We start from the raw sequence: 63,202 nt of genomic DNA on the forward strand, positions 1-63,202 counted from the left end.
TATAATTGGCTTCTGCGTATGCAATTACATACATATATTATTATTATTATTATATAAATATATGTATGAAATTGTAAATGACCCAGAAATTTCTAAATTTGGCTAGTTTTAATTTATTTTGTCGAGTTTTCAAAGTAAGTATGAGTGATTAAACGCGCGAGAACGTACATCCCTGGTAATACCAATTGATTTCAAATACAATCAAAAAATAATTTTCCTTCGAAAATTCTATAATTTGTCTATGTATCTAATAAAACAATATTAAATTAATTCTATTAATAAAACCTTCGCCTACATAAATATTACAATGTATTATTTGTATTCACGGTAATTGGTGGTTTACAATTTGATGGAAATATTCCGCCATATTTTTGTCTTTGAGCTTCTTCCCATTCTTTAGGATGAGACTTTTTACGATGATTATGCATATTGCCATTCGATATAAATGTTTTCGGACACCAAGGGCAAGTATATAAAGGGGTACCAGTATGGGTAGCCATATGTTCCTGAAAGTAAAAACATTATTTTAGTTGTAAATAGTCTCATAAGCAAGTACAACAAACCTTTAATGCTTCTGGTCTTTTAAATGCTTTATCGCACATTGTGCATTTATGTATGTAGCCCGTTTCGTGGGCAAAACGTACATGAGTACGAAGTGCTCTTAGATTTGGCGATACTTTCGAGCATATATGGCAGGAGTATTCTTTTTTGCCTCCAACAGGATGTTGTGAATTTTTGTGGCGTCTTAAGCCACGCCTATCAATTAAACGTAGACCACAAATATCACAATTAATAGGAGTTGCTAGTTTGTTATCATGTTTCTCCATATGCAGTTTAAATGAATTTCGACAGCGCATTGTTTTGCCACAAATATCGCAAATTTTAACATACTTATTGTGATGTATTGCTTGTATGTGATAATTTAGGCTGTACAATGTAGTAAAACTGCAAAGAAATGGCAAAATGTTTTAAAATTATTTTAATTTTGTAAATTTTCTAAAACTTACAATTTGCCGCACTCGTTACACGAAAACTTTTTTTCATAATCTGGAGCATGAGTGAGTTTATGATTTTCTAATTGTGTAGTGCCCACAAATGATTTGCCACATGTATTACAGTTGTGGTTACGATCTTGTTGACCATCTTCGTGGATTTTCATGTGACTCTCTAAAGTACAGCGATCGGAGTATACTTTCTCACATTGTTTACATTTAAAATAGTTGGGGTCCAAATGAAAGTGTATATGATCAACTAGAATGGGACGAGTGAAAATTTTTTTCTTGCAACATATTACAAAGCCTCGTTTACTGTGTTCCTCGCGAAAGTGTTTACGTAATGCAATAAAATTTTCAATGGGTATTTGGCAAAGACTACAGAATATTTTGAAATATTCAGCTATAATTTTATCATGTTCTTTTCGGGTCTTCTCGTCAGGGTTTTTGCGTTTTTTCTTACAAAATGCAAAGGATTGTTTGTCATGGTGTTCTTCATATTCCGTGTCAGATTCATCATTTTCAATAGCACTCGCTAAGATATCAGGTTCTTTTGTTTCATGCTTTACCACAGGTTTTTCATTGTCTATAAAAGAGCTCTCAGCTTGGTCGTTTGGAGTTTTAGAAATATCTTTACTTTTTTGATTTTTTTCAATAACTTTAACCTTTTTTCTTTTCTTTAGCGGATCTTCAGTACTATTTGTTAAATCACTCACCACAGCTTTTGTTGGCCGTCCCCTTCTGCGTCTTTGCTTAAGAGGCATCTCTTCAGGCGATGTTTCGTCGACTTGTTCTTCTTTGATTAAGGGATTTTCACTTTCTGTCACATATTCTGTTGTTAAAGGCTGTTCCATTAATATCTCGGTTTCAATAGAACTATCAATTAATTCTTCTTTATATACATTTGGACTTTTTAATTCATTTTGCATCGATTCTTTTACGTCCACTGTTTCAATGTTTTTAGCCAATATTGCATGAGCATGTTCTATGCGTTCATAAAATTTGTGAAAATTGTCCAACTCTTGCCAACAACTGGTGCATATCCAACTGGACGTATGTGAAATATCCTTTAAAGTTTATTTTATCAATAAATATTTTGTTTTTATAACTTGCCAATATCTGGTTGTACTTACCATTGACCACAAGTGTTTCTCTATTAAATGTTTCATATTCTCTGTTTGCCATTCTATTGAATTCACTCTTACAATTCCGACTACAACGCTTTCAGTATCCAGACACAATAAACATGATTCCATATCCATTAAATAACAACAAATCTAGATTTGTTTATCAAACCAAACTAGAAGCACAATTAATGTAAACAATAAACAAATTTTGTAAACAGACAGACTGGTTAAATCCATCAGCTGTTTGAGTCGAAAACACAGGGATGGTATGAATTTTATAACTTTTAAACTCAGGGGTTGGATCTCTGTTTATTTTTAAAAAATCTACTAAATTAAAAATGTGTAAAACAATGATCCGCTATTTTTACTATATTTAAATATCTACATATTCTAAGCTTATTAACAAAATCTTTATTTTTTATATAAATAAGTAAATCCCTCACTTTTCAATTATCTACACCAAGGCGAATTCATATATGAATTCGCCTTGATCTACACTATATTAAATTTTAATACATATTTCAAGGCGTATTTAACAAGGTGACAGCAGTGGCGAATTGAAATAAATACAGGCGAATTCACTTATTTTTTATATATAGAGTTTGACATACGGACGTACGGGCGAATATTTTTTATATATGTAGTTTGACATTTGTGCGTGCTATTTCTATAATCAGCTGTGCTGCCGATGGCACCTTATTAAATGCACCTTGACATATTTGTTTAATTTTTCATTTTTGTTTTTTGACATTTGCAAAGACCAATTGTTGTTTTTGTAGAACTGCCACCACCTTGCTAAAGTCCTTATTAATAATCAATTTTTAAATTTAAATTTTGTATGGAAATTTAGTGTTATAAATCTTTTATAAAATTAAAAAACATTCCAATAGAAAATAATTTTGAAGACGTATATTTCAATATTTTTAAAAAGCAGTGAGTTTGCCGTTTTAATAACTAATTAGCAGGGAAACCAAAATATGCAAATGCATGTTTTTTCTGGTGAGTCGAATGAGCACATGGATAAGATATTTACACGTTTCAGAATTATTTAAGAATTTTGGCATCGATTTGTTAGTGCATATTTTTGCATATATTACCCTTAAATACATATTTTTGCATATATTTGTTTTAAGAGCATATTTATGTCATATTTTGCGTTTTTAGAGCATATTTTACTGTTTAATAGCATATTTTGAGTTTATCAAAAACAAATTTTGTCTTACTTACACAGTACAACACATGATTTTGGGACTCAATTCTGACAATTGCACGTGAAAGTAGCCCCAAAAATAAGAACTTCTGCATCATTAGTTTTGTCAAGTTGGCTGCCGTAATAATTTAATGACCATACGAATTTTTTTTCCTCAAGGTGGATTTTTATCACTTTTTCTATATTTTAGCACGGTTATATCTCGTATACCGTACGGAATATCTCTTTTGTGGCTGAAGCAAAGTTGTAGATATTGAATAGTAGGAAAAAAGTACGGAACATACCTACCCGAAAAAGGTGCACCCAGTGCCTTAAAAATCGCAAAAATGCCCATTTTTTAACCAATTTTTCACCTTTTTTGCTCAATAACTGGATTACAAATCCAATTATGGACCGATCACCATGAAATTAGGTCATGTGATTTGTAACTATATGAAAGTTATTAATCATGAATTTTGTATGTATACCATCATTTTTAACAGATTTATTCACTTTAAAGTGAATCACTTTAAAGTGATTTCTTATATGGGAGCTATGAATAATTATTGACCGATCATAATAAAATTTTTTGACATGAATTTTATATATATAAAACTTATTTTGAGCGAAATTTGTGTAGATACATATATAAATTAAACATTTATGACCGATAAAGTCCAATTTCGGGAGGGCATTTGTATGGGGGCTAAGTGAAATAATGAACCGATTTCAGCCAATTTCAACAGGCTTCATCCTTGTGCCGAACAAATTATATGTACCAAATTCTTTTATGATCGGTCCATAATTTGTCATAGCTCCCATATAAGACCCGCTTCCGAAAATCACTTTAAAGTGAATAAATCTGTTAAAAATTATGGTATACATACAAAAGTCATGATAAATAACTTTCATATAGACACAAATCACACGACCTAATTTCATGGTGATCGGTTCATAATTGGATTTGTAATCCAGTTATTGAGCAAAAAAGGTGAAAAATTGGTTAAAAAATGGGCATTTTTGCGATTTTTAAGGCACTGGGTGCACCTTTTTTGGGTCGGTATGTTCCGTACTTTTTTTCTACTATTCAATATCTACAACTTTGCTTCAGCCACAAAAGAGATATTCCGTACGGTATACGAGATATAACCGTGCTAAAATATAGAAAAAGTGATAAAAATCCACCTTGAGGAAAAAAAATTCGTATGGTCATTAAATTATTATGGCAGCCAACTTGACAAAACTAATGACGCAGAAGTTCTTATTCTTGGGGCTACTTTCACGTGCAATTGTCAGAATTGAGTCCCAAAGCAATGAACTGAAAAATGTTGTACTGTGTTATTTTCGCTGTTGTGTTACAGGTTTTTACTTCCTTTGTTTAAAATTCAAAATTGAAAAATGGCTTTTCACCAAAAAAAAAATTTAAAAAACAGAAATTTTTTTTAAAATTTAAAATAACAATTCGAAAAAATTTTTTATCCAAAAAATTAAGAAACTGAAAAAAAATTTTTGTTCACCTAAAAATATTTAAATTTTTTATTTTGAAGTATAATTAGGTGAAGGGTATATAAGATTCGGCACAGCCGAATATAGCACTCTTACTTGTTTTAATATAAAATAAGCACTATTTTAATAATAGCTCCATCTAAATATCAAATTTTAGTTCTAATTCAAACTTAACCGTTCTAAGTGTTAAAGAAATGTTGTCTTTTAAATTTGCTAATGTAACATCAGTTGATGTCGAAAGAACATTTTCTATATTTAAAAATGTTTTCAGATCCAATAGACAACGATTTTTATTTGAAAATTTAAGTAAATTTTTTTTGGTTAAAAATTATGTAAAAGTTTGTTTTTTTAAGAGCATATTTTTTAAATTTTAAGAGCATATTTTAAAGTTTTTACTGCATATTTAAAGCGCCTAAAACGCTTTTTTTAGAGCATATTTCCGGTTTCCCTGCTAATTAGTTATGTAAAAAAAATTGCAACAAAAATTACGCTGTCCAAAGAAAAAATACTTGAATGACGTTATGTTTTGTCATTACTCTTTAATGAACTATTTGAAAATCTTATAATATAATATATAAATAATTAATGAATTCCGTCGAATTTGCATGAATTAGCCACTGCCACCACCTAGTACAAACTCGCCTTGTTTCATCTGAAGTGAAAAATCAAACCTGCGTGTTTGCTGGGAAACAAATACATTTTTGTTTACATACAAATCGAGAATTTTTACAATAATAAAAAAAAACAGTAAAATAGAATATTCCAGCCATGGAAAATTGTTTATTGTGCATGGAAAGCCGTAAAGTAGACTGTATAGAAGTGAATTCAGAGATCTGGAATCAGCAGGAAATTCAATTTCTTATAGAGAAACATTTTTGGCCAATGGTAAGTATAGGGAAATTGGGAGCAGAAATCATCTTGCCAGCATTTCTAAAATATGTGTAATATAATTTTAGGACACAATTAAGGTCTCCTGCTGGATATGTTTAGAATGTGCACAAGAGTTAAGAAACTTTCACAAATTCTATACGCGCATAGAACAGGCACACACAAATTTGGCTGGCTTAGTGAAATTGGAAGATGAAAAGCCAATTAGCAGTGATGAAAAGGACAGCGAAAGCAATTTCGATTGCAAGGAAATGTCAGATAGATATGATAGCACTGAATCTAATATTGAACCCGAAATAGTAATGGAGCAGCTAATGTCTGCAGAATTTGAGTTGGATGTCACAAGTATCAAAAGCGAAAACGAAGATGTAGAGGTATCTTTAAAATGTAGACGTAGAAAAGGACTTATTTCAAAAGGTATATCAAGTCAAAACGTAAACGAAATTAAAGATCCTCTGGAGAAAACTAAAAAATCTAAACAAACCAAAATATTGGTAAACAAAACAAGAAAACTTCGATCAAAAACCAAGAAAACCAGTTGTTCCAAAAACAAATTATTAGATTCCCAGAATTTAGAGACTTCTGTAAACCAACCTGAAACTTTAGAATCTAGTTTAGGAATTGTAAAAACGAAAAGCCTTAGTAAACTTGATGAAAAAGATGACACAGACAGTGTTCGAAATGATGAAAAGAAATCTACTAAAAATATAAATAAACGACATAATCCGGATGGCGACACTCTTAAAGAGTATGATAGAATTATTGCGGATAATTTTCAAATCGAATGCAATATTTGTCAAATTTCATTCCAAAACTTTATAGCTCTACGTAAACATTTTAAAGAGGAACATAATCAACGGGGCTATGCTCGATGTTGTAATAGAAATTTCTTTTCTCGTTCAGTTCTAGTCGATCACATATACGTTCACTTAAATCCAGAACATTTTAAATGTCAAGAATGTGGAAAAGTGTTTTCGGATCGCAGTGTTTTGGTTAATCACATAAAACTGCATGAGGACGTCAGCAAACTTTTGAAATGTGATAAATGTGGTAAAGCTTTTGTAAATTTTGCAGTACTGAGAAATCATCTATTGACACATTCTTCAGAAAAGATGTTCCCCTGTACTATATGTGGAAAATTGTAAGTAATACTCCTTAAATTGGGAAATATTTAATTTTAGTTAAATGTGTACTTTTTGGGACACCCCCGAAATATCAAGTCTAAACTTTTAGTCAGTTTTATTTTTAGGAATCAATTGCATACTTAAAAACCAGAGAACGTAACGATTATGTTTTATATCAGTCATGCCCAAGCCCTATACTCTTGGTACTCTTTTGTTATTGTAATTGCTCTTAGCTATAGGCTGTGTGTTTTGTATACTCACTAGAGCACTCAGCATTAGCAATACAAAATACACAAACAACTTTGTCTTATTATTTTTTTTGTCGTTCTTCACTGAATACACGCATGTTGAAAGCAACAACACTTTCGTATGCTTGCTGGTAAACATTGACGACTGCGATCATCCATGTAGATTTTGTTTTTGTTTATCGTATGATATTTTAAAAATGTGTGTGTTGAAAGTGAGTTTTTTTTTCTTTTTTCTTTGTATGATTTGGTTTTAGCAACAACAAATATTGAATAAAAAGTAGCTTTTCTTTAACTGTATTGGTGTTTACTCTTCCATAAGGAACTTGTGGGCACCCCTGTTTTATATTATAAAACATAAAATAAACGTTGTTGTTTTTGTTCATTATGAGAAACATACACAGATGAACAAAAGTCACCGTCTTTTCGCCTGTAGAATGTTTAAAGGACTGTCACGCTATAAATATAATTGAAACACACAACTTTAATGTGTGTTTTTCCTGCTTCTTTTTATGCGCATTCTGACATAATACCGACGAAGGGTCATAATGGATAGAATCCGTTTTCAGAATGATACTGAAACTGACAGCAAATTAAAAACCCATGGAGCATTTTAGATCTAATATAATATCTGTTGTTTTAGTTCAGAACAGAGAGACAATTTTAATATTTTATTATAAGACATGTATCACTCGTTTCTTGTTCTTTTATAAATTTGTAGTTCAAAAGTCAAAAAACCGATTGAACTAGAAGAGCTACATAGTTCATTTTTGAACTATGAACTATATTATAACTTTTAAACAATATAATTTTCAGTTTTTTTTATAAATTCATAAAAGTACACAGTGTGACCGTATATTTTTATATGTCGCTTGAACTTTTTTTGTGATTATGTCTCGATATATTTAAAAATTTACATTAAATTAAAAAATTATATGTATGTTAAAAATGTTATATTAATTTAATTTCAGTTTCACAAACTCTTCCATATTAAATCACCACATAGGAGCAGTACATCAAAATAAATTTGTTCAAATCTGTTATATTTGTGGCAAATCCCTACGTTGTCCCACTGCATTTGCCAGTCATATGGAAAAACATGAAGTTAAAACCACGCCAATTAGTTGTGATGTTTGTGGACTTTTACTGTCCAATAAAATGGGCCTAAAACGCCATAAGAATTCACAACACCCAGAGGGTGGTAAAAAGGAACATAAATGCCATATCTGTTTGAAAATTTCGCCCACACTAAGGGCTCTTAAATCGCATATACAGCGTACCCATGAAATGGGCTATGACTATAAATGTTCCTTGTGTGAAAAGGCTTTTAAACGACCAGCCGTACTAAGGGTAACATTTGCTAATATCTGTTTGATAATATTGATTTTTAAATCACCTCTTATTCTTTCAGGAACATATGGCTACACATACGGGAACACCCTTATATAGTTGTCCTTTTTGTCCAAAAACATTTATATCGAACGGTAACATGTACAATCATCGAAAAAATTCACATCCTAAGGAATGGGAAGAACTGCAGCGTCAAAAATATGTGGATAAGTGAATTTAGGTGATGATATATTTAGGTATTTTGTAAGATATATTACTATTTTTTATTTAAACATATGTTTAAAATTTAAACAATAAACTTAATGAAAATTAAACTGTTGTTAATTTTTAAGCAGGAATACAAAATACATATATTTTTACAAAGTGGCAATCACATTTCTGCATTGAGATTTTTTTTCATTTAATTTTAACTCATAGGGTAACATAGTGAGGAGACGTAATGGTCAAAAACCTAAGTGTATTGGAAAAACTCTAACTCTTACAACAACAAAATACATGTAAGTCAATGTATTTTGTTGTTGTATCAGACATATCGCACACACAACTCAAAATTTTAATTTTTAGAAATCGAAAATAAATATATGTATACCAATTGAAACACATTAGTGTTTTTTTAGCCACAGTTAACAACAACATAATACACTGATATCTTTTGTATAGATAAACAAGTGTATTGTGCATAGTTTAAGCGCAAAATTAATTTTTCGGGTTTATATATGATTTGTTTTATTTTTGTTTGACAAAACGGAGTGTCTCGTCTCTATGTATAATTCTCTATGTATTAACTCTTAACTCTCATTAACACGAAGTCTTCGTGTTCGAATGAGCTATCGCATCGAAATCAAATTGGATAATTCTAGAATCCTTATTGGTGAAGATAACCTGCCTAGTGGGAATATTGCTGCATTGAAGGAGTTGATTTGCGATTAATTGTCAAATTCGATAACGTAATTATATCTGGTCATTTTAGTAACAATCTATTTTAAACTTCAGAGTTCACTTGGTGTTAAGCAGGTGGTATAGATTACATCTCACTTTCGCTCATAACAACTACCCAACTCACTTTGATATGTATACGAGTAGTACATCGTTACTTGATTTCTTTCTCTTAAGTCCCAGTTTTGGGTGTTCGGGCTTCTAGTCATGTTACGTAATACTGTTGTCATGTTATTTTTATATATGGGGGATTTCATGTCAAGTGAACCAATTTTTGAAATCGATGTTTTCCGATCGGGATGTAATTTTCAGCAAGGTTAGTCCTATTGCATAGTAATTTAGACACACATTTTTTCAATAATTTGTTCACTTGACTATATATATATATATTTTTTTATTTTATGTAACATATTTGGCCCTTAGGGCTTGATTCTGAATAAATGAAATGAAATAAATAAGAGCACAGGTTTCTGCTTTTGAATCTGCCCTCTGAACCGATCCAGATGAGAGTGGTACAATAACCAATCGGTTAACCTTACCATCCTTAAATATTTCGATATATGTAATATATATAAATAAATATATTAAAGAACAACGATTTTGAGTACTTTAGTTCACTTTTTGTCTAATATTAACAATGGACGAAGTTCAAACATTCGATAATCGTCTATTAACAGATGAGCTTAGAATCCCACAAAACTCCCGTGTCGAAGAGGGTTAATACTAACAGCCCTGTAATTTGCAAATCAACAGCTGAAAAGTTAAACATCTCTGTGTTACAAACATTTTTGTTTATTGTTTACAATTGCCGAATATTTTGTTTTTTAGCTTTAATTTAATGTTTTAATAAATTGTATTATGGATTTTTGTCTACTTTGTCTAGAAACTAATAAAAGCATTGATGGTTGCATAGAGGTAAATTCTGAAAAATGGAACTATCAAAATATGAAAGTTTTGATTGATAAACATTTATGGCCAATGGTAAGCTGCTTTAATTATTATACCAAAGGGGTGTGGATTAATAGAAATGTTCATTTATATTCTAGGAACTAAAATCCTCTTCATGGATTTGTAAAGCATGTGGAGCAGAATTATATGAATTTCATAAGTTTTACAAACGGATAGAGGTAGCGCAACTAAAGTTTGGGGCGGTATTAAAAAATGAGAATGTAACGACAGAATTAAATCAAAAAGACTTTATAGATAGTGATAGTAGTCAAAATCCAGAAGATTGTAAGGATAATCTATTTGCAGAAAGTCATCTTGAGCCACACATCGTTATGGAAGAACCTTTACCAACAGAGTTCATAATTGATGGACCATTTATTAAAAGCGAAAAAATTGAGGAGATAGGTCAACAGGATATTGTGGTCAAACAAAATAGGAAAAGAGGCAGGCCAGCAAAGGAAATGTCTCATGACAGAACTGAAATTAAGGAAGATCCGCTAAAGAAAACTAAAAGGCGTATATCAAAAATATCAAGCACTAAAAAGATAAAAAGTGACCAAAAATTACAAATTGCATTTGAATCTGATACTTCTGAAGAAAATCAGATTGATCCCCATATACAAACGGATAATCTAGATGATGTAAAAAGCTCACCAACATTTAGAGATAAAAAAGAGAACAACGACTCAGAAACAGATCCGGAAAACTGCGAGGAAAAGCAAACTTTAACAGAAACTGTAAAAAAGAAAAATCACCGAAATTTGGATGAGAAAACACTTAAGGAATATGATAAGATTATAGCGGACAATTTTAAAATTTTCTGTAATATTTGCCAAAGTGCATTAGATAACTTTTTATCTCTGCGCAGACATTTCAAGTTGGAGCACAAACAACGTGGCTATGCCCGCTGTTGTAAGAGAAATTTCTTTACACGATCTCTGTTGGTGGACCACATACATGTGCACTTAAATCCCGAATATTTTAAATGTCTTCAGTGTAGTAAAGTATTTTCCGACCGCAGTCGTTTGCAATGCCACAAAAGATTACATGATGATGATAGTAAACTGGATAAGTGTGATATATGTGGTAAATTGTTTGCAGATAAAGGTGCTTTAAAAAAGCATGTGTTGACGCACTCCTCCGAGAAATTGTTTCCTTGTTCAATATGTGGTAAATTGTAAGTAACTTTGTATGAAGAATATTAGTCAGAACGTATTACAGATGCTTTAATTTTTATTTTCAGCTTCACCAACTCCTTCATATTAAACCACCACATTGAAGCAGTACATCAAAATAAATTCGTACAAATCTGTGATATTTGCGGTAAATCTATACGTTGTCCCACCGCATTTGCCAGTCATATGGAAAAACATGAAGTGAAATCCACCCCCATTAGTTGTGATGTTTGTGGTCTTTTGCTTTCCAACAAAGAGGGTCTAAAACGTCATAAAAATTCACAACACCCAGAAGGTGGCAAAAAAGAACATACATGCCATATCTGTTCAAAAGTATCGCCAACACAAAGGGCTCTTAAATCGCATATACGTTCCGTGCACGAACAGGGTTTCGATTACAAATGTAGTTTGTGTGAAAAGTCATTTAAACGGCCGGCCGTTCTGAGGGTACTTAACTTTGTATTGTTGTGTGGATTTTTGTTTTACTAACTTTTACTGCTTTTAGGAACATATGGCTACTCATACGGGTACGGCTTTATATACATGTCTTTGGTGCCCCCGAACATTTATATCAAATGGCAATATGTATAATCATCGTAAAAATGCTCACCCAAAAGAGTGGGAAGAGCTGAAACGTCAAAAATACGCCGGAAATATTTCATAGTATTTAAATGGAAATTTGTTTATAGTTTAATGAGATTAATTTAATTGTAATTAATAAAAGTAAATAAATCTAGTAAGAGGATTAAATCAGTTTATTCTTATAGTTGATTACAAATGGCTTTAAAACACTCCCAGTGGGGGACAGTGTTACGAAATTGCACTATCAATTTGAATTTAACGGTCTGTAACAACTGTTTGCAACATTAATCATGTTTATAAACATTTCATCGAGGATCTTTGAGTTCACCAAATCGAAGTGCATCTGATTTAATGGACACCGAAATGAAGTACTGTCATATAAATTCAAAAAATAATTTTTAGTTCACAATATTAATAATAATATTGTACATATACGATGTATTTTGATGCACAATTCATCTTAATTTATACCCATTATCTTGAGGCGTTAACAGAACACTCAAAGATAAAAAACAACGACAATCTATTCAACGACAGTCTGTTACTCCTTTCAGTTGATTTCAGACAAACATCAATTTGTGTTTGTCAAGGCGAAGGTTTAACTTCACACCCAGTATTTTTGTGTTTTACTAAACACAGAGCTGTTGTATAACAGCTGTTGTTTATAATTTCTTTAACATCTCTGTACTTTTGCAAATTCATTCATTTTATTTTTTCCCGCGCCTCATTAAAAATCAATGTAAACAAATTTTAATTTTAAAAATTAACATATTTGAATATAAATAAAATTATTTTACTAATATTGTTACAGTACCATGTCCACTATAAATGACAATGAAATTGTAATAACTTTTGACGAACTGCGGCAATTAGATAAAGCCGACATTTCTGTGTGTGTAGATAAATACAGTGCGTTAAGTATTTGTGAGAAAAGCTCTGCTCATCCTGGTGAAATTTATAATATCTGGGCGCAAAAACTATTCAAAGCTTATGATGTGGAGGATTTTTCCAGCAAAGATTGGCACAGGATTATTGAACACTTGAACAATGTATTGCTGGAGGTAAGTGTGAATTAAATTAAAGTAATCATCAGACAACTAATGTACATTATTTATAATTGCCTCAACAAAAAATAAATAGCAAATATTAATTATGAATTAAAGTACTAGTCTGCGGCTGTATGGAAAAACTATATAACTCCACTTTTTGCGAAAATTGAGATAACATCAAAAATAGAAAGTGTGTATCATTTACTATCAATCTGTCAGATCGAAATTTTGAGAAAGGGCGAAATAGAACAAATTCGGGTCACAAGCTCTTTGGACTTACATTTTGAACCTAAAATTTGCAAGTCCCGAGAATTCGAAGAATGCATACATATATACATTAGGGTGGCCCTTAATAAACGAAAGTTGGATTTTGGCCATTCTCACCCCCAGTTTGGTGAACATTAGTAAAAATTAAAATGACACCAAACTTCCAAAACCACAAAAAAAAAATTATGATTTTAAAAGTTTGGAGTCATTTTAACCACAAGTGCCATTAAGCGTTAATTTCCATTCATGTGCTGTTATTATAAGCCCTAGAGTTTATGTTATATTTTTTTTAAATTTCATCAAAATCGGCCCAAAAATATACAACATTTCGAAATCTTTCCAAGAGAAATTCCAAATATTGAAAAATTTTACCTTTGACCTTCACGATTTAAGGGTTATCGTTTTCCGATTTTAGTAAAAGTTTCAGAGTATATTTAGAATTATCTGGACTATAATATTCTGAATAAGTTTGGCTTAAAATTCATAAGAGTAAGGAAATAGAGCTCATTAGCCAAAAAATTTCCAAATAATTGGTTTTTCTCGAAAATTTCAAAATTTAAATCGCAGGTACAGAAAAACTATAAAAGATATTTTCATAATTTTTTCACATTTGTATTCCCTATTATATTCTTAATAAATCCCAATGAGATGATCAAAAAATTCTGAAATTTGTTTAACAAAATTTTTAAAAATTTGAAAATGGAGTTTTGAAACTGCCGTTAAAGAATAGGTTAACCGTATCCTACGAAGACAAAAACTCATATACAAGTAAATATAGACATATTTTAAGTAAAAATGAGCTTTTATTTTAATATTTTAATTTTGTTCATACATTTCTTACTGAAAAAAATGCATTTTTTTCCCTTGTAAATGCATCTCAAAACTTCAGAGGGCTTGCCTAAAGGGATTTACCTAAAATTTTTTCAGGATGATTTTTTTACTAATGTTCACCAAACTGGAGGGTGAGAATGGCCAAAATCTAACTTTTGTTTATTAAGGGCCACCCTAATATACATATATTTTCTAAACTTTTGGATCAAAATCAATGTCTATCCTTTAAGGCGGGCCCTCTAAATTAATGGTGGTCAATTTGTGATGTTTTTTACTTTTTACAAAATTAAGAAAATTCATAAACAAAATGTAAGAAATACTATATAATATCATCAGAATCTGGCCTGAACAACCAGTGAAATGTTCATAGGAACAAGCTTATCTCCCAACAATAAACTTCAGTGAATTTATCAATAATTGGGAAATTCAGCACAATTCTTACCAAAATATTAATTTTGTATTCCCCTATAACTTCTTGAAAAACAAACTAAAGTTATTTATTTTTAAATTAAACTTATAAATTAAAAATATTCGTTTAAAGCAATGCGATATTCAATACTGATAACATTTTAAATTTATAAAATTATTTTTATTTTTGCTGCTTCTGAATGTTCATCAACCGGAGACATTCCTGAATAAAACTTCTCTTGAGCTTTTTCCGACTTTTCTGTTTGTTTTTGAAAAACTAGGTCACTCCATTTTTCGTAAAAAAGGGGTAAATTAACGTGCTGATTCAAATAGTTAATGGTTTTCCACAAATGTTTACTAAACTTGCCTTAATTCCGTAAAGTGTAAAAATAAATTAAAAAAAAGATTTTTTTGGAAAAACTAGGTATTCCATTTTTCGAAAATTCTATATAACTAGCATCGAATATAACTGAATAGAACCAGAAATATTTAACATTATTCAAAATTATGTTTTGTTTTATGCGCATAACAAGATAAATAACATAAATTCATATTAAATAATTAGTGAAATATGTTTAATACTTTAACCCCCCATTAACACGAAGCCTGGTTATTTGTTAACTAATAGTTCTACTGACAGTTTTCATACAAAAACAATTTTAATCGACAGTATAACTATTGTTTATTTAACACATAACCAGACGTCGTGTTAATGGGAGTAAGTGTGTTTTTCTCGTGTTTTTAAAAATGGAATTACCTAGTTTTTCCATATGGCCACAGAAGTATTTCTAAGATATTTAATACCTCTTTTCATATCACTTGTTAAAATATGTAAAATACTTTAATTTATTTTAAGTTTGTTAAAAAACTAAACGCTACAAATGATACAACTAATAATCAATTGGAACAGTGGTGGTTAGATACTCAAGAATTGTTAAAATGGTTGGAAAAAGCAATCAACTCTCTTGACATCGTTATAATTAGTTTAATACTTACATTTGTTTTGGAAATTGTAATTAAAACTTGTAAATTTGCAAACAAGAGGTAAGTAATATGTACACAAATCATCTTTATCGATTGACACATGCTGACACCTCATAACTGACAATTTGTATATCCATCACCATGAGTGGTATTAACACCACACATCAAATGAATTGTATTCTAAATGTTCTTTTAAAGTATAACATATAATGTAACCTAAAAATATGGACCATCAATGGGGCAAACAACATCTTACTGATAACGTTTAAAATATATTGAGTACTAAATTCGCCACTGCCGAACATTAATAGAAGAAAACAAGTAAGTAAGTATGGTCGGTCAAGCCCGACCATATAATACCCTACACTAATTAAAAGAGCAAAAACATTTTTCTATTAAAATTTCAATAATTTATATTTTTGAGTGATTTTCGGAAGTGGGCCTTATATGGGAGCTTTGACCAATTATGGATCGATCACCAAAAAATTAGGTCGTGTGTTGTATGTCTATATTAAAGTTAACTATGTTTTTTTTTTTTTTTTTTTATATGCAATCTTTATTGAATCCTTTATAAAAATAAGTATTTACAATGATTTGAGGATTTACTTAAAAGTATTACAACAATTAACAACTAAATAATCAATTAAAGAAACTACTAATATCACAGTAATTAAGGAAAAGTATTATAAAAAACCTTTAACAATCTTTGAACGTTATAAGAAATCTTTAAAAATAATTACTAATTACAACTCTTTTGATGCAAAAGAGTCTTAGTAATTATTTATCAAATTTCTTATTATTTCAAAAGAAGACGTTCTGCATTTTTCCCTAAATGACAGAGTCAGATCCCTTACAAATGAATTAAACATTGTATGTTTAAAATTACCATGCAATAACTCAGTGGAGTATCGGGGGTGTAAGCTATGAATTATTTTCAGGTTTTTGTTTTGAATAATCTGTAATTTTTTCGTATAAGTTTTAGCAGCTTTATGATACCAGACTTGGCAACCGTATGACATAATTGGCCTAATGCACATTTTGAAAATAAGAATTTTATTCATTAAATTAAGTTTAGATCTTCTATTGAGCAATGGGTATAGGGCTCTACCGCACTTAATAGCTTTTTCACAAGTATAATTTACATGATCTTTAAATGACAACTTCTTGTCTAATATAATTCCTAAATATTTGATCTTATCCAACAGGGGGATACAGACACCATTACAATATAGATTTCTAGTAGGAATACGTTTTTTCGATTTATTATATGGAAATATAATTGCCTGGGTTTTGCCATCATTAATCTTTATTTTCCATTTATCAAAATATTTGTGAGTAAATTTCAGACCATCTTCCATTTTCCTAATTATCGCGTTAGACACTTTACCACAGCAGATAAAAGCGCTATCATCTGCGTAAAAAGCTACTTCATGATTTCTACGAATAGTGATATCAGAAATATATATTGAGTAAAGGGTGGGTGATAATACTGAGCCTTGCGGCAGACCAGCTTGTATTTGTCTGTCACTAGAGAATGAGTTGTCGATAGATACCACAAATGATCGATGTTCCAAAAAGCTTTTTATAATTTTCTGTAAGTACAGGGGATAATCAAAACTGTTAAGTTTAAAAACAAGGCCATCATGCCAAATCGAGTCGAAGGCCTTTTCGATGTCAAGAAATATAACACCAGTACTCTTCCGATCTGCTTTGTTGTTTTCAATAAAATTAACAACTCTTTTGAGCTGATGTACAGTAGAGTGCTCCTTGCGAAATCCAAACTGACGGGAGTTAATAATATTATTCTGATCAGCAAAATCTAAAATTCTCCTATGTATTACTTTTTCAAATACTTTATCCAATAGGCTCAGAATGCTGATTGGTCTATAACTGGATGGTAATTTGGGATCTTTTCCCGGTTTATGAATAGGAATTATCTTAGCTTTCTTAAAAATCGTAGGAAAGTATCCTTCTATTAAACAGGCATTGAAGAGTTTACTTAAGATTTCAAAAAAGAAATCTGGCATATTTTTAAGTATAATACTATTAATACCATCTAGCCCTGGTGATTTATTATTTTTCAATAATAAAATATACGATTTAACTTCATCCGAAGTGGAAAATTCAATATCAGATTGTTCAGGAATTTTATGGTTGAGATCATGAATGAAACTTGAGACAGCTGAATCCATGGGGGAAGAATTATTTATAGTGATGGAATGAGAAATACCAAATACGTCTGCTATTATATTAGCTTTTTCGTCGCCAGATTTTATGACATCCCCATTTACATGAAGGTCAGTAAATGCCGTTTTGTTATTCTTAAAAGCTTTTGTTAATTTCCAAAATTTTTTGGAACCTGTGGGTAATTTTGAAATAAATTTTGACCATGATTCATTTCTGTCCTTATTGAGGTGGAAATCAATTAGTTTATTTAACTGATTGATAATACTTTTCAATTGTATTTTAATATTAACATCCACACATCTTTGATATTTCCGTTTATATTTGTTTCTCTGACCAATTAACATTTTAGTTAAATCGGAGATTTCCCTTTGCCATGGATGTTTTTGACCAACTGGTATTTTCATAAAAGCTTCTTTGACTATACAAATTAATTTATCGAAACATAAATCTAAATTACCTGAATTAGAAATCATTTGATCAATATTCTGATGCCTAATTTCATTTTCCACCCAGTTACCGATTGCTGTCCAGTCTGCATGGTGATACAGGGGAACTGAATACGTCGTATTTAGAACATTACCAGTAATAACGCATGATATTGGTACATGGTCCGACTGCAAAACATTGTTATGTGTCTCCAGATTTGTAAAGTTCAAACAAGAGTTTGATAAAAGAATATCCACCGTGGATGGCTGGGTTGGGATGTTGTTTTGACCAAAGCGTGTATACTCGTTTGGGTAATAAATGTAATAACCGGATTGGAGACAGTGGGTGTAGAGCTCTCTTCCAGCAGGATTACTTGATGCACAATTCCAAAGTGTATGTAGGGCATTTAGATCTCCAAATAAAAAGAAGTCGTTGGAGAAGGACGTCAGCTTGTCCAGGTCATTCTTAAAATTAGCTGAGTGAGTTGGGTTGTAAACAGAAGTGATAGTAACTGGGCGCCTATTAATATTAATTTGAATTGATATGTTCTCTGCAGTGTTTGTTTTGATTTTTGGTAACAAGGTATGTTTTATATTACATTTAATAGCGATTAAAACTCCTCCACCATGCGAAGGACGATCCTCTCTATAAATTTTATATCCACCAAGTTTAAATTTGTGGTGCGGTTTTAAAAAGGTCTCATTTAAAAGCAGAATATCAATTTTGCTTTTATGTAAAACATATTCCAGCTGGGCAGCTGCTGACTCAGTTGTTATACCTTGGGCATTCCAATGCATAACATGAACATTTTGCAAACAAAGAGAATTATATGGCATGTTGAAGCATCATACCTAAAACTCTTAGCTTGTCATATTTATTTTGACATCTTTGCAAAGCATCGACAGCATCAAAAAATATTTCCATGAGACGTTCGTTGGAGATGTCATCGCTATTATTTTTGTTGTAGCTTTTGTTCTTAGCTACCTCAGAATACAAATTGCCATAAGCGCGAGGGTTACGCGAGTTACTTTGGTGATCTTGCCTTGGCAAATGAGGAAAATCATTGTCATCTTCATTAAAAAACGAAACATTACTTCTTTTGTTTATAGCCCTTGAATTAGAAGTTACTCTTTGCCGTATTTCTAAATATTCTTGTCGGCTGGGACACTTTGGGTCATCGGCTCTGTGATTAACATTTCTTAAGTTTTTTTTTATGCAGTTGTAACACTTAAAAATAATACTGCCATCATGGATACCTTTGTTAAGCGGGCAGGATGCATATTCATGGTTGCCAGCACAGGCTGAACACACTACTATGCGATTACAATTTTTAGCACCATGTCCATACATGGCACATTTGGAGCATTGAGTAGGTCCTTTGTTGCCCCTGAGGGGTTTTCTCCAATAAACAGCTATATTACAAAAATATCTTATTTTCATAATCTCCCTCTTTGATACATGCTGACGATCAAACTCGATTATGTAAAGTGCGTCATCTACACTGGTACGCTTTGTTTCCAATTCCTTTACGCTCACAGGTTTAATATTATGCGAGATTAGAAATTCCTCGATGATTATCTTTGGATCCAGTTTAGGTAGGCCAAATAAAACTAATTTAAAATTTTTAGCGTCCTTTAACTCATGTGTATAAAACTGAAATTTTCTGTCCTTAAGAACAGTTAGAGCATCAATGTAGAGCGGTATAGAGTTCGATAAAATCTTCGTTCCAATAGTCATACGTTTATAAGTATATTTCTCACCAATTAAACCAATAACAGTCGAAAAACTGTGTGCTTGATCTACAATTATAGGCGGTATTTTTTCTTTAAAAACAACTGCTTCTTCTTCCTCATCTGATAGTAGTTGAAATCTATTTGAACTAGAGCTGGGTCCGTCAGAGGTTTTTGGCACCTTGAATTTAGGGTTATTCCCCCAATGTTTTCTTCTTTTTGGAGTAGCCATAGCCTTCCTCAAGAAATTTAAACTAAATCAAGTTGATTTAAACTTTTTATTTTAAAAATATAGAAAATTCTTTCTAGCAAGAAATTAACACGATGTTTTTATTTTGGGGCAGAGATGCCAGATGAAGTTAACTATGTTGAATTTTGTGAGTACATATAAAAACATTTGTAAGCGATTTATGCACTTTAAAGTGATTTTCGGAAGCGGTATATATGGGAGCTATGACTAATTATGGACCGATCGTAACAAAATTTGGTGACATCAATTTTGTATATATAAAACTTATTTGGAGCGGAATTTGTGGAGATATATAAATTAAACATTTATGACCGATAAAGTCCAATTTCGGAAGGACATTTGTATGGGGACTAGGTGAAATAATGGACCGATTTCAGCCTGTTTCAATAGGCTTGGTCCATGGGCCAACAAAAAAATACATCTTTTTTTGAATTTTTTTTTTCTTGTGCAAAAGTGTAAAAAAATCATAGTGTAATTTTCCATTTTTTTTAAATGAATACCCTTATTGAAATATTTGTAACCCAGACTTTATGTTCGATAAAGGCGACTTTAGTACTCTAGATTTTTTTAAGGTAATCAGTAAACGATTCCAGAGAGCGATGTTGTTTGCCATCAATATCTCACGCTGAAAAATATTGTCCGTTATAAATGTGTATGTGTCATCCTGAGACCATTGATAATCTATAAAAATGTAGTATAATAATACAATATTGAATACAAACTTTTAGAAATCTTAAAAGATTATTGAAGCTACAACAGTTAATAATAAACCTGACCAACAACTCCATATTAAAATTGCCCATTGCAGATGCCAACGAGTTTGAAAGTTTTAATAAAGGTGAGATTTGTTATTATTGAATTTAAATATGTCTTACCAACTTTGAATTGTTTATGTTTTTAAAGTTATATCATCATTATGTGATGTTGGCTGTTTGATTTCGTCGTCTGATTTTAAAACATCTATAGAAACATGGCGTGCTGTAGTCAAATTAAGTGAAAAATATAGTAATTGTCATAGAAATTTTCCTGATACTGAAATTGAAAATTGTACAAATACAGAAACGCATTGGTATGCTAAAGCAATATTGGGTATATTTAAGGAACTGAATCAAATTATACGTCTCTACAATCGGGTAAGTTTAGGGTTTATATTTTTAAGAAATTTTTTATTCTCTTCCATTTTTTGCTGGAAAATTACTTTTAAAATTTAAAAGTCGTATTGTTTACAAATCATATTAAAACACAATTTGGTAGTTCGACACATAAACAACTGGATAGGTAAGTAAGAGCCAAAAACATAGAATAAACACATAGAACGGAAGGAGAGAGTAATATATATGGAAAAATTACTCTCTTTTCACACATACGGGTGATACAAAAACAAAATACATGCAATACATTCTCATGAATTAGGTTTCTGACAACAGACTTAGGTTTTTGGCTCTCAGTTACCTATCTAGTTGTTGTCTATGGCCAAAAAATTAATAAATATATAGAATGGAAGCAGAGAGAAATGCCAATGAAAAATTACTCACTTTTCACACATATTCAATAACAAAATTCATAGCAATACATCCTCATGAATTAGGTTTTGACTCTCATAATTCATAGATAATTATACATAGATACGAGTCACTACGATTTGTCAAACAAAAATACAACAAATTATATGTCTGATACAACAACAATATACATATATTTGTTGCAAGAGTTAGGTTTTTGACAATTACGTCTCGTCTCTATGTTACCCTATGACCTAATTCATATGAATCAATTGCCATGTATTCACACATCACGGCTGTCAGATTTTATTGGCGATAAATAATTGGATTTTTTAGCTTAAAATATTTTCATATTTATATAAAAACTAGCATGCAACCCGCTACTTCGTTAGCGAAAAAATGTGGAAATAACAAAACAACTACGTAAATTATTTTAAAATGTTTATTATAGAAATTTTAATTATTGCGTAAAGTAAATACACCTTACAATTGTTTGTAGTTCATGATATTTTGAAGTATTAAAGCATCTCAAAACTGCTTGCGTAATTGAAAATTCATAATAATAATTGCAAATATTAATAGTAGATAGATAAAGATATACTAATTTAATAATGTGTGTGAAGTTAAATTTCGAAATTTATAACCCTAGACACAAACCAGTTGAGTTAACAGAGTTATGTTTAAAAGTTTACATGATACCGTTAAACATTGTAAATCAAGGAAAGTGTATTCAAAATGGAATAATAACCACACGGTTGAACCTAATGTACCACTAATGATTGAAACGGGAACTAATCTCCCGTTTTTTCCAAAAACTAAGTCAAATCATAAATGTCAAATATAGTTTTATACTTTTGCGGAATTTTTAAAATTTAATTATTATGGATGGACGAATCTAAATTCATGGAAAACGGGAGAAGATGGGCAGATGGAACTTGCTGGAATTTATAGCCAAGGTGTTTTTCTATCATAACCCATGGTCATAACCCTTAACAGTGCGAGTTTTGATAGAGAAATTAAAATTTTTCGGAAATTTAAATTTCTTGGGAGGATGATCTAAATTTCTTGGAAATGGGAGAAGATGGGCGGATGAATCTTGCTGGAATATTTAGGTAGGGTGTTGGTCTATCATGGTCCGTGGTCATAACCTTTAACAGTGCGAGTTCTGCTAGAGAAATTTAAATTTTTCGAAAATTTAAATTTCGAAATTTAAATTTTTAACAGTGCGAGTTCTGATAGAGAAATTTAAATGTTTCGAAAATTTAAATTTTTTGGAGGATGAATCTAAAATCCTGTATAACGGGAGAAGATGGGAAAATTAAATTTTTCGAAAATTAAAATGTTTTTGGAGGATGAATCTAAATTTCTTGGAAATGGGAGAAGATAGGTGGAATGAACTTGCTGGAATTTATAGATAAACTGTCCCACTATGATAATCTGTGGTCATAATATTTAACAGAGCGAGTTTTGATAATAATTTTTTTAATTTTGACCAAAATCAAAATTTAATATACTTGGGAGGCTGAATCCGAATTCTAGGAAAACGGGAAAAGATGGGCGGTTTTTAAGTCTCATAGAAACTCACATTCTAACTTTTAGAATTTTCTATGTTTATGAAAATCAAAAATACTATTAAATAACTGTTAGTTCAAACGTCATTTCGGAAATGCTAAATCGCTTTTCAAGGTATCTCGTCTTCGATTCGTATGGTACCCAATTTGCCTTTTTTTTGACAAATCCTGCTGCTTGCAAACGTTTTGCTTCTTGAGTATCTCCCTATGATATTGCAAGCTCATGTTGAGTTTGACAACAACATTCACGGATTAATGCCTCCAAATCTTGGTCTTCAAATTGTTTGGTTGTCCTGGGCCTTCCGTTTCAAAATCATCACTTCTGAACATGCACCATCTCTTGCACGTTGAAACCGATGGAACACGTTCACCATAAGCTTTGGTGATCTATGTGTACTTCTGCGGCACGTTTTTCAAATGAAAGAAGTAAAGCAAAACTTTCCACATATGACGCTTTGTTGGCACAAAATTCGACAAAAAAAACTTTGTTGTTTACACTTAATGTTCAATAACTAAGCGAGGATGAATGACAGATATATACCCTTTAGAGTGATATAAAAGTTATTAAAAATTAAAAAAGGGGTTCAAAAGATACGCCACCTATAGCAAATCCCACATTTTTAAGTCATATACCCAATAGTTGAAATCAAATTTCAGTAAAAATATTTTTTTAAACACACTTTCAACATATTTGGGGTATTCAAACGGTCTGATTGTCCTAATATATTATGATAGTTTAAACAAATTGTTGTTGTGCTTCAAAAAAAGTGTTATTTTATGACAAAACAATGAACATAGTTCAAAAAGTCTTATTAGTTTAGAACATTATTGTTTGAAACACAACAAAAATTGTTTAAACTATCATAATATATTAGGACATTATGACAATAAGGACATTATGACAATATGACCTAATAGCATATCATTTTTTAAAATTTTAAAAATTGTGGTGTGAATGTATGTACATATACATTTTATTTACACGATAAAAACGTAATAATTAATGAAGATTAATATATATATATGGAATATGAAATTAAAAAACTTACATTTCTAAGTAACGTAGAATTTTTTCTTTTAATTGAATTTATAAAATTTGAGCACTTATTATTACACAACTATTTTTTTTCAAATGAGTTGACGGTTATATGTAAATAGTGTTGTCTATTCATCGAAATAAAAATATTTAAATAAATGTTTGTGTAAACGATTTTATTTAAGCGAAAATTTATTTGTTATTATCTAAAAAAATGTTTTTTTTTATAAAGCGTGCAATTTGTATGAAGAATACTGGTAATAAGGTTTTAAACTTGAATTTTTTTCATACACAATTTGTTTAACGTTTGGAAGCGTAAGCAATTTGTATGAAGAATACTGGGAAAAAAGTTTAAAACTTATTTCCATAGAATTTTATTTTAACGTTTGTCGTTGCGTTTTATAAAATGAGGCCCTAAATTTGTTTTATAATCTTTTGATAAATTGAATATGAATAAGGTTTTAATCATAGAGACACATATTGCGTAAATTCTGTTTTTTAAATTTATAAAAAGTTTCTAATACTACATTTGAGTGAGATATAAGTTGATTTTATAAACTTGATAAATAGAGTATAAATAATGATTTACTCATAGATACACATAGTGCTTTACATTTTAATTTTTTTAGGGTCTAATTTTATAAAACGAAACGACAAACGTTAAAATAAAATTCTATGGAAATAAGTTTTAAACTGTTTTCCCAGTATTCTTCATACAAATTGCTTACGCTTCCAAACGTTTTGTTTTATAAAATGAGGACCTTAATTTACTGAAATTGTTATTAAATTTTGCGAGAACAAAATTCTTATTTTAGCGAATAGGAATAAACACGTGATTTTTTTTTGAGAAATGCTTTAATGAATATATTTTTATGAATATTTTTTGTTTTGTTTCACATTTCAACAAAATAATTTGTTTTGTAGTTTTTTATCAAATAAAACTATAACATTTCAAATAGCATTAAACCAACTATATTTACAACACTGTTATTAATATTTTCCCTCATAAATTCCCATATACATTTCATATAACTGTATGTTGAATAAATTTTAAATTTATTGAATAAGGTTAAAATAATAATTTTTACAAAAAAGGTTAAGGTTTGTGTCTGTACTATTGGAATTTTCAACACCATTAGAATTCAACTAATGGTGAATAGGGTGAAAAACTATATATTTTAAAATAAAATTAGTATTCTAAACATGAAAATAAACATTCTGGTGTAGGCTAAGGGTTTAGACTACTGAACTGTAGCCGAACTACATCGGTTCGAATCTCAGTGGAGGCAAAACAATTTTATTGAAAAAAAAAATAAAACTACTTGAATAGAATAGTAGAAATGAATTTCAAAAAAGTACCAATATAAGTGCACTGAAATTTGGCCCTTTTTACCCATTTGTATTTGACTTCCGAATAGCATGTTGTGGATTCTTTTTTGTGTGGTTGGAAGAATATTTTATCTTTTTTTTATTTTTAAATTGAATAAATAATATCAAATCTCCGTTTTTATCCCGTTTTTTGTCCCCTTTTTGTCCCCCGTGAAGAAATAATTTTCAAAAAAGTACATAGTAATACGTACTATTTGAAAATAATAGTTCATGGAATTGTTAGTGAGAAAATACATTTTGATAAAAAAGTACCAAAAAAGAAAACAATTTTGAGGCCTTAGGAATTCGAATTTCAAAAAAGTACCAAAAAGATTTCTAGTTTTTATTGATCTGAGCCAGATACATTCAATATAATATTTCTATGTTTATTTATGTAGGAGATATACATGTTAACAGAGGGTTCTACGGGGACTATTTTTACCCCATATGGCCACTTGAATTTTGAATTTCAAAAAAGTACCAAACACCTGTCGGCTCTTTTTTTGATTACAGGCGGACGCATTTAAAATATTATTTCTAAGTTTATTTGTTTTGGAGATATAGAGGTACAGGTTTTACCCGTTTTTGCCCCATTTGTCCCCCTTAACGACCGAATTTCCAAAAATCCCTTCTTAGTGGATCTACATATTGTAAAAGGAACCCATTACCCGAATTTCAAGTTTCTAGCTTTAGCGGTTTGGGCTGTACGATGATGAATGAATCAGTCAGTCAGTCAGTCAGTCAGTCACGTTACTCTTTTATATATATAGATATAGAAAAACTGACAGCAAAAACCTAACTCTTGCAACAACAAACTACATGATAGTCAATGTATTTTGTTGTTGTATTAAACATATGATTTGTTGTATTTTTGTTTGACAAATTGGAGTGTCTCGTCTCTATGTATAATTCTCTATGACTGACAGTATTTTTTGTTTTATTCACCTAATGTTCCATTATAAAAGTATTTAAATATAAATTTGAAACTTTTTGTTCCCACTTAAATTGGAAGGTATATTTGATTTTTATTTATTATTTTGTTTGACTGGTCTACTTTCGAACTTCATTCAAATAAATGATTTCTTTTAAAAAATTTTCAGAACCCAGCCTCAAGTAATGACAACTTGTTACAAATAGCACAGTTTTATATGAAAATTCTTAGAATAATTATTAATTATTCCAAGGACAAAGTGAAAACATTTCCAGCCACGAAAGAATTTATTGAATTATATAATCTATGTCATCAGTAAGTTTAATTTAAAAATTTATACGTGATTAAATAAAAGATAATAGCTCAATTGTTTTCTTTTAGTGACATGGCAAAAAATGATAATCCCAAAATAGATTTATTAATTAATAAAGGTATATTTGATATACTTTTACTAATTTACAGCGAAAATGGTATGGTGGAGGTATGTTTTCGTATTAAAAATTTGGAATTGTTTTTGTTGAGTACAAAATTATTTTACATATTGAAAAATCTATTACAGTTAATTCTGCAACACCTTAAATATGATGTGGATAATTTTGAATCTTGTGATTTAGTGTTGGATTATCTTAAAGTCAACATTGAAAATTGTTGTAAAAATCGTTTAAATGTTAGACCACATGTAGATGTGCTATTGAAGTTATATAATTGTTTATTTGAAGGTAATTGTAATTAAAACATAAAAAAAATAATCTATTTTATAAATATTAATTAAAATATTTTGAAACCCCATATACATATCGAGGCACTATATTCAATACCCTCTAACTTAAATTTTCTGAATGCAAAACCCTCCATCTATTTAAATAATTGCTTTTTAATTTAATGATTTTGTATAATTTTCACTTGCAAAATATATTTTCTTACTAATTTGGAGATGCTGATTATGAATCTAGTCAAATGTTTTAAATTGATTAATGCTTTATCGAGATATCGCCCATTCAATGTTTATAAACATAAACATGTGTATATCCTCACCTTAAATTCAAACGGACGTACATTTTTATTTTTTTACAGGAGATGCAATAAACTTATAAAAATCAATAATAATAAAGTATTCTGGCAATTTCTTGGGTTTGAATATCATTTATAAAGTTGTAATTTTTGATCGAATGGGTATAAAAATTAGCGTGAGCATGTAGTTTGATAAAAAGAACCATAATTAATTAAAAACTCGATTTTAAATTTTTGTGTAGTTACGTGCGTTTGTATTTATGGTGACGATAATAAATGCTAGAAATGATCGATATAAAAATGCTAGAAATGATCGAGGTTAAAAAATAAATACAATTTAAAATGTATTTCTTACAATGCAAAACCCTCTATCTATTAATTTTATTTAAAATGAATTTTTGTGCATATAAAATTTATTTTTAATGAAATAATGAAAAATTTTAAAAATAAATTACATGTATAATTTAGCAACGACATTTATAATATATTCTAGAAGAATGAATTTAATATTCCTTATGAATAACCGAAATAAACAGTTGTTTTGCTCTTCTGAAAACTTATGTTTTCTAATATAGAGGACTTTGAATATAGTCCCTCGATATGTACATATATTTTTAAATATATTTATTTAAAGGACCTTTAATGTTCATCGATGGAGATAAATATATTAAAATATTGGAATATTTCGTTGTATTAACTGCTCTTGATTCTACCAATGAACTACATAAGAAATTGTGTGAATATGTATTGAATTCAAGTTGGATTCGAGCTTATGCCAGTATGGAAATCTTAAATATATACTACAGGTATTTATAATATTATAAACAAGTAAAATGCATAATACAAATTAAAATCTGGACAAGAAGTTTATAAATTTTATTTACAAGAATTACACACAAAATTGTTAGACAGTGCTTCATATTGTATTACCTCGTATTATAGTAACTTAATGCAATTGCATTATACAGTATGTTTCAAAATTCACCATGAGTGGCAAGGATATATCGTCCTCTTAATAAAACAATAGTGTATTCATGATGCTGAGTGGGAATACAAAATGTGGATATTTATGTTACTTTTTTATTCTAATTATACGTTTCGAATGAGCTAGATAGAATTCACATTACAATGAATCAATAAACACGAAACTCGAGACATGTTATCCTAAATGAGTTCTTACTTAAGGAATACGTAATAGTACCTTTTCTTTCTTCTAATTGGGGTGTCGAAGCGAACGGGGTCAGATAATACTCCAAATTTTTATAAGACTTTATTATACAATGGTATGGTATTCAGGCAGCCGTCCAAAACCTTAGTCTCGTACAGCTCACTTGGGTCCAATAATCGTTACCTTTGTTATACAAATATTGCATTATTTTTTTTAAAAATTAAATAAATGAACAGTTTAATTTTAATTGCCAGGAAATTATCAATATTTTCAAATGAGTTTGTATCATTCTTTATAAAAAGGGTTCCTTGCCTAGCCTGTGAAAGGCTGCCTGCTACATTATCTAAAAGCAATTATTGTAATACAATTTAAATCATTTAAATAAGTCTAAAGATATTTTTACATCAATTTGTTTTTACAAAAATTGAATGAATCATCAGAATCTAAAATACTCTTGTTCACTGTTGTTTAAATACAAATAAAAAGAAGTTTGTTTTTCATTTCTAAATTTTGAATTTTTCTACTGAAAATAGTTTAGAAGTAAAAACCTAAGAATAATTATTGCCGGTTTCAGATTCGATTAAAACCGAACACGAAACTCTACTTTAAAATTAATTCTGATGTTTCTTATTTTGACCCAAAGGTAAAATTTTGTAAAATACCACTTTGACCCATTTAAAGTGCTCCAATCGAGTCTAAATTTATAACCGACCCCCACTAACTTTGGCGTTCGTTTCATAATAAATAAATTTTGACCTTTGGGTCAAAATAAGGAACATCAGAATTCATTTTAGAGGTATGGTTCCTTGGGCAAAGTTTCTTATTTTGATCCCTAGAATACGATTTTCCTTGTCACTTGGGCGAATAAACTTTCTTGTTATTTCTCAGAATTAATGAAAGTGTGTTTATTATATTATACATATATAACAATTTTCAATAAAAATACACTTTTTTTAATTTCAGAAACATTTTCAATCAAGGCAAAAGTGTTGCAAATTTAAATTGTTTAGAATTTTGGCTTAAAATGTGGAACAAATTAAACAAATCCAATGACGGATTTAGACAACATAAAAAATTAATTGAAGTTTTACTTAAAACTACATTACTCAGTATTACCGATGCTAAACTACAACATTACCATTGCAATAAGTTGGAAAATATGGAAATGATATTATTAATATGTGACAAAGAAACTGAACAAAGTATGCAATATTTACAAACAAGTTTAGTTAAAAATCTAACGAAAATGCAAGAACGTCATATAAATGGTTTGGGGTACAGGGAATTGGTAAGAGTGTTTTACTTTAAAGTTTTTTTTTTTTTGGTTTAATTAAAAGTTTAGTATTTTATTCTTATTTTTAGCTAAACTTATTGGAAATTTGTGCCTTCAAACCACAACTACTAAATAATCATCTAAAAGAAAACCTTTTAGCGACATTTACTGGCTTATTTTCTTTATCACCATCAGAACTTGGTAGATTTCGAGAATTTGTGAATAAATGTTTAAGAATTTTCTGGTTAAAACAAGATAAGCTGCTTAATGAAAAACTATTAAAGTATTTAATGGGACACGAACAGCACTGTTGTAATATACAAAGTGTATTTTTAATAGAATTTGTGCTGAAACATAGACCGCAGTCTACTAAACTATTACAAGCTTTAAATACCTATAACAAACTAACAACTAGCATAATCAGTTTAATAGAACATGCCCCATTACATAATAAATCAATAGATTTCAAAGTTTTCAAAGACCTAAACAAGAACTTTAAACAATCAAGTAGCCCCCAGAGTGAGCAAGAGCAAATCAAGAAAAAACCACGTCTAGATAAAGGTAATTTTTCAAACATTAAATTTATTTTAAATGATCTGCACTTAAACACTCAAAAACTTTTAAATTTTGAGCACTCAACATTCGATGCTAAAGATTTTGAATTAATGCAAAAGATTAAGAATAATATAGACAAATGTTTAACAAAATAAATTTTACATCTGAGGTTTTTTTTTTATTGTTATCATTAAATATACATACATATTATAATATACAAAACATATTATACTTAAATTTTATATACAACATTTTAAGCTTAAAAATAAATCATTACAACTAAAATAAAACGGCAAGGCGCATTTAAATAATACATTCACAGTTTAAATAATTTACTAACTAACTAATATTGCTTTTGAAATAAAGCTATACTTATATTTTTACGTTGCAACGAATTTAATATCCGCTCATAACTTTCCTCCTCCTCTTTATTTTGTATTAATATGCCTAAGGGAAACGATAATTTGTAAAAAAACAATAATGAATTTGGTAAACAAACTATAAACAATGGTAAACAAACTATAAATGATCACTAGACTTACCGGCGAAACTGGCTGACATAAAGCACACTATACTGCCGACAATAAAAGCTCTAAAAGCAACTGACGTTATCAGACCTCTACGTTTGGGTGCCATAGCACCCAGCGAACCGATCAATATACCTAGTGAACTAGGATTAGCAAATCCACAGATTGCAAATGTTGTGATACCAGCACTGCGCGCCTGTAACGAGATGAAAAATAAAAATGAAATTAATTTAATTTATTAATAATAAGTTTTCACTATTAAATTCAGTGTATTATTTTTATTAACAACTTATTGCCTAAAATCGTCTTGAACTGAAAATAAGTTTACTTTTGTGTTTTTTCACACAATTTATAACAAGCTTATCAATCGATCACAGCTGGCTCTAACATTAATGCTACTTCTTCAGCCACTACTTCATCTACAACTGGCACTACACCCTCGGGTGTTTGCCCAGTAACGGGTTCATTCTGTCGTCACGGTCATACGTGCAGCCCTGAGTTATTATTTTTATATACAATGTTTTCGTCTGTGTTTTAGTTTCCGGTCCTAAATTTTAATCCTGCTTTGGTTATATCCACCTATAAATATCATTGATTATGCAGATGACATGTTCGCTTTTTAATACATAGCTACGCTGATATGTTCAGTAAAATTCTGTTGAAACGGTATGGTTTTATCTTAAAATTAATTCTGTACTGAAAAAATAATTTTCTTCCCCTTTGGCAAATTGCCTGCCGCACAAGGTATTTACTATACAGTTTTTTCGTGGAAATCGATCTTCTTCCATAAATGCGTTTTAATTGGGACTGTTAGAGGAACTGTTTCGACATGGCATAACTTTGTATTCACTTAGATATACGACTTATGAAGTTAAAAGTCTCTATCTAGCCTTCACTGGTTAACCAGTGATCAATCAAAATTATGCCTTGACTATAAAGTTTCTGTTTAAAACAATTGTAAAACCAATTTCGACATTTTGAATAAAATTATGAGGAACGGCCAGTAATTCCAGTATTGTTGTTATAGAGAGGACCCTATTGGACGCACCATAATATATATGAAATGGGAACATCCACAGGGTCCTACCCACATGTATCATTGGTTAAGAATGATTTCTAGAATGTCCGTTAAAAACACTTTATAAAGGTACAAAGCTACACGAAGACTTCTCTGTCCACAAAGGCTCTCGCTAGAGAACATTTAGTTTTAATGTTAGTAATAAGAATTTAATAATTATTGTTGGCCTAGGAAAATAAGACAGCTTCAATAAATTAAAAAACATACATATGTTCTCTGTCCACAAAGGCTCTCGCTAGAGAACATTTAGTTTTAATGTTAGTTATAAGAATTTAATAATTATTGTTGGCCTAGGAAAATAAGACAGCTTCAATAAATTAAAAAAACATACATATGTTAATGCTAATATTATAAAATATATAAAAAAGTGTCCCAGAAGCACACCAAAGCTAATGGTGAATATGTTTCATCGGTTTCAACCAGTGTTTAAAAAACTAGACTACAAGTAGCAGTACCAACGAAAAAACACAAGTAGTCTAGTTAAAAAATTAATAAAAACTCGGAGTCAATAATTACTACTACTACTGCTACCTTCACATTTTGGTAGCAGTAGTTGTAGTAGTACTAATAAAAGAAAAATTTAAAAGTAGCAGAGTAATTTATTTTCTATTGCTATTGCATTAGTTTTTTATTAATTCTGCTACTTTTAAAATTTAGTAGTAATAGAAGTAGCAGTTGAGGTAGTAGAAGAAGTAGCAGTTAAGTAGCAGTTGAAGTAGCAGCTAAGTAGCAGTTGAGGTAGCAATAAAATAAGTCAAAAATAAAAATCTTCAGCCAAAAAAGTATATTATGTGTTGTTGTTGTGAATGTATATTTGTGTATGTTGGTCGTGTTGTAAACAAAAGTTCGGCTTTTTTGTTATACACACAGAAAACACGATCTTTCTGTTAGCAACACGGACATCTGAGACGAATAAAATCGAATAATTCTTTCAAACTCTTTTCTTTTTTGACTACTTTTATTGCTACCTTAACTGCTGCATCAACTGCTACTTTACTGCTACCTTAAAAATTAAAACTCGATATAGAGCAGTAGCAATGATTTGTATTTTTATGCTACTACTCCATTTACAATTCATGTTTTATTACTACTGCTCTGTTAAGAGTTTTATATTTTGAAGGTAGCAGTAGTTTTAAAAAAACAAGAAAACGAAAAAAGACAAATGCTACTGCTACCGCTACATACACTTTTTTGAGTTAAAAATTTGTTAGTTATCGTAGCTTTTTAAACACTGGTTTCAACGTGGTGATTTTGACACGGAAGTTTGAAAACCACGAATTGGAGACATTACATGAAAATTGTTGTCAAACTCAACAAGAGATTGCAAAATCATTGGGAGCTACTCAATCAGCAGCAGACCTTGAAAGAGGATTTTTTATGTCTGAAATGCTGCATTAACTCTATAAAAGAAAATCAATTTTGCACCGAATCATTTCTTGCGTTAAAAATGGATCCATATCGATAACCCGAAACATAAGAGAATCATATGTGAATCCCGGCCAACCAGCCGAATCGACACCAAAGCCAAATGTCCATGGCACTAAGGTAATGCTCTGTATTTAGCTGGCGAAATCTTGCCAGACCATCACAGGGAACCTACACCGAACGTAACATATTCGTTTGAAGCGAGTATTGGCCGAAAAACTCTCAGAATATGCGGCCAGACATGAAACCGTAATATTCCATCATGACAATGCTTGGCCACATGTTGCAATACCTGTTAGAATAGTGTGGATGGGAAGTTTTGCTTCACCCACCTTATAGTCCAGACCTTGCCCCGTTCGACTACTATTTGTTTCGATCGATGCAGAACGCTCTCTCTGGGATACGCTTCTCTTCAGAACATAGTATTCAAAATTGACTTTATTCATTCTTCGCATCAAAAGATTAACTGTTATTTTGGCTCGTAATCCATATGTTGCCAGAAAGATGGGAAAAGGTTTTAGCTATGACCTTTTACCATCTTTCCAATGGTCAATACTATGAATAAATTTATATTGTACAAATTTTTTAAAATAAAAGCTTAGTTTAGAAGTGCGTTGGCGACTTATAGGATTTTTTTGGGACTTAGCACATGCTCTTAAATGGCAATGGAGTAACGTTTTGCTATCAGTAGTGTAGACCATAATAAATTTTAAAATTCAATATTTCCTTAAAAAAACGTGTTTATTTGATTAAAATTAAATAAATAAACTAATAATTTTGTAATTTAGACAAAAAATGGATTTAGCTCTTTTGTGTACCACAATATAATAACGAGAAAACTAAATAATTGGAAGGGTTTTTAAGCAAATGCTGTATTATTACTTATTCTAACGTTTTTTATTAAAATCTCAATTTTCATAAAAAGTTGACTTAGAACTAGAGTGTCCAAAAAACCGGCAAATTTGAAAAACCGGTTTTGATTATAGTATTTTAAAAAAACCGGTTAACCGGTTTATATTCAATTTTTATTTAATATGAAAAAGTTCTCCTTAAATTTATTTTTATTTGTGGACGCTATTGAGAAATGTGTAATGAATTGTGTACTAAATCTTTGGAAATTTTGCATTTTTTAATTCTTAATAATCTATATTTATGTAATTATTTTATATCTTTTACGAAATATTGTCAATGAAAATATATTTCATAAAAACCGGTTAACCGTCTTGCAAAAACCGGTTTGTAAAAAAACCGAAAAGTTTAAAAACCGGTTGACCGGTTTTCGGTTTCGGTTTTGGATACTCTACTTAGAACGTTTGCATACTAAGCTAATGAAATGCATAATTGTTCATCTAATAAACAGATATTTTTGATACCTTAGATACGAAGTATTATGAAGGAGTTTCACATACATATAATTTTATAAGGATCAACTTACCGATATTGCTTTGGAGGCTATTAAAACGCCCAATTTTTCGTATGCCACAAATTCATTGATTATCGACTTTGTGGCCACTACTTTGGCCACCGCATCACAATCTTCCCATGGCACACCCATGGCCCAAGCTAAAGGTATAAATAGTTTCGAGAATATCCATTCGAAATCGATATCATTTACACCCACCAACGTGCCAAACCAATTGACCACGGCATTTAGGAAGGCTACAAAGGCCACAAAAGCAATTATATTGGAAATTATGCCCAAAACAATTGGAACAGCATTACTGGCACCATTCGAGGCCGCATCCAAGATCGATGAGTCTTCACTGAAAACAACAAAAATAGCAAATTATTTAATGAGATCGCAGCTATGGTAAAAAACACAATTACTCACGATTTCTCCAATTCTATGTTATCCGATGTGGTTTTACTCTCCTCCGTTTCGGGCATATATAACTTTGATATGGCCAAAGTGGCAGGTGCAGCCATAACACTCGATGTTATCAAATGTGCCGGTGAAGCACCAAAACTCAAATATGCGGCCAAAACTGTGCCCGAGACTGTTGCGAAACCCGAAACCATAATAGAATGTATTTCACTAGCGGTTAATTTCTTAATATACGGACGTATTAGCAGAGGACTTTCCGACATTCCCAAAAATATATTGGCGGCAGCTGTGACACTCTCACACACTGTTGTGCCTAGGATTTGTTGTAAAATCCAACCCAATTTCAAAACCACCCATTGCATGGTGCCCAAATAGTATAGAATCGATATAAAGAAGCTAAAGAAGAATATCACCGATAATATGGCAAAAGCGAATACACCTTCATCGATGATGGTATTGCCATAGACAAAGCGACTGCCCTCATCGGAAAAGGCCAAAAATGTGGCTGTCTTATTGCCAATGCACTCAAATATGCTGCGGCCCACACTCCAACGTATACACACGATACCCAAAATAAATTGACAGGCTATACCGGTTATAACGACACGCCATTTGATGGCCGAACGTGCCGTAGAGAAAATATAACCCAGCAGTATGAAGCAGCAGGGTCCAACAAGTGAGGTCAACTTTTGAGGTTCATCTTTGGTCTCAAAATACAAAAAGATGGCCAGTCCTATCAAAAGCAAGCCAATTAAAACAGAAGACACAAATCTGTCAAGATACGAAAATGAGAAAGGATTTTATTGTTATTGTAGTGATTCTTGAATTTTAAAATCCTTTCTTTATATTGCTTACCTTGTTCTGCTGACTTTCATCCACCATTTATCAAGTGGTGCCAAGTAGTGGCGATGTAGACGTTTGCCCAAAGTGGGTTTAAAAATGTAATAGTAAATTAGCCCGAAATAGATGAAACCAAGAAATAACACCAAAAATCCATAACCACTACAGAAGCGCATTTCACACTGCAACTCATAGCCATAATAACATTGATCCTCTGCGAAAATCAATGCAAATATTGGAATAATTATTTTATTTAAATTTTACGTTTCACTTACTTTCATTTAGATAATAATGGGTGGCATAACCAAAATATGAGCCCACCGCTGCATGTAATATAAATAATAAGGAAGTTTTAAGCCACTTTTGCAATTTTGTTTTTGGTTTTATTTCTTTTTCTTTATCTACAAATTCTGCAATTTCAAATTCAGTCTTATAATTTTCAAGGCCATTTTCCAAGGACTATAAAATAATATAATAAGCATAATTGCATCTACATATATTAATGAAATTTAATATGATTTACCTCTTCGTTGGAAAAGCCTTTATTGATTTCACCTTCTTTTGATTCTTCCATTATACTAAAAATAATCGATTGCAAATATTTTATCAATTATTTCAATCAAATAGTTTAAGTAATTTTTTGCATTGTGTTATAAATTAAAATGATTTAATTTTTTCATCTATTAGTAAGTAATATACATTATTATTTTATACGTATGATAAATGTTTTTGATATTTATATTTACTAATTCCTTTTTATACCCTTAACCTTCGTGAGAAGGGTATATACAGTAGCCCAAGAAAGTCTACATACAGTAAAAATTATTATGTTACTTTAATTTAAAGCAGTTTTTTTAGTTTTTTTTTTGTGAGATATATAATAATACATGACCCAAAATTTCGCCGTTATTAGAGATATTGATTCTGAGTAAAATAACGAAAAAATTATTCTCGGTCACGCCTAGTTTTGGGTGGGCGGGGCTATTAAGTTTTATAATATTTTGAACATTAAAACCCAAAAAACCAAAAAAAAATGTCGTTATTTGACTCAGAATCAAAAATTCTAATAACGGTGAAATTTTGGACGTGATAGGAAATGTTGCTAAACCCGACTTAAGTGATATTGTTTTAATTTTTTTTGGTGTGAATTTATTTTTTAACAAATATATTTCATTACTTTTATCTTACAAATACAGCTTTCAACGAAAGAAATTTAATTTGAATTCCTGTATGTAGACTTTATTGGGCTACTGTATGTATAAGTTGGTCATTCCGTTTGTAATTTCTACATTTTTCATGTCTATAAATTGTTTTTTTCAATTTTCCCTTTTCTAATTTTTCCTATTCAAATTCAATGGGAAAAAACTGCCGGGGAATTTTTTATTCATAATTGGGCTGTATATATTCTGGATCCTTATAGATAGCGAAGTCGATTAAGCCATGTCCGTCTGTCTGTTGAAATCAACTTTCCGAAGACCCCAAATAACTTACATACACGATTCATACATCAATATCTATTCCGGCTCGGTTGCTATTTAAAAACGAGAAAATCGGTCCACAAATGGCGGATATACATATAAGGAAAAAAACCAGGATAACCTATATGGATATCTAATGATAGATATTTCAAAGACCTTTGTAATGACGTATATAAGACCATAGTAAGTTGGACCTACAATGGGTCAAAATCGTTTTTTCACCAAATGTTTTTTTCGTTAAATATTAAAAAAAAATTGGAAAAACAAAAAAAAAATTAAAATTTTAAAAACAATTCGAAAAAATGTTGTATTTCCAAAAAATGAAAAAACAACTTTGGAAAAAAAAATAAATTTTGTTTACCTAAGAACATTTAAATTTTTTATTTTGAAGTATAATTTGGTGAAGGGTATATAAGATTCGGCACAGCCAAATATAGCTCTCTTACTTGTTAAATTATTACTTTCTGTTACAATATTATAAATATGACTTAACTTATCATTTAGATTTTATGACAATAATTAATTATTTTAATTTAAAAAAGAACTTCTGATTAGATGTTGATTCGATTAATTGCTGCTAACTAATTGTTACAGTTTTAAACTTATAAAAGGGTTATTTTTATCATTCATATTTTCAGGGAATTGTAAATCGTTTGCCTATCTTGAAATATTATAAATTCAAAATTTTTTATACATACAACAATGTGTACATATCATTTGCAACATTTTACTATCCTACACCACCATGTAAAGCCCATGCTCTCGGAAGAAGCCCATGCTCTCGGAAGAGGGCATGGATTGCAATGACGCCACTGATCCAGCCGACACTGAAGATACCAACTCAGTCTCCGAACTAGTTGGTACATTCTTTGAACGGATGGATGAGGTGGTGGACGAGGACGCCCTCCTGAATTCTGACCAGGAGGACGCCGACGTCACTATTGTAAAAATGGAGCATGGTGAGGGTGACCCAGATAAACCTTCACCACTCTAAAGCAGCATCAGCTGCACTGCTCCTCCGAATTGCTCAGAACGGGGAGGAGCTAGTCATGGTCCAGGAACCTTGGGTCCATCAGGACCGTATCTGTGGACTATGTTTGAAGGGCTATAAGCTCTACTTCGCTAAAGGCGCAGGTAAAATTAGATCCTGTATATTGGCTAAAAGCTCTTTGAAAATCTTCATTCTGTCTGATTACAGTAATGAAGACACAGTAGCAGTCTCATGGGAAACTAATGAAGGCTGTTTGTTATGGCTGATATCCAGCTACATGGCGCATGACCACGGGGAGCATCCACCAAACGATGATATCCGTAGTGCTGTGAAAAAGGCGAATGAGTCCAGGATACCATTGGTTATCTGTGCTGACGCTAACTCGCACCACATTGTATGGGGTAGCAGCGACACCAACACAAGAGGTGAGAGTCTTTTCAGTTTCATACTTAATAGTAGTTTGGAAGTAGTTAATAGAGGTTCAGAACCTACCTTCATTGTTTCAAACAGAAGTGAGGTACTAGACTTAACACTTGTGAGTGCTGAGCACCACAGTATGATTAACAATTGGGCTGTCTCCGACGACTGCTCTTTTTCTGATCATCTATATATTGATTTCAATATCAGTGTAACTTATAGGAATGATAATACCATTCTAAATAGGAGGAAGACCAATTGGGAGTTGCAGAGTGATGTACTCTCCCGGTCTCTACCAAACCCGCCCACTATTGAAAATAGGGACGATATTGAGGTAGCAGTTGAGGCACTTACAGAAGCGTTCCAATCAGCTACTAATTTGGCCTGTAAGCCGAATATCTGCAGGGGTAGGAATAAGCCACCCTGGTGGAACCCTGAGATTGCACACGCAAGAAGGGCGTGTCGTAAATTGTTCAACGAGGCAAAGAGGCTGGGTAACTGGCCGGTATATAAGTCCTCAGTGAACCACTTTAAGAACCTTACGAGGAATGCGAAAAGGAAAGCCTGGAGGGACTTCTGTAGCGGCGTGGAAGGATCCTCTGAGACTAACCGATTACGTAAAATTCTATCAACTTCACCGGTTGTACCAAGCTATATCCAGAAACCCTGTGGTAGATGGACTCTGAATAGTAAGGAAACACTTGAGGTCCTATTAGATACTCATTTTCCAGGTTGCCTTCCAGTCGATGATGAGACTATGAATGGGGCTGCCGATTCTGTTGCTCCGGGTGATAACTCTGTTCCGATAAACAGGGATAGAATCCAATGGGCAATCAAAAGCTTCGACCCGTTCAAATCTCCTGGGCCGGATGGCATTATTCCTGCTGATCTTCAAAAGAACGAAGAAATAGTTGTACCATGGCTCATTAGCATATACACAGCGTGTATTAGATGGACCTATATCCCCACATGGTGGACGAGATGCAGAGTAGTCTTCATTCCTAAAGGTGGTAAGGCGACTCACACTAAACCAAAGGATTATAGGCCAATTAGCCTTGCATCCTTCCTGCTGAAAACCCTAGAAAGGGTGATTGACGTATATCTGAGAATGACCATTCCGTCGGAACTCATCTCTAAATCCCAACATGCCTACACCAAAGGCAGATCTGTGGAAACAGCTCTACATTCGCTAGTTGGCTCCATTGAGGAGTCGCTAATACATAAGGAGTATTCACTTGTTGCCTTTCTCGATATTGAAGGAGCTTTTAATAATGTCAGGCCCGATGCCATCCTATCTGCGATGGATGAACTGGGAATTGATCTATGTGTTCGCCGACTAGTCGAAAAGATACTCGGTTATAGAGTCATTTGTGCTACTTTAGGTGGTGTAAGTGTTTTAAAAGTGGCCAATCGTGGAACCCCGCAGGGGGGTGTTTTATCACCACTTCTGTGGAATTTGGCTATGAATTCCCTGTTGACCAGGATGGACAACAGAAGGATCAAGACAGTCGCATATGCTGACGATGTTGCAGTTTGTATATCTGGTAAATTTCTGGATACAATATCCAGTTGTATGGAATCAGCATTAAGTACACTGAGTGAGTGGAGTATTTCATGTGGACTTAGTGTGAACCCACAAAAAACGGAACTGGTTCTCTTCACTAGGAGGTATAAGATCGATGACTTCAGACCACCTAGACTGAATGGAATCAGTCTTGAGATTAGAGATAATGCGAAGTATCTTGGCATCATTCTAGATAAAAGATTGTCCTGGAATTTGAATATTCAAAACAGGATTAACAAGGCTTATGTAGCCATCTACTCCTGTAAGAAGGCAATTGGTACAAACTGGGGTATTATGCCGAAGGGTATCAGTTGGATCTTCAAAGCAGTTGTTAAACCCATCTTGTTCTATGGAGTGTTGGTGTGGTGGCACGCCTTGGATAATGCTACTCACCGTAAGGCTGTGGAACGAGTTCTCAGGACTATTGCGATACTGATTACAGGCGCTATAAGGACTACCCCCTCTAAGGCACTTTTTACTATCCTGAACTGGTTACCAGTTGATTTGATGGTGATACAAATGGCTCTCAACTCTGCTGTGAGACTAAATGCTGGATGTTCGTGGTATGGTAAAGATCATGGGCACTCTAAGATACTGAACTACTATGGGTACTTACATAGTAATGTCGATTACTGCATCGCAAAACCATTTTTCGATATGCATTTCCATATTAAGATCCCGAATAGGGATTCATGGCAGCGCGGACTCTTACCCCCTGATGATGTCATAAGGGTTTTCACTGATGGCTCAAAGAGGGGCAATAGGGTCGGTGGTGGTTTCTTTATTGAGAACTATGGGATTAAATCCTATTTCAGGCTACCTAACTTCTGTACGGCTCTTCAGGCGGAAATTACGGCCATTAAACGTGCATCCAACTGGCTGAGGTTTTATCAAATATCTGGTGATATATGTATATTTACCGATAGCAAGGCTGCCGTTAAAGGAATAGCGGGTGTCTTTACGACATCTAGGTTAACCGAGGAATGCCGGGTATCCCTTAATGAGATAGCGAGACATTCTAGGATAACGCTTATATGGGTCCCTGGCCACGATGGTAATCAGGGTAATTGTATAGCTGACGAACTGGCCAAAATGGGGGCGATGATGGATGATGATGAGATCGACCCCTTTTCTGGTATTTCCCTTGCTATATGCAAGATGGCTGTTCAGCGGACACTATATGAATCTGCACAAAGCAGGTGGACCAATGAGTCTTCCTGTGTTACAACGAGGTCTACTTGGCCCGTATATGATGCCAGCAGGACGAATCTACTTATGGAATTTCGTCGTGAGCAAATAAGGCTAATTGTCTCCTTCATTACAGGACACTGTATAATTGGGACACATGCTAGGAGATTGGGCCTACGGTATAATGACTACTGTAGGAGCTGCCATAATGAAGAAGAGGATGAGACGGTGTCACACCTATTCTGTCAATGCCCGGCTCTGATAAATCTGAGGGAACGTATCTTCGGAACACCATTCCTATCATGCTTAGATGAGCTATCAAGGATAAGTCTTAGACGAATCTACTCTTTCATCAGAGAATCTGGTTGGTTTAGCCTGGAAACAACGGACGTATAATTAATACCAAGATGTTTACCCCTTGGGTATCACAATGGGATCAGTTTTGAATGGACCCAAGTGAGCTGCTTGAAGAGTGGCTACCCATGGAACCTAACCTAACCTAACCTACACCACCATAATGGGGAGGATATAATGCGTTTGTGCAGATGTTTTTAACGCCCAATATCAGAATCACTTTCTGAGTCGATTAAGCAATGTCCGTCTACATAACATTTTTACGGCAGAATTAACTATCATATGGCGATCGGTCCATAATTAGTCATAGCTCCCATATAACCCTGTTTTGCTTAGTATATGGTATTATATGGTATGGGTATATTGATTTTGTCATTTTGTTTGTAACACATCAAAATATTTTTCGAAGACTAACATTAGTAAATATATTCTGGGTCCTCAGAAATTAGTTATGTCAGTCCGTCTGTTGAAAACACGATAGGGCCGAAATGAAAGAAGTTAGCTGGCTGAAATTTACCACGAATACTCGCCTGATGCTAGAAGCATGAAATTTTAACTGTCCCAAATAGATTCACTACTATGGGAATTTTTGGAAAATAAAATGTTTTCCTAAACTTATATCTTCTAAACTAATACAGTAAGAGTGTTATATTCGGCCGTGCCGAATCTTGTAAACCATCAATATGTGGGTATGCATTAGGGGATTCAATTAATCGGGTTTCTTGTTTAATCGATTAATAATCGGTTAATTTTAAATTATCATACATTGGAGTCCTTTTTGGATTTTTTTTTTAGATTTTTTAATACTTTAAGAGTTTCGTTAAGTTCTGATAAAAGACTCGTTTCAGTAATATCTACCATGTCATCCACCAACTCATTAGGACAAAATTCATCATAGAACATTCTAGAAAAAAGGTCATTTCCAAATTCCTTAGTTTCAGTTTTCAAAAAACTATTGCTAGAAGGGAATGAGTTAAGAAATAAAATTTTGTGTGTTTAAAACTATTTCTATATAAAGAGCAAAAAAAAAAAAATCGGCTAATCGACACAAATTAATCGGTGTATTTGTAATTTGAAAATTCAAATTTTTCGAACAGTTAACCGACCAAAATTAACCGATTAACGGTTAATCGATTGAATACCCTAGTAACATACATATTTTTCTGATGTATGAGTTATATGCGGCTTATGGTCAATTATGGACCAATCCTCACAAAAGTTGGTAGGAAGATTTAGGTTCATATAAAACTTGTTTATATCCAATTTCATCGCGATATTAATTATAAGACAATTAGGAATGTTAAAGACATCCTAGTCTACAGTATAATTTCAGCGTACTTAAAACTAATTTTTGCAAATTGCCGCATAATCAATAAATTTATTACATTTGTATGGGTACTAGCTGAAATCTTGATCCGATAATGGCCATTTTCAATACCTAACAAACCTTATTTGAGATATCCTTTGTTTAGGACGATTTTCTATGCTATAGTGTCTTAATTGGTTTAAATATATCCTTGTGGTATCTAAAAGGTAATTTTTTATTAGTAGGATGAAAATTTAGATGTCCCAGAGTGCACGAAATAGTTCCTGTTTAAAATTTAATTATTCCATTTTTGTAAAATGCCAAAAATTCCAAATAACTAATAATAAGCGGTCCATTATTCTCGAGAATATAAGCGAAAAACTGTAGCCATTTTAATTTTTTTAGCGTTTTCTCTATATTTTCATCATTTTTATATTCCCTTGATTCCTGACAAAAAAATTCGGGTAGTTTAAATTCCGGGGAAATTTGTACCGGGAATTTCAGGGTTAAAAACCCTAGTGCCAACACAGGGATACTAAATTCCTTATATTGGACCATGAATATATCGCCCACTGCACAGTGGTGGTTAGAAACCTTTTTTTTTAAATAATTCGGTATCTTGGGAATTATGTGAGATATTGTTACGAAATATGGTTTGAGCTGAGGTGTTTTCGAGTTGATTTACGTTTGTTCATCTTCCTAGCGCTAATGAGGGCCAGTGCCTAGCCCCTCAAAGTTGGTCACCTCGGGTATCAAATTTTTTACAAAAATCCATTTATAATCCGAATGTGCTGAAATTTTAAATATAAATAGTTATACGCATCCAAAGTTGGAACTTGTAAAAAGGGTTCCACAAACCTTGCCCGCTTTGACATATTTGTCCGTTTTTTCATATAATGCGTTCAAAATCTGTTACACCAAAATTTCTGTTAAGTCGGTATGTTTTTGAATACAAAATTGACATTTTATATGTTAGAACATTTTGTACGCATTATATGAAAAGGTTTGTGGAACTTCTGAGGAGTAAATAAAGGTTTTTTATATACATATGTAAGTATTTGATACTGTTGAAAACCTCAGGACTTAAGGATTGATATTTTAGTTTTTTAAAATTTTATTAAAATTAAATAATTCTATAAAATTTTGGGACGCCATTTACCTTAAAAACTAAAAAATTATAATATTTTGATTTTCCACGAATAAAAATGTGAAATTTGAATTAATGTAAAATTTTAACGGTGCATTTGATGCGCATCTGTGATTAGTTTGCGATGCTCATGCAAATCAGATGATGCTGATGCGCAGACAATGCATCAGCCATTTTTGTGATGCTTGTTTGATGGGTTTTTGCGCATCATATGTTTCACTGTTGCTTTTTAGAACTCATGACATTTGCAGTGTTGGCAACTTTTGCGTTTTAGAATGTACTGCGCATCAGATGCAGCGCAGTGATGCATTTCCGAAAAGGCCCATTGCCTCATTTTATATAAATTTGATTACACGATTGTTCTAGTTTACGGCAACTCAGAGAAACAGCTGTTGTGCTAGATGTCAAATTTTGTTTTTTTTTACATAAATGGAAAAAAAATCTATTTGTGAAAAAATTAACTAAAAAAAGAAAATTGCGTCGGCTTTAATTATCGTATAAAAAAATTAATAAAGAAATGTTAAAAGATGTATGGGGGTCAGGGAGTGGCTCACAAAAAGAATATTTCATTTACAAAAATGAAATACAAATATGGATCTTTTTTGTGGATTGGTTCTTTGCCTTTTTAGAATTTTTTACTCAAACCGGGTGATATGTCCGCTTAAATGAGCCAAATTTGTCTTTACACGCTTTTGCATTAAGTTGTCTTTCCGGATCATATAAAAATTCTGTATAGTCCCGAAGACATTTTTTTCTACAAAAGAAAAAATATATTGGCTTTTTTGGGAAAAAACGTAAAAAATACGTCCCTTTTTACAAGTTCCAACTTTGGATGCGTATAACTTTTTATCGGGAAGAGATAACTGTTAACAAGTTTTTCTTATTTTATTTAGAATTTTATCGCCAATATAGCTGGGGGGTTACTCTCTATTGCGATGCGAAAGCAATTTGGATGCGAAAGGTAAATGCGTTAAGAATACAATTTTGTACTCTGTATCGTCTACGCAAACGCTTTCGGAAAAAGAAGCAATACTGGCACCACAAAATAAACAATAGCGAAGAATGACAAAATGAAATGTCAAAACTTGTAAATAAAAACATTTTAAACTAATTTTTTGTGCGATGCGAAAACGCAATAAAGGGTACCAATTGTACCATTTTTCGTTCGCATCGCAATAGAGAGTAACCCCCCTGATATTTAAAAAACCATCAAAAGATCGGAAAAAAATAAATCAATAAACCTGAATATCTCTTCAACTAATAGAGATATCCTACACTTGTAAGCATATTTTTTGTAGATCTTTTCAAGGACTATATTTAAAATTTCAGCTCATTCGGATCATAAATGGATTTTTGACGATTTTTTTAAAAAATTTGATACCCGAGGTGACCAACTTTGAGGTGCTACCCTCTAGGAAGCTGAACAAACGTAAATCCACTCGAAAACACCTCAGCTCAAACCATATGAAATTTCGTAACAATATAAACACAGTTACCATGATACCGAATCATTTCCAAAATAAAGTTTCTAAACCACTGTGCACTGCTATGGAGATAAATTACAAAATATATTTTTGAAATTTATTATAATAGAAATTTATATTTAATTAATTTTATTTTTAATTTTCACTCGAAATCATTTTATTTGTCCATTACTCATTGGTATCATTAAAGTTGAAGAAGATCATCCAAGATTTGTTTATTTTTCACATAAAACTTTGTTATATTTTTATTTGTTTTAAAGAAAATTTAGTTGTTTTTTTAAATGAGGATATTTCGCTTTCTTGGGAAATCAAAAAATTATATTTCCACCTCGTATTAACGATTGTAAACTTATTTTATATACAAATTTTTACGGTAAATTTTATTAGTATTTTTATTTAAATTCAAAAATTAATTTTAAATGTATTGAATCTTTAATAAGAGCAATTAAAGTTAAATTCAATATTCATTGTTTAATATGTACATACATATGTATGTATTATATCTGTAGTATTTTTTTTTAAATTTTAAATTAAAATTCTTACACGTTTGTATTTTTTTTTTAATCAATTAACGCTTTGATTAGAAATTTGAAAATGAATTACACTTGTTGCTGCAACAAGTGTCAATATGGCACTAATTCTCAATTGTATTGATCGGCCATTATTAGCGAGAGGTTTCCAGTTAAAAACCTCCTTTACCTTGTCTTAATTTCTTTGTATTTTTTTAATTTTTTTGACACTTTATGATTTATATAATCTAATACAAATGTGTTGGAATGTAGTACAATTTTATTAAAAAAATGTACTCTATAATACATAGATTAGATGAAACATAACGTTGGTAAAAGATATCCAAGTTTAGAAAAAGGTTTGAAAGGCTAAATGATCTTATAATTATTCTCAAAACCTCGTGTAGAGTAAATATTCATAGTAATTGTAATGAAATATCAGAGAAATTGTTATATTATTTAGAAACATTTAGAACCTTTAATTTTTTGAGAAATAAATTCAAGTGTATTACCATTAGTAGTCGGCATTTACCTATAACACAATACTTTAACCAGCATTCATCTATAGTATATCTTATCGTATTTTAGCTAATAAATGAAACGTTTCAAATACTCGAAAAACTCGAAATTTTAATAACCCTATTGACGTGTGTAATACATTTTTAAGTTGTATTTTCTTTTAGCTTTTAACAGTTAGCTAAATTTAAAAATATTTATTAAAATTAATTTACTTTTGTTTATACCAATTCGCTTCTGATTAGTATTTATTTATCTGTACTTGTATTTTGGCATTTCGTATTGTTTATAATCTTATCGTCCGATTTTTTCAAGTATCATGTCGTTTACACTCGTCTAATAATTCGTAGTTTAATGTCAACAATTATAAATGTAGGTTCGTAGAGATAAAAAATGTGCATTCATATCTTAACAGTTTCATTAAAGAATCTTATCAAAATAGGTGAATTTGAGTATTCACAACATGATGCTGATTTCAATTCAAAAAACACATGTTTAGCCTCATAAAAAGAATGTTTAGCAACATTATTATCTATACAAATAATTTATTGTCAAAAATTTGTTTAAAATAGTTCTTTTATCTTAATATGTACTGTGATTATTCAACATATTGCTAAATTACATATTGGAAAATGCTAAGAAACATTTACTGCTGACATTGGCTACGTTTTAATAGCTAATCTTTATTTCATAAATCTTAAAGGAAATTCATTGAAATTGTATTCCAGCATTATCAGCTACAAGCTGTTTATTAGTTCTTAAAATACCAATATAAATATTAAATTAACTTTATAGTTATTACAATGTGAACGAAAATATTCAGACGTTGAGTCAACATGTGACGTTGATTTATTTCATAAATCTTAAAGGAAATTCATTGAAAAATGTATTCCAGCATTATCAGCTTCAAGCTGTTTATTAGTTCTTAAAATACCAATATAAATATTAAATTAACTTTATAGTTATTACAATGTGAACGAAAATATTCAGACGTTGAGTCAACATGTGACGTTGATTTATGGCCTACTTGAATTGACCAATTTTCTGTAAAACATTGTACAATGAGGACAATCGCAAATATAATGGTAATAAATATGTATTTCCTAAACTATAGGTCCGATTGCAAAACAATGCACTGTGGGCTCTAGCTCAAAATAAATGGTAATTAATATGTAACTAAACTACGGTTACTATTAAAAAATTCCCGTTAATCTCGATTACTTGGAAAACGACCTAGCGTGGGTTATAGGTCTTGTTGAGTCAGTTTTTTTTTCAGATTTTAATTTTTTAACGGATTTGAAAAGAAAACCGATTACGCTTTATAATGACGTGTATTTCTTGATACATTTGATTTGTGGAGGGTATAATGCGTTTCTGCAGATGTTTGTAACGCCCAAAAATATTAGTCTAACACCCACCTTAAAGTATAAGGACGATGTCCGTCCGTCCGTCTGGCTGGCTGTCAATGTAAACCTTGTGCGCAGAGTACAGGTCGCAATTTTGAAGATATTTCGATCAAATTTGCTACACAAGGACCAAGCCTATTGAAACTGGCTGAAATCGGTCCATTATTTCACCTAGCCCCCATACAAATGTCCTTCCGAAATTGGACTTTATCGGTCATAAATGTTTAATTTATATATGTATCTCCACAAATTCCGCTCCAAATAAGTTTTATATATACAAAATTCATGGCACCAAATTTTGTTACGATCGGTCCATAATTAGTCATAGCTCCCATATAGACCCGCTTCCGAAAATCACTTTAACGTGCATAAATCACTTAAAAATGTTGGGATACACACAAAATTCAACATAGTTAACTTTAATATAGACATAAATCACACGACCTAATTTCATGGTGATGGGTCCACAATGATATAATCCATATAAGACCCACTTCAGAAAATCACTCAAAAATATAAATTATTGAAATTTTAAAAGAAAAATGTTTTTGCTCTTTTACTTAGTGTAGGGTATTATATGGTAGGGCTTGACCGACCATACTTTCTTACTTGTTTTTTATTAAATTAAATAGTTTGTTTCAAGCACTTCAATATAAGAAATCATTTTTTCTAAATTTAATCATAGTTTTGACAAAAACAACAAAAAAATCTTCATATTTATAAAAATTAAAAGCCAAATGTCTACGCTCATTGCAAAAATATAAAAATAAAATATACAAAAAAACAGAAACAAATAACAAATTAATATCGCGTTGGATATCCACGACATTTGAGAACCTCCCTGAGTCTGCTTTGCATCGAGTTAACCAAGTGCGTGGTCTCGCGGACAAAATATTCTCCACTCTTCCTTGAGTCCAGTATTGATTTGCTAGGTACAGTCCGCTGTCGAATTTTTCGCTTCAGTTGTGCCCATAGGTTCTCTATTGGGTTTATGTCCGGTGATTTTGGAGGTGTATGAGGTGTAGGTAATTTTGAATTTATAAGTTCAACAATGGACAGTTTTGCCTATTTGGACGAAATTTAAAGCAAAGTGCCGAAAAACTAGGGTTGGCCGCTGTTCACTACTTCCAACATGACAACGATCCGAAGCATATGGCTGAGATTGTTTCCAAAGTCTAACAATCTCAGCCATATACTTCTGTATAATGTACCGAAGATGCTGAATACACCTCCACAATCACCCAATCATAAACCCAATAGAGCACCTATGGGCCAGCGTTGCCGCTTTGGTCCAATTGGACCAAAATTGGTAGTTTCAAGTTAACAAATTGACTTTTGGTAGTTTGGTTGGTTTGTTCCGATATTTGTCGTATTTTGGTAGGCTACGATATTTCTGAATACATAAGTATTTTTAAGAACAAAATAATTAAAATAATAACGAAAAAACTACTTATGTTAAGCCAAAATAATAAAATAGCAAAATATGAAGATAGCATTTTCTTAAATATTTAGTTTAGTCAGGTAAATGTGTATTTATTTAGTAGTGTTGAGTTCAAAAAATGCCAAAGGGCTCTCAAAACTTTTATTTTCTAATAATATGTGTTATTATTCAATATTTCAGTTTCATCTGACACTTTAAATGTCCAATTATGGAAATTAGGACGCGTAATTTTTTTCTATATGAAACTTATTTGTATTGAATTTTTTCGGGATACCAACACTTTTAGGAGATTTATGCTCGTTTAGGTAATTTTCGGAAGCGGGCCTTATATGGGAGCTATGGTCAATTATGAATTGAATTTTTAGGTGTAATTTATTTGTAAAAATGTTATTTAATATCTATATAAATCAAGCATTTATGACGGATAATGTCTTATTTCTGGAGGACATTTATATGGGGGCTATGTGAAATACATGGACAACCAGACAGACGTACGGAAGGACATCGCTAAATCGACTCAAAAATAAAATCTCGAAAACTGAACGATTTTAACATATTTATGATTGTAGTGTTATTAAATAACTTTCTTCCTCTACACAGAGAAACAGATTCGTAGTAGCAACCGAATTTGTTGCCAATCAAATGATTCGGTTGCACACATAGAATTTTTCGGTTCTTTCAACAGAAAGTCAGTTAATAAAGAAGAAATTCGGTTGAAATAACCAAATTTTTGTTACTCCTTCTAAAATTTTTTACCCACAACTGTAAAATTCGGTTACTAAGGTAGAATCATTCGATTGGCAACAAATTCGGTTGCCATCACGAATTTGGTTTCTCTGTGTGGGTAATTTTATAGCAGCAATAATATAATTTTAAGTTAACTATTAATTTTGAAACGAATCCATATAGCATTTCTCAAATATTATACATTTGGTAGGTTTTGGTAGTTTTTAATTTGAAATTTGGTAGGAAAAATATTTTATGAATGGCAACGCTGCTATGGGCACTACTGGAGCGAAAAATTCGACAGCGGTTTGCTGTTTGTTACAAATTAAACATATAAAACACTTCATGAGCGTATACTTTTGACGCCTAGTGTATATACAATTGAAACTGTATATTTTTACACTATTCTTATACAAAATTTGAAGTCTGAAATTTACTACTATCATATTTTTCGCCGAAAAAAGTTATTTCCTCCCATAATTCTTTAAAAATGCATGCAAAAGTCTATGAATTTTACTTATTTGTTAAACATTAGTGTTTTTTGGTTTAATTTAGCATTAAAAAATCCCCAGAAATGAAACGATTTTTTTAGTATTTCCTCGGAATGGAACAAACCTGCGAAATTAGGAGTCCTATATTGAGTACACAATTGTATTATAGTTAATTAATAATATTTTTGACCAATCTAGTAGCACTTAACACATTTTTGATAGAATGGAAAATGGGAAACGAAACATTAGAATACTGACAAAACAAGAAAATTGTTTGTCAACAACAAGAAAAATTGCGTTCGTGGCATAAAACTTTCGAAATATTTTGCACCTGAAATCCTTTGTAATACTTCTGACCAGAACGTTGTAAAAAAACTGCAACCACATTTTTTTTCTATTTTAGACTTAGATTTGTAGAGTATAAAAACTCCACAAACTCCTTTACTTATAAATTTGTATCTAAAACAAAAACATGTTTAAGTATTTAATAGAGAATACTATGAACTTGACTAAATACATGTAAAATATATATGTAGCTGTATTTTTCTATTTATAATTTATTGATATGTACTACGAGTACTGTGCTAACCATATATAGAAACGGGGGTTTCCAAATATTTAATACAATGCTGTCATTTTACTAGGAAAATAAGTTTAGCACGTTTTTAAAGCGAACACGTTTTTATACCCTACACCATTAAAGGGGGACTGGCTATTACACATTTCTGTTTATATTATGAAGTCAATGTATACCTTATAGCCATTAATTTTGACTAATGTCTGATCACTTGGCTGACTCCAATTTATATATTTTTGGGTAATTTGACACGTATGTGCTCGTTGTCCTTGGTTAGACCAATCTGTAGTCATTTCAAAAGTATAATTATATTTCTATTTAAGGACTAGCTACTTTACTCACTACTAATATTATCTGACAAAAGCAATTTACATTGACACATCAATGTTGCTACTGAAAACCGGTACATACATGACAGAGTTAGACCGAAATCGTTTCTTCGAACAGAACCTAGTATTAAAAAAAATCGTTATTTGGCCAAATCCGAAACAAATTGAAACTTTCCAAATTTACGAAATACTTTATTTTACACCAGCTTAAACTCATTGTTTTTTCATCAGACAGAAACATTTTTTAAGGGAGTAGTTTTACTGGATGCTTTATAAATACACAACTTTGAAGCCATGACGCAAACTGAAACAAAAATTACGCAACTTCGAAATTACAGATATTTTAAAAGACGCAAACCGGGATATTGGTGTATCTATTAGTTTTCTTAGAAATTTTTCAATAAAATATATGTATGTACGTCTTTGGTTATATTATATTCAAAACTTGTTTCTCCGTTAAAATTCCATATAATGGTTTAAACGGACCGGTTGTGAATATTTTATATTTTAGTTAATGAAAGGAATAATTTTGTTTTATTAAGATTCTCTTCAATTGAATGTAGTTTTGACACCCATTTTTATATCACCAACAAAAATATGGGAGGTATATTGATATACCTCCCAATATTGGTTGTAATATATTCTCGTAATATAATTCTAAGACCTACAGGGATACAATTTTTCCCAAACATACTCTGTTGAAATTGGTCCGTCCGACATTTATAAATTATTAAAACACAATATTTGAACCGGTAAAAAGTTTTGAATCAATATATCCGAAAAACTTTGTTCGGACACATCACTATACATATTTTGTTCCCAATAACATTTAAATGCATGTATCTAGCAAGGTGAAATTTACCACTGACATCTTCTAGTAATCAGGTAAAGCAAAAATCCCCTCGGTATTGGTTTGAGTCGGTTCCCTTACCTCTAGAGCAATTTCGGAATTTTTTTTGTAGATCAATTTCCAGGTTTTATCCTTTCCCAAAGTTAACGAATTTAAGCAAAGCTTGACAAACATTTGCACCAAATAATATCAGACATAATTTAAAAAAAAATATAAATTTTGTTTGACACTAATTAATTTTAACTATAGACCGGAACTACTGTCATTAATAATAATAAACTTAATTTAATTTGACTTAGATATGACATTTGAGAATCATTTGTTAACGCTTTTATTATTATTGTTTTATTAAAACAGATTTTCCATGAGACGCAATTACTCCCAAATAATAATAAAATTGAAAAACAGTTGTTTACACTCGAGAATTAAATTCATTAAATAAATAAACAATTGTTTAATATAAATAACTACACTCAATTTCACCTCTTTTGTTTTGTTATTGTTGCAAAAATATATTTTTTTTATATTTTTAAAATTTATTTATCATTTAAGTTATTGTTAAACCAACTCGTTATTATTGTGTTTATGGCGAAAAGACAGCTGACAAAATTAGCTAATAATATATTTTTTTTCCCGAATTTTTAGAGAGAATTTTATACTGCCTTTAGCGCGTGTTTCAGTGTGAACATTTTTAAATAAACTGACGAACTGGCTGAACTAAAGTTAACAATTTTTGAGTTAATATTGAAATGTTTTTATTGTTTAATGAGAGATTATAAAAAAACAAATACAGAAAACAGCAATAAAATATATTCGAACTGTTGTTTATACATAAATACACATGTAGGGAGTTGAAAGCGTTTGTTTCGGTTGAAAGAAAACTGTCATGGATTACCGATATTTACTTTTTTAAAGGTGTTAAAGGTGCAAATCAAAGAGCGTCTGTCTATTGAAATCATTTTGATACAAACCTTTTTAACGGTTAGCTATTAGCAGTAACTATTTGTGATAAATTTCTAGTTTTCTTATGCCCTATCGTGTTTAAATTGCACACAATTTCCCCATTCTTGTGACAAAGCTATTGCAAAAAATATTGCTTTTCTTTATGGACTATGTTCTAGCCTGAGTTGAACATAAAAACTTTGCTGAACACCACTTTGCGATGTTCGGACATTTAGGTGGTCATAAATCCATGAAAAAGGCACACAAAATTACAATTTTTCCTATACGATACTTACCAAATACAAATCGATATATCTCATAAGCTAGCCCTGCCGATCACTGACCCCTACCATTTGTCGCATAGTGTTGTTATCCTAAAAATAAAAAATTGTTAATATGTAGCGAAATTATAAAAAAAACTAAACCGAATTATATTTTATACGAATTCATACATAGTTTAATTAAATATTTTTCGGAATGAGCATGCACAAGGCGATGAAATGACATTTAAGTTTTATTGCGTGCAATATTCCAACACATTTTTTAACTTATTAGCTTTTAGTAGTTGAGTTATATACTCACATACAAACCTATTAACTACGTTCGCACGATCATACATATTTGTATAAAAGCTTGTTAACACAGTCTTACTAAATAATAAGAGTGTAATCCGTATAATTAGTTTGGAGTAGAACACGATAATCGCATACAATCGATCGAGTATTTAAAGAGAGTGTTAAAAAATGCCTAAAAATATTGTGTAGCCTCTCAAAAGTTTGTAAAAATTAGAGGTCATTACTTTTAATTTTAACAAAAAACAATTGCTTTAGCTTTTTGATTTAATGATATTGTAAATTATTTTATAACACTGACAAACAGAATTGTTAAAGTTCAATAGAACTCCTTGATAAAAATCAAGTATTATAAATATTTGTACATGTAGTTTCTTTTTTAACTGTTAAATATTATTAGTACAGTGTACTCTCTCATAAGTGGACACCTAAGGGACTGACAAATTTGTCCGCGTATGAGAGGTGTCCGCTTATGAGAATAGTAAATAACTGTTTTTATTATATTATAACCATTTCATTGAATTACAAAAAGTCACTAATTTTAGATTGGTGAATTTTTCCTTCGATTTCAATTTCTTGGAAATATATTTGAAGATTATTTAGCAACTGAATATATTTAAGGTCGCTGTTGTATGATGAAAAAACTTTTAGTTTTTTTGTAGCTATCTAAGCCTCTTTATAAGAAGTTAACTTGTTACCAATTTCACTTTCTTCATCTTCAGACTTGTTGGCTAGGTTTTCTTGGGAAGCAATTATCATTTCAGTACTAATGCACTATAGCATCATCTTGGTTTACACTAGCTGCTTTTTTAGAATTTGCACGGAAGGTTATGTTATGTCGTTTTTTGGAACTTTCAAGCCAGCTAAAATCGACATAATTAATTTTCTATGTAAACAATTCGTAGCACAATTTGTCATTGCAAAGGCCTTGGTACTTAACATAATCCTTTTTTCCGCGTACACTAAGTTTTTCATTTTTATGTATTTCAATGACATTAACATTTTTTAATACTCAACACCGCTTTCAGCATGGTGATTTAAGAATTCAATGCAACAAACAGTGTTGTATTTCTGTAATCTGTCCGGTTATGGGGGAAAAAATCTGGTATAAAAAATAGTGTCCGCGTCCGCTCAACAGGGAAAAATTGTAAAAATCCCAAAGAATTTTTTTGGGGCTGAAAAAAGTGTCCGTTTATGAGACGTGTCCGCTTAAGAGAGATGTCCGCAAAGAGAGAGTACACTGTAACATGTTGCAGGCAACAATTATTTTATAGTGTTTTAATAAAAAATAAACAAGTAGAAAGTATAGTCGGTCAAGCCCGACCATATAACACCCTACTTTGAGTAACGTTTGGGTAAAAACATATGGAAAAATGTAAAATCAGTATTAACCCCTTGTGTACCAAGGTTTTAAATCGTTGAAAAAGTTTTATTTTTTTTGATGAAATATTGAAAATAAGGACTTCAGGAAGCTAAAATTTTAACTTTGTGGAGGACTTGCAAGGTATCGAAAGGGACCTGAATCCGTTGGGACAGCATCAGCCAAATGATAAAAAACCAGGACAACCTCGATTTTTGACCTATATCTGGATTACTAAGTCATTAATATAGATAATATGGATATCTAATGATAGATATTTCAAAGACCTTTGCCATGACGTATATAAGATCATAGTAAGTTGGACCTAAAATGGGTCAAAATCGGAAAAAAAAAATGTTTGGTGAAGGGTATATAAGATTCGGCACAGCCGAATATAGCTCTCTTACTTGTTTATCATTACAACCGTTATTCTGGGTAAGCGAGTTTGCCAATAGGCAAACAAAATATATTATTCCAAAGATGATAGTGTACTTCAAAGTACTTTTAAGCAAAAAGGGTCAAAATATGTTTTGTTTTCATTTTGTAAGATTATTATTGTTATGTTACTTATAAGTACCGTCGGTCGACAAAGGGTTAAAATATAACATACGATTAGTTTTTATTACAACATAAATTGCGTTATAAAATATAAGGCTATAAACAATAGAGAATAAACAAAATTAGCAGCGTAGCTGCATTTTCCAAATTTTTATGCCGTTTTAAAAACAAAAATTTCGAATTTTTTTTTGTCAAAAAAATTGTATGTACACATCTGCTCAAAATAATAGATACACCTAATTGGAAAAAATTTAAATGGCGGTAACATTGAAAATTTCCTCGCAAGCGTTAAGAATACATCATATTATTAAAATTTCTATCTGGCAATGTCATGTCAGTCAAAAATCTGGCAACTATTTGCTTTCATGTTGATTTTTAAAAACGAATTTATTTGAATTACAAAAAATTATTTGCTCATAAAAATAGATACACATCAGTAATTTGTAATTTGTTTATATACAATTTTTTTTTTGTGCAATTTTTTGTTCCTATTTACGTGAAACAGTAAGTATAATTTAAATTTTAGCAACAATTTTATAAAAAATAGGACTCTTTTGAAGAAAATGGGACGAAATCATCATTGTACCGAAGATGAGAAAAAAATTGTTCAAACGATGAGAAATCAAGGAAAATCATTACGGGAAATAGCAAAGAGCTTATGAAGATCTTTACATTTTGTCCAAAATGCTTTATCTAAAAAACAAAAAAGAGAAACTCGCGGTAGACCAAAGAAAACCAGTCCAGAAACAGATAGGCGGATCGTCCTTATGGTTAAAAAAGACCCTTTCATATCATCGAAAGCTATTTCTGCGGAGCTATGTAACGAAATCAGTCCACAAACAGTTCGTCGTCGTCTTTTACAAGCTAAATTGCCGGGAAGAATTGCCAGAAAAGTGCCACTAATGCGCCAAAAAAATATCAAGACAAGATTAGAATTTGCTAAAGAGCACTTACAATGGTCCGGGTGTGAAGGCGAAAAAAAATGGAGAAATATTTTATGGAGCGACGAAACAAAAATAAATTAGTTTGGAAACGACTGCCAAAGAAATGTACGCCGACCAAAAGGAAAAGAATTCCACGTTAAATTTACAAAAAAGACGGTAAAACATGGCGGGGGAAACATAATGGTTTGGGGTTGCTTTTCATGGAATGGTGTTGGTCCGATATTCCGAATAGAAGATACCATGAATGCTAGTGGGTATAGAGACATATTGGAAAACGTAATGCTTCCATATGCATCGGAAAATATGCCATTAATATGGACATTCCAGCAGGACAACGACCCAAAACATAGTTCAAGATTAGTTAAAAACTGGTTCTTGGAGAATAACGTACCTGTTTTAAGCTGGCCCAGCCAATCCCCTGATTTAAACCCAATAGAAAACTTGTGGAGTGAATTAAAGATAAGGCTTTCGAAGGAAGTTTTCAAAAATAAAGACGATTTATGGGAGAAAACGCAAAAAATATGGTACGAGATTTCATTGTAGAAGTGTCAGAACTTGATATCCAGTATGCCCAGAAGAGTGGAGAAAGTTTTACAAAACAAAGGTGGATATACTGGATACTAGCTTTACTTTAATAATAAACTAATTTTTTTAAGATAAAATTTATTAGCTTTTGTTTAATAAGAATTTTTAAAAATGTATCTATTATTATGAGCACCAAATTTTTCGAAATTTAAGAAATTTAATTTACTTTATAATATTTATTATTAATTATGAAATATTTTGTTTTTGTTTTTTACTCTCCTTTTAACTATAAATAAAAATCGACTGAATTTTTTTTATAATTTTACAATATACCATTATTTTTTTTCGTTTTTAAAAAATAAATTTTGGTGTATCTATTATTTTGAGCAGATGTGTATATTCCTAAAACAACTGCGCAGATTAAAAAAGTTTCAGTCTTACTTAAAGGTAAATTTATTGCGGAATTTCGATTTATTTTTAGTTTATTCAATAAGCTAAACCGTTTTTGAGTTACATGAATATATGTTGTACAACCTTCTCCATTTTCGAAATAACCGTATATCTGGAAAACAAGAGCAAATCAAAAAAAAACGGCACCACTGCCGTAACCCTTCAGTTTCCCCGCTTGACAGTTTTTTCAACAAGCACAGTGTCATTGATTTAATTGCCGAATAACAAATTACTAGGATCGACTGGTGGTCAAAATTCGACCACTAATAACGAAATTATACAGTTACTTTTGAGTATACGCAAAAATATTTTTCACGTTTGTGTACAAATACACGTGTATTTAGGTGTGCATGAACATGTTGTTGTTGTTTTTCAAGCAAATTTAAAACGCTTTTTACCACTTTTATGGAAAGAATTTTTAAAAAAATTTATATTGTGCACATCTCTAGATGTGCACAATTCAATATTGGTGGACAATAACATACTTAAAAGTGTACCACAAAAAAACGTGTGGCCTATTTATATATAAGATAATGGAAATTATTGATAGCACAGAACTAAAACTGATGCCGCCAAAACTAAAACTGATTTTAAGTATATTCGATAACCTGATTCTAACTGTATATAGGATAAAATTTCCCACAACTATAGAGGAGGTGCTGCTGAGTTTAAAATTTCATATTTTCTACCATCCTTAGTCTGGGTTTCTGCTAATAGCGGATCCAAATCTGTTCCGATTTTTTTCAAAAAACTTCTTTTTAACATTTTTAACTGTGAGACCGATGCGATATGGCTTATAGATATCCGACAAATTTAATTATATATTTGTAAATTGTTTATCTACATTAAAAGGAATTTGATGTGAATATAAAGACATCTTAGATTATTTTCTAATCATTTATTACGTTTAGTGGGTGTGTTAATGCGAAATCATTATCTTAAAATCTCTGACAACACATGACTTTTATTTTCTTATATTCTTATCTAATTTTCTAAGGGTAAATTACCTTTAACTGACATAAATACATACATATGTATACAACTGCTTAATCGTAGAACGATATAAATTAATACGAGTTTAATCTTGAATGTTTAAAAATATTTATTTATGGTCAAAGTTTAATACTCGAAGTGTTAAAATGAATGAAGTCTAAATTTACTTACAGGAAATTACTATAAATTAACACACTTATGTACATTAGACATGTCCTTCAAAAAATTGATTTACTTTGGATGGATGTTATTTTGTTCTTTAGTCTCTAAAACAAAATTTAAGTTTGTCAAGCTTTTTGCTTTAAATGTAAGCCACAGATAATATGTAGTGATATGCAACAAATTACAGTTATCAAAAATGTAATATGGAACCGTATGGTAATTTTGACGTTATACAGCCACTTTTCAATGGTTGTGGTTTACAGAGCGAGAGAAAGCATACAATTTTCAATAGGTAACGGGTGTGATATATATTGTTACGAAATTGTACTTGAATTCAAATATAACGATTTAAGGGCTGATTTAAAAGTCGCATAATGCTTTCAAATAACAGTGCTGTAATGGCAGACTGTAACATATCTGTGGGCATTGTTAAATAAAAGCTTTCTGTTGATTTGATCGTAAGTTGGCAACGCTGTATTCGAATATTCAGTTAAAGAACATTGTAGAAAGTACACCACAGATGGCGTATGATCTAGAATATTCGAACTTTGACAGTTAAAGAGCTTTCTAGATGGTAATGCAGTGTTATAAATAGTGGCAGAGGTTGCAGTCGTGAGTCAGTTGATCAGAGACGCTTTTCGAATAAACATCATCTGAGTGCCTTAAGTGTGTTGTGTTTTTCAAGTAAATTCGTGTACATTATAAATTGTGTCTGTAATTCTGAGAATTGATAAACCTGTATAAAAAACATTGAGTGGCTATTTAATTCTGTGGTTGTTGTACATTTTAAATAAATAAAGAGTTGTTACAATTATTAAACTACTAAACGGCTTTTATTTGCAATCAAAAGTATCCGGTTTATTTAAAGGAAATAAACCAGCGTTTTGAAAAGGTTAAAACGTAACAATATTTTTCCCTCTTTCCAAACCACAACCATTTTGAAATTTTCTTTTGTTTCTTTTCTATTTCCAAATTACTAAAACCAGCTGATTCATATCTGTATAATTTGTGATGTAAGCTCTTGCCTATTCACAATATTTTATAGAAAAATTTTTTTTTTCTGAAACTTAAACTATAGGTCTGTTCATTTACTTTCCCAGTAAATACTTGCAACGAGACAATAAAATCAAAATTTACAAAATTACTCTCTTAAATTCTCAAAAATAGTAAAAAGTAAATAAACGCTTTTCCAGTAACAATTGTTTTATACACACAATTTCCTTATTTTATTCCTTTTAAAATGTATAAATACTCACATTTTCTTCAATTTTATTGAAAATTCTTTTTTTTTATATTTTTTCACCACAAAAATAAAATTGTAAATAAATAAACAATAACACAAAACATATAAAATATAAGCTGCTAACTATTACGAGTTCAAAATCGAACTTGTAATAGTTTGCAACGAGAGAACACTCTCTAAAATTTATACGCTCTTGATTTTTTCTCTACTTGCAAGTTTTTGAGTTAATGAACGCTTTTCCAGTAACAATTGTTACTAACTAGTAACAACTTTTAGTTATTGAAAATAGCTTATAATTTCTTTAAATAAAATATTACTTTTGAGTTTTTTTTTAATTCACCACGACAAACGAATATTGGCTATAGACTCCATAACATATATGGGGGATTTCACGTCAAGTGAACCAACTTTTAAAATCGATATCTTACGATCGGGATGAAATTGACACCAAGGTTAGACATCTTGTTGAAAAATTGTGTCTGAATTACTATCTCTTGGTGTAAATTTCATCCCGATCGGAAGACATCGATTTTGGTTCTTATGAATCTTAAAGACCAGCTAGCTATGTCTGTCGGTTTTTTTATTTTTCTTATAAAATATAAATTTTTAGTAATTTTATGTAACAAATAAAGATAATTTCATTTTGAAAATTTGTTAAAAAAAATTGTTACTAAATTAATATTCATTTATATTTGTCTAATGCATATCATGATTTTTTCTGCATATATTCAAATTTGTTTGTTATATAAAAATGAGCAAGAAGTTATTATTAATTTGTTTGTGCAAATTTAAACTTGTCCTGCCAAATAATAACTTACCACCATATGCATAAACAGTTTATAAATTTATCAAAGGTTTATAAAACAAATTTTGTATGGACATTTTGATTGATAAACCTTTGATAAATTTATAAACTTTTTAGGCATATGGGGGTTAGAATTTAAAAAGATCATTTTCTCTTGAAGATAGGATTTGTATCAAACGTGTATAAGATTTAAATAGCAACATTTTTGAAGAAATCAGAAAAGCTGCCATTGTTTACCTAATTTTACAACTTTCAGTCTCTACACTCGGCACGGATTCTCGTTAACCGATTGACCTGAAATTGCAACAGTTAGTTTTAGATACTAAATAACAAAATAAAACCCAGCCAAAGTACAAAATATATTATTTAAGGGCAGGTCTAATGTATATCTTATCTATAAGTTAATGATTAGCGTATTTTTAAAATTTTGTTAAGAATATTATAAATTATCGGCATATCAGAGATTATAAAATTGGGATTTTTTAATTAATTTAGCATTTCTATAAAATAAGTATTAAACACGTTTTATATTAAAACTGTAATAAAATGATAATAAAGCCTAACAAATTTATTTCCAAATTTATTAAAAAGGGATTTTTGCAATAATTTGCTCACAAATGTTATAATGTGGCTTTTTATATTACATTCCAGATTATTTGATCACAATTGGAGAATACTATGATAAAATGATCTGTTTTGTAATTGGCTGTGTCGAATCGTAGTATTTTGTGGATATTGTACTAAAAAATATTTATCTTATGGGCCCGATCGATTTGGATAATTGCTAGATTCATGTATTTAAATGTTATCGGGAACAAAATATGTCTAGTCCGAACCAGAGCTTAGAATTAATTAATTCAATTTGAGATTAATTCACGAAAATTATAATTCGGAATTAAAAAATGTCAGGCATTCATTCCATATATCCTTCCCCAACATATTTCTTTAATTTAAAACATAATTCTTTAGCTACATTTAACGGTTTTTATTTCAATAGAATTCATTCATTATTGAATTAGTTCATAATGCAATTAATTCATAACATATAGTAATTCATTCAACCTTTGAATGGATACAAATTTGTTTATTACAATATGAATTAAAATAGTTTTTCTTCATTTAATTTGTTTCTGTTTTGTTTTTAATCATTTACAAAATGAATTGAGAGTCTTAAATTCGGCTTATCCGCATCGTATACCCATCAATATTATAATACTGACATAAATTTTTGTACATGTTTTATTCGGTTTATGACTAAAAAATGCGGAATTTACAATAGAGGCGTATCTTTTGAATTCGTTTCATGTTTTTAATAAATTATATTTCATTTTGAAGGGTACAATGTATTTTTGTTAAATTTCATCAAAGTCGGCCCAAAAATATACAACATTTCGAAATTTTTCCAAGAGAAATTCCAAATATTGAAAAATTTGACCTTTGACCTTCACGATTTAAGGGTTAGCGCCTTCCGATTTTAGTAAAAGTTTCAGAGTATATTTAGAATTATCTGGACTATTATATTCTGAATAAGTTTGGCTTAAAATTCATAAGAGTAAGAGGCCTAAAAATT

The 63,202-nt window shown here is 30.9% G+C and overlaps 4 protein-coding genes across 7 annotated transcripts; 2 read left to right on the forward strand and 2 right to left on the reverse strand.

The window, feature by feature from the left end:
• Window positions 1-257: 257 nt before the first annotated feature.
• On the reverse strand, window positions 258-2,318 carry LOC135960333 (transcription factor grauzone-like). Its single transcript, XM_065511601.1, has 4 exons — window positions 2,126-2,318; window positions 1,008-2,059; window positions 564-945; window positions 258-506 (listed from the first exon to the last, which is right to left on the reverse strand). The coding sequence occupies exons 1-4, from the start codon at window positions 2,252-2,254 to the stop codon at window positions 303-305; spliced, it is 1,767 nt and encodes a 588-aa protein (XP_065367673.1). The 5' UTR covers window positions 2,255-2,318; the 3' UTR covers window positions 258-302.
• Window positions 2,319-5,561: 3,243 nt separating this feature from the next.
• LOC135959727 (zinc finger protein Xfin-like) lies at window positions 5,562-12,230 on the forward strand. The gene is made up of 8 exons (XM_065510755.1): window positions 5,562-5,699; window positions 5,771-6,843; window positions 8,043-8,421; window positions 8,483-8,631; window positions 10,200-10,338; window positions 10,404-11,482; window positions 11,549-11,927; window positions 11,986-12,230. The coding sequence occupies exons 1-8, from the start codon at window positions 5,583-5,585 to the stop codon at window positions 12,142-12,144; spliced, it is 3,474 nt and encodes a 1,157-aa protein (XP_065366827.1). The 5' UTR covers window positions 5,562-5,582; the 3' UTR covers window positions 12,145-12,230.
• Window positions 12,231-12,877: 647 nt separating this feature from the next.
• On the forward strand, window positions 12,878-30,922 carry LOC135959728 (uncharacterized). The gene is made up of 10 exons (XM_065510756.1): window positions 12,878-13,123; window positions 15,474-15,661; window positions 20,923-21,032; window positions 21,080-21,327; window positions 26,772-26,917; window positions 26,984-27,083; window positions 27,162-27,321; window positions 28,248-28,419; window positions 29,745-30,069; window positions 30,144-30,922. Exons 1-10 carry the CDS (start codon window positions 12,878-12,880, stop codon window positions 30,762-30,764), a joined length of 2,316 nt encoding a protein of 771 aa, XP_065366828.1. The 3' UTR covers window positions 30,765-30,922.
• On the reverse strand, window positions 30,752-53,773 carry CNT2 (Concentrative nucleoside transporter 2). 4 transcript variants are annotated; one of them, XM_065511970.1, is made up of 8 exons: window positions 53,562-53,773; window positions 36,828-36,882; window positions 36,580-36,763; window positions 36,320-36,518; window positions 35,471-36,235; window positions 35,075-35,402; window positions 31,152-31,332; window positions 30,752-31,056 (listed from the first exon to the last, which is right to left on the reverse strand). In XM_065511970.1, exons 2-8 carry the CDS (start codon window positions 36,876-36,878, stop codon window positions 30,953-30,955), a joined length of 1,812 nt encoding a protein of 603 aa, XP_065368042.1. In that variant the 5' UTR covers window positions 36,879-36,882; window positions 53,562-53,773; the 3' UTR covers window positions 30,752-30,952. The 4 variants fall into 4 exon arrangements, with proteins under 4 accessions (XP_065368042.1, XP_065368043.1, XP_065368045.1 ...); XM_065511971.1 differs by having other exon boundaries at window positions 53,554-53,576; XM_065511973.1 differs by lacking the exon at window positions 53,562-53,773 and adding an exon at window positions 53,160-53,329.
• Window positions 53,774-63,202: the final 9,429 nt, after the last annotated feature.

This window comes from Calliphora vicina, chromosome 5 (genome assembly GCF_958450345.1).
Source record: "Calliphora vicina chromosome 5, idCalVici1.1, whole genome shotgun sequence".
NCBI classification, from domain to species: Eukaryota; Metazoa; Arthropoda; class Insecta; order Diptera; family Calliphoridae; genus Calliphora; species Calliphora vicina.

Coding starts and splice junctions, on each gene's coding strand:
- LOC135959728 (XM_065510756.1), top strand. CDS start 12,878: ATGTCCACTATAAATGACAATGAAATTGTAATAACTTTTGACGAACTG. Junction 27,322..28,247: donor ATATAATTGTTTATTTGAAG/GTAATTGTAATT, acceptor ATTTATTTAAAG/GACCTTTAATGTTCATCGAT. Junction 30,070..30,143: donor GTTTGGGGTACAGGGAATTG/GTAAGAGTGTTT, acceptor TCTTATTTTTAG/CTAAACTTATTGGAAATTTG.
- LOC135960333 (XM_065511601.1), bottom strand. CDS start 2,254: ATGGATATGGAATCATGTTTATTGTGTCTGGATACTGAAAGCGTTGTA. Junction 2,060..2,125: donor AGAAACACTTGTGGTCAATG/GTAAGTACAACC, acceptor TAAACTTTAAAG/GATATTTCACATACGTCCAG. Junction 946..1,007: donor TGTAACGAGTGCGGCAAATT/GTAAGTTTTAGA, acceptor ATTTCTTTGCAG/TTTTACTACATTGTACAGCC.
- CNT2 (XM_065511970.1), bottom strand. CDS start 36,878: ATGGAAGAATCAAAAGAAGGTGAAATCAATAAAGGCTTTTCCAACGAA. Junction 35,403..35,470: donor AACATAGAATTGGAGAAATC/GTGAGTAATTGT, acceptor TGTTGTTTTCAG/TGAAGACTCATCGATCTTGG. Junction 31,333..35,074: donor TAGCCTCCAAAGCAATATCG/GTAAGTTGATCC, acceptor ATCTCGTTACAG/GCGCGCAGTGCTGGTATCAC.
- LOC135959727 (XM_065510755.1), top strand. CDS start 5,583: ATGGAAAATTGTTTATTGTGCATGGAAAGCCGTAAAGTAGACTGTATA. Junction 8,422..8,482: donor AACGACCAGCCGTACTAAGG/GTAACATTTGCT, acceptor TTATTCTTTCAG/GAACATATGGCTACACATAC. Junction 8,632..10,199: donor CGTCAAAAATATGTGGATAA/GTGAATTTAGGT, acceptor TTAATTTAATGT/TTTAATAAATTGTATTATGG.